The 72,089-nt window shown below is 43.5% G+C and overlaps 1 pseudogene; it reads right to left on the bottom strand.

The window, feature by feature from the left end:
- Window positions 1-26,582: 26,582 nt before the first annotated feature.
- Window positions 26,583-66,180, bottom strand: LOC119921316 (annotated as a pseudogene).
- Between the last annotated feature and the right edge of the window lie 5,909 nt (window positions 66,181-72,089).

The following is a 72,089-nucleotide window of genomic DNA, read 5'->3' as shown; positions in this document are numbered from 1 at the left end:
GAAAGTGCTCTATCCACAGTAAGGCCTCAATAAATACAATTGATGATTGATTGATTCATCCAAAGGTTTGCGCTGGCAAGATTAATCAACAAACACTAAAAACAAAACCAGAATTCCAAGGTGAGCTCGTTATTTCTTCAGCACATTCCAGGCCCGAGTGCAAATGAAAACAAAACAAAACAAAACAAAAAACCCACAGTGTAAATGAGATAAAACTTTCTGAAGGGCAACAATTTTCCTTTAAAGAAATTATTCCGGTAAAAATGTAGTTCACTTAAAGTAAGGCTCTCTTCCAGGGAATCAAAATAATTCAAGGGGACACTGGGAGGGTTTCAAATAGTTTATTTTGAATCAGAGTGTCCATTTTGAGAGCTTCTCCAGCCCGGTAGTCAAGAATTGAGCTGACAATTCTTTTTTCTCAAAAACTGAAACATCAGGACACTATTCTCAACAACAATGTGAGTTTAGGGAGAGAAGGTAAGCAGTCTTGCCTAATTGAAAGGGCATGGACTTAGGAGTCAGAAGGTCATGGGTTCTAATCCCGGCTCCACCACTTGTCTGCTGTGTGATCTTGGGCAAATCACTTAACTTCTCTGAGCCTCAATTACCTCATCACCTTGGGCAAGCCATTTCACTTCTCTGGGACTCAGTTACCTCATCTGTAAAATGTGGATAGAGACTGCGAGCCCCACATGGGACAGGGACTGTGTCAACCTGATTTGCTTGTATCCACCCCAGAGCTTAATACAGTTCCTGGCACACAATAAACGCTTAGTACACGATTATTATTATTATTATTATTATTATTATTATTATTATTATAAAATGGGGGTTAAGATTGTGAGTCTTATGTGGGACACGTACTGTGTTCAACCTGATTATCTTGCATCTACCCTAGTGCTTAGAACAGTGTTTGGCACATAGTGAGTGCTTTACAAATACCATTATTATCATTATTATTATTAAAATGGGCATTAAGACTGTAAGTCCTATATGGGAAAGGAACTGTGTCCATCCTGATTAACTTGTATCTACCCCGGAGTATAGTAAAGTGCCTGGAACATAGTAAGCGCTTAACAAGTACCATAAAAATAACTGGAGATATAATCCCCCATCACTCTAAGTTCCAAAATGCTTTGGGACCTAAGCTTTATTTACACTGAGCAAACTCCAGCCATGTTGTAGATATTGGCACTGTAAATCTAATTACTGGTGATGTCTCTGACAGATTAATATCTGTTCTTTCCTCCACTTGTCCAGATCATTTACCCTAAACAAGTTTACTCAAAAACTCAATTACTCAAGCTTTTTTACATTCCAGTAATCAAGTGTTTAATTGAGAGAAATTGCTGGCTGCTGATTCAAGGCTACTGATTCAAGGCTGGGTAGAGAAATGCACAGTTTCTCCCTTTCCCAGGCTCCTTCAAGGCATGGGGTCCAGACAACAGGTACTCCTTTCTTTGCAGACCAACTAGTCTCTGAATGCTTCCTGGGAAAGGAGTCTGAGGCATCTATCACTTTTCTATTTCTCCATGAGAGAACGGTGAGTGATGATTTCTGGTTCAGAAAATAGAGTTTAAGAGAAAACTTTGAGAAAATTTAGGTACATCACCTTGGAGAAGAGAGAGAGCCATGTCATAGAAGTGATCAGCTCATTCCGGCAGCAGCATGAAGTACAGACTGAAGTGGGGAGAGACAGGAGGATGGGAGATCAGAGAGGAGGCTGATGCAGTAATCCAGTCAGGATAGGATGAGAGACTGAACCAGCAAGGTAGCAGTTTGGATGGAGAGGAAAGGACGGATCTTGGCGAAGTTATGGAGGTGAGAACGGCAGGTTTTGGTGATGGATTGGATGTGAGGGGTGAATGAGAGAGCGGAGAGGAGGATGACACCAAGGTTGTGGGCTTCTGAGATGGGAAGGATGGTAGTGCCGTCTACAGTGATGGGAAAGTCAGGGAGAGGGCAGGGTTTGGGAAGGAAGATAAGGAGCTCAGTCTTGGACATATTTAGTTTTAGGTGGCGGGCAGACATCCAGGTGGAGATATTCTGAAGGCAGGAGGAGACCTGAGCCTGAAGGGAGGGAGAGATAACAGAGGTAGAGATGTAGATTTGGGTGTCATTAGCGTAGAGAGGATAGTTGAAGCCGTGGGAGCGAATGAGTTCACCAAGGGAGTGAGTGTAGATAGAGAAGAGAAGGGGACCAAGAACTGACCCTGGAGGAACCCCTACAGTAAGGGGGTAGGAGGGGTAAGAGGAGACCGCTAAGGAGACTGAAAATGAACGGCTGGAGAGATAAGAGGAGAAACAGGAGAGGATGGAGTGTGTGATGCCAACGTTGGGTAGCATGTTAAGGAGAAGGGGGTGATCCACAGTGTCGAAGGCAGCTGAGAGGTCGAGAAGGGTTAAGATACAGTAGGAGCCGTTGTATTTCGCAAGAAGGAGGTCATGGGTGACCTTTGAGAGGGCAGTTTCGGTGGAGTGTAGGGGATAGAAGCCAGATTACTTCCCTCCTCAAAAATCACCAGTGGCTGCCAACCTACGAATCAAGCAAAAACTCCTCACTCTAGGCTTCAAGGCTCGCTATCACCACGCCCCCTCCTACCTCCCCTGCCTTCTCTCCTTCTACAGCCCAGCCCAAACCCTCCGCTCCTCTGCCGCTAACCTCCTCACCGTACCTCGTTCTCACCTGTCCTGTCGTCGACCCCCGGCCCACGTCCTCCCCGTGGCCTGGAATGCCCTCCCTCTACACATCCCCCAAGCTAGCTCTCTTCCTCCCTTCAAAGCCCTACTGAGAGCTCACCTCCTCCACGGGGCCTTCCCAGACTGAGCCCCCTTCTTCCTCTCCCCCTTCCCATCCCTCCCCGCCCTACCTCCTTCCCCTCCCCAAAGCACTTGTATAAACGTTTGTACAGATTTATTACTCGATTTATTTTACTCGTACGTATTCAATATTCTATTTATCTTGTTAATGATCTGCATCTAGCTATAATTCTATTTGTTCTGTCGACTTGACACGTGTCCACATGTTTTGTTTTGTTGTCTGTCTCCCCCGTCTAGACTGTGAGCCCATTGTTGGGTAGGGACCATCTCTACATGTTGCCAACTTGTACTTCCCATTCATTCATTCATTCAATCGTATTTTTGAGAGCTTCCTGTGTGCAAAGCATTATACTAAGTGCTTGGGAAGTTCAAATCGGCAACATATAGAGACGGTCCCTACCCAACAATGGTCTCACAGTCTAGAAGGGGGAGACAGACAACAAAACAAAACAAGTAGACAGGCTTCAATATCCTTAGAATAAATAGAATTATAGCTGTATACACATCATTAATAAAATAAATACAGTAAGTATGTACAAATAAAAAAGAGTAATAAATATGTAGAAATATATACAAGAGCTGTGGTGAGATGAAGCAGGTAGTAGCGAGGTGGGAGGGGGGTGAAGGGAGAGGAGAAGAAGGAGGGGGGAAAGAGGGGCTCAGTATGTGAGAGGAAGAGAGCTTTGAAGAGAGAAAGAGAGTTCTGGGTGCTCATGGTCTTTCCTGTTTAGGGAGGGTCTGGTCTTCACGATCAGTGGACATTCCAGCTGGCTTCCCTCGTCTGAAAATGGCAGTTCACATCCTCCTCTTTTCCTATGGAGCATGGTTTCTGTTTAGTGTTTACAATGGGCCAAAAACTGTACTCAGCTCTGAGGTAGATACAAACTGATTAAATTGGACACATTTCATGTCTCAATTCCATTTTACAGAAGAGTTGCCAGAACAAAGCAAAGGGGAACGCCTTTACCAAAGTGGACACAAAATGGACTTGTTGATTGGTCAACATGTCAGAAAACCAAAATGGTCACATGTCACAGAATCGACATGTAATGGAGGGGGAATTAGAACCCAAGTCCTCTGATTTCAGGCTCGCGTCCTTTCTGTCTGCATTTTTGATTTGTTGGCCTGGTTGCTTGGAATTCGCAGACCATTCATTTATTCATTCATTCACTCATTCATTCAATCGAGTTTATTCAGTGTTTACTATGTGCAGAGGACTGTACTAAGTTCTTGGGAAGTACAAATCAGCAACATATAGAGACGGTCCCTAGCCAACAACGGGACCACCAACTCCCATTCTCTCCTTGCTATCTCAAGTGTGAAATCCAGATTTCCGAGGACTAGTCCCCGACGTTTAGAGTGAAGTTCCATGGAAAATGATTGTGTTGGTGCTGAGCATGGGATATAGTAGTTAATGGACTGTATTTATGGAGCACTTACTCTGAGATGGGCACTGTTTAAGGCACATTGGAGGGCTGACTAGAGGGGGTCGCTGCGCTGGTGGAGCTTAGAACCAACTATATGTAGGGCAGAGGACAAAGTGCATGGGAGAGGACATCAGGGTGAATAGATAGTAAATGGTGAACATACGACACGAGTGTTATCACGTGGATCTGAGACCCTTAAATTCACACTGTCCCCGAATTTCCAGATATGAGCTCTCCTGATCAGGCACCTTATGGAAGAGTCACCTGAATGCGATTCCTGCCGGTAATGAAATCGATTGGGCCAAGATGTGCACTGCCTTGAGGCCTGGAACAACGTGGAACCAAGCAGTGCATTCTAATGGGTCTTGAAACTGTTGTCGTGTTTGGAGGACATTAGAAGGTTGCTGCAGTAATGAAGGTGAAACCTATGATAAGTGCTTAGATGAGTGGTTTAGCAGTTGGTTTGCTGAGAAACGAGCAGATTTTAGCGATGTCATGGAGATATATCTTCAGGATCTCGTTAGAAACTGAATATGTAGATTGATTGAGGCAGCAGAGCAAAGGCTCTTGCCAACGCTATGGAGTTGTTATACAGAGAGAATGATAGGGTTCTCGACAGTGATAGGCAGGACAGACAGACAGGAAAGTTCTGGTTTTGAGTGGGAAGGGGAGGCGTTCTGTTTTGGGCATCATCAGTGTCAGCAAGGATGGAGAAGTCGCTTTGGAGCAGAGGAGATTAATCAGAGATTGCTTAGACAGAAACAATTTAAAAGACCTGGCCCAGGGTATGAAAACGAACACGTCGTGAAGCCTGAATTCCTACCCAGATCCTCTGCCTCCTGGTCCTGTGTCATTCCTTTCTGTCTTTCACGTTTGTGTGCTTGTTTGCTTGCTGGCTTGCTTGTAAATGTCTGCAACGACAGGAAGTGCTGTTTTCGGTTGGAGGAGAGGGTACAGATAGAGCAGGTGAGGCTGATTTGGAGAGGGCCCTTGTGTCGAGACAGAGGACATGAATTGTGATAAAAGGTGCCATTCATGACTAGTTGGCAGGCACTTGGCTCGGGTTTAATGAGTACCTTTTGGGAAGGAGCCCCAAGACTTTGACCCCACGTAGGTGCTGAGAATCAAGGTAGGCATGGCCAGTATTTACAGGCCTTCGGGCCGAACCGTATTCTGTATAGATCCCCCTCACTCCCATCTCGATTCCCAAGTGCTTAATAAAGTGCTCTGCACACAGTAAGTGCTCATTTAATACGACTGAATGAATGAATACCTCTAAGTGCTTGGAAGAGCTCAGTATGACAGAGTCGATAGAGCACAGGCCTGGTAGTCAAAACGTCAGGGGTTCTAATCCCTGCTCTCCCACTTGTCTTCTGTGTGGCCTTGGGCAAATCACTTAACTCCTGTTTGCCTCAGTTACCTTAACTATAAAATGTGGATTAAGACTGGCATCCCCATGCAGGATAGGGACTGTGTCCAACCCAAGTTGCTTTTTAGCGACCCCAGCTCTTACTATAGTGTCTGGCACATAGTAAGCACTTAACAAATACAAATGCCAAATAACAGAGTTGGTAGATATGTCCCCTGTCCACAAGGAGCTTACTGTTCGAGACAGAACAATGGGAAACAGGCTTACGCTGCAGAAAGGTGGATTTAGATTAGGTTTAAGAAAGAACTGTCTGCCGACAAACATTATTCAACCTTGAAAAAAACCCAAGGAAGGCTTAGGAATTTCATTTCCAGAACACTTTTAGGCAACAGAGCCATTTTCCAGAGTAGTTTAGCTGAAAATGCAAAGAGAGAAAATCAGCTTACTGAGTAAACCACTTTCCCTAGAGTCAGTTTCTCCACACAGGTTCTAAAAGCTGAAGACTCGGGATTGCGGCTCATCCATTTTTTTAATGATATTTGTTAAGTGTTTACTATGTGCCAGGCACTGTACTAATAGCTGGGGTAATAATAATAATAATAATAATAATAATAATAATAATAATAATAATATTTGTTAAGCACTTAGTATGTGCCAAGCACTGTTTATAAGCACTAGGATAGTTTCAAGGTTATCAAATTGCCCCACGGGGGACTCGCAATTTTAATCCCCATTTTGCAGGTGAGGTGCATAGAGAAACCAAGTGATTTGCCCAAAGTCACACAGCAGAAGAGTGGAAGAGCCAAGATTAGAACCCACGACCTGATACTCCCAAGCCCTGTGCTCTCTCCTCTAAGACACGCTGGACACATGGACACATGTCCCACATGAGGCTCATGGTCTTATTCTCCATTTTAAAGATGAGGTAACCGGGGCACAGAGAAGTGATGTGACTGACCCAATGTCACACACTAGGCAAGTGGCAGAGCCAGAATTAGAACTCAGATCCTTCTGACTCCTAGGCAGAAGGATCATGCTTCTATCTAGGCCCATGTTCTATCCACTAAGCCATGTTGCTTCTCAATGGAAAGCTCCATCAGGTGGAGTTCTATCTGTAGGCTGAAGGATGGCCTAAATGACTGCCAGAGGTCACTTTCAAATCTGGAATTCTGTACTTGTTTCTGTTTCAGGATACACTGGCACAACAAAGAAGAGCTGCCATTTTTACTCAGATCTATGCACCATCTGATCTATAGCCTAGTAACTACTGCCTTATTTCTAGCTGGGGAATATCTAGAGGCAAAAGTGAAACAGCACCAAGAATTACAAACAAGAAACATGAAACCATATCACATACAATAGAGATAAAGATATTAAATATGGAAGAATTAAATTAATTAATATGAAGGGAGAGGGCCTCATTCATATTCCATGGGCAGATTCCAGTCATTCCTTCGGGTTATCTTGTGTCAATCTACCCTCTTCCCACAAATTTCTCCTCCAAAGACACTGCTAACCTGCAGAGTAGAGTGACTTGGTCGTCAAGAACAATCTGTTCAGGGTAGCAGGTGTTTTTCTTATCTCTCACTCCCAATTCCCAATCTGGAACTCCTCAAGGGGAACCATCATCGTTGCTTTGCTGGGAACCTCATATCATCGAAGCTCTGTGTGAGGCAAGGAGAACAAATGTGACACCCCCACAGCTGAATTTCGAAGGACAGGTGGCAAGTCTCTAGACAACGGTGGGCATTGATGGTTTAAGCAGCAGCTTCAGTCACTCTGTCCTCCCAAAACAAACAGCACATCCTAGAAACGGGACAAAAAGAACCCCACCCAACTCACTTGTTACTGCGGAAATACCCAAAGGCTATTGCTTATTATGTCATGGACCCTAGTAATGAGATCCCAGGAGTCTTTTCAATTCTCCCCCTTCTAGACCGTGAGCCAATCGTTGGGTAGGGACTGTCTCTATATGTTGCCAACTTGCACCTCCCAAGCGCTTAGTACAGTGCTCTGCACACAGTAAGCGCTCAATAAATATGATTGATTGATTGATTGAATCTCAGTCACTAGAAGCCTTTGCCAAGGAAGTTTTCCACTGAACTGGTCAAGAGCACGAGCTTAATTTGTGGAGTTTATTCTCCTCTGACTTTTTAGTGACCGAATCAAAGAGGTCCTGCTTTCCTGATCCACTTTGTGAGCAAAGACAATATCTGTCATCTGAGCAAATGGATTATCTGACTCTAGAAATGAAGCGTGGCCTACTTCATGCTTTACTGCATACCCTGGGACATTGCATACAATAAGACACTGCTTACAGTGTGTTATGTTCTACAATCCCTTTAACATGGATTTGTTTTGCCGGCTTCAACACACCACTTCACCTCTCTTGGCTCCAGTTTCCTCCTTTAATGAACCCACAAATCTCAGCCTAACCCCGAAGAGGAGTTATTATAATGGAAGACTTAATTTCATCACACTGCCCTCATTTCTATAGCTTTGTAAATAATTGCCACTAATTTGAGATTTGACCACTATTGAACTCGTTCCCTTAGAAATAGGTCTTAAAGGAACAGTAACCCAGAGCGTTTCAGTTGCTTCAGGAGAAGTCTTATGATAGATAGTCATCCACCCTTCTTGATCAAAAATAACCCTCCTGACAGTGAGATCCTCTCCATTCTTGTGGAAAAGCTTTAAAGAGCTGTCTGTGCAACTGATACTCTATTTTTATGATATTTGTTAAGTGATCACTATATGCCAACACTGCTATAAGAGCTGGGGTAGAGTCATGCTAATCAGTTCAGACACTGTCCCTGTCCTACATGAAGCCCACATTCTAAGGAGGGGAGGGCAGGTATCGAATCTCCATTTTGTAGTTGAGGAAATGAGGCACAAAGAAGTTACCCAAGGTCATCCAGCAGAGTTTTGAATAGGCAGAGAAGTAGATTTGGAGACAAAGGGGAAAGAAGTTTCAGGCCAGAGGGAGGATGTGCACAAGAGACCAGCGGCAAGAGGGGTGAGATCGAGGTACAGTGGGCAGCTCGGTGATCAAGGAGTGAAGAGTGTGGGATGGGTTATAGTAAGAGATCAGTGAGGTAAAGTAGGAGAAGGTAGTTTCTGTTTGATGTGGAGATGGACGGACGACCTCTGGATGTTTTTGAAGAATGGGGAGATGTACATGTAGGCTTGTGTATAACTGGATTTTCCTTACCTTCTGTGCCAAGCCGCCTTCAGCCAAATTTTACAAGAGGGGCTGGCAGGTTGAATGGGGGGCTCTGGATCAGGGACCCTCCGTCGGAGGGGGCTAGGCTGCCCCTCACAGGCCTAGGGACTCTTATAGTTGTTCATACATGAGAGCAGATGTGGCCCCGACTCAGTGCAGCCCCACCCAAGGTAGCAGTCCAGTTCTGCCCCCCCCCTTACCCCTCTCTGGACTGTAAGCCTGCTGTGGGCCGGGATTGTCTCTATTGCTGCATTGTCCTTTCCAAGCGCTTTGTACAGTGCTCTGCATACAGTAAGAGCTTAATTAATACGACTGAATGAATGAGTGAATCAACATGCCAAGCACTAGTCAGCCACCAGTAGCACCAGCTGGTCGTACAGTAGGCTGGCATGGTTCCGTGCAGGGCTTCAGACACAGAGCCTCCTCTGGGTGGGCATAGGGAGAAAGTCATTTCGACCTCCACTGCTACAGCTCCATTAATGGGTCGGACACTGTCTCCAGACTCAGGATGAGGCACAGGCTCCTCCTGCCCACACTGAAATGCCCACTCATCAGTCAGTCAGTCAATCATATTTACTGAGCGCTTATTGTATGCAGAGTAGCCCATCAATCGAATTTATTGAGCACTTACTGTCTACAAAGCACTTTTAGTGCTTGGGAGAGTACAATATAACAATAAATAGATACAGTCCTTGCCCACAACAAGCTTACAGTATAGAGGATCCATCCATTCACCTCTGCTGCCTCAGGTTTTTAAATTCCTTGTCTCAGCCCTCATCTTGCCCTCCCTCTCTATCCAGCCTCAGCCTGCTTCCTATTTAGTCCCTGCTTTATCCCCATTTTGTGGATGAGCTGTCTGAGGCAGAGAGACGTGATTTAGCTCTAATAGGACAGTTTTATCACTTTACTCCTGCGTATATCCTACACATGTTCCCAGACTTCAGGAGACGCTCCAGATATCTTCACAGTAGAAATCTTTCACCCACACTCACCTGGCCCATTCCTAGCTGGGCCCACTTCCTTAGATGAGGAGCCAGAGAGGAATCATCATCAAGAGATTTTCCACATGGTCCACCAGGAAGGTGCTTGAAGAGAACTGGGTGACTGAGGGGAAACTGTGAGAGTGTTAAAGTACTTAGGTCAATCTATCAATCTATAGTATTTATTAAGCCCTTTCTGTGTCCAGAGCATTGTAGTAAGCGCTTGGGAAAGTACAGTGCAATAGAGTTGGTAGACATGATGTCTGCCCATTGCCCTCTCCAGTTGTTTCAGGTGTTTAACTCCCTACTCAAATCCTCTGTCTACCTGCCTCTCCCCTCTCTTTTCCCTAAAGACTTGGCCACAAACTTGGAGAAATTTATGACCATCAGGCGAGATCTCATTAACTCCCCCTTTGCCCTCTCCAGGCGTTTCTTCCTCATACCCCTTCTTCAACTCTCTCTCTTTCCCAGAAGAGATCACGTGCCTTTTCTCAAAATCCACCTCTTACATCTGCACCTCTGACCTCATCCCTTCAAACCTTATCGAAGCACTTGTTCCCTCCATTCTTAGCTCCCTGATGGTCATCTTTAATTGTTCATTCTACAGTGGCTTTTTCCTACTGCTTTCAAACATGCTCATGTCTCCCCTATCCTAAAAAAACCCTCCCTTGACCCAACGGTTCCCTCCAGTTATCTCCCCAACTCCCTCCTATCATTCCTCTCCAAACTCCTTGAGCAAGTTATCTACACCCAGTTTCTCAGGTTCCTCTCCTCCAATTCTCTCCTTCTTGCCTTCTAATGTGGTTTCCACGCCTTTCACTCCGCAGAAACTGCTCTCTCAAAGGTCGCCAATTATCTTCTTGCCAAACCCAATGGTCTTTACTCCATCCTAATCCTCCTCGACCTCCCAGTTGCCTTCGATACGGTCTACCATTCCTTACTCTTGGAAACATTATCCAACCTCGACTTCGCTGACACTGTCCTCTCCCGGCTCTCCTCCTATATCTCTGACCACTCATTCTCCATCTCTTTCTCAGGATCCTCTCTGTCTCCTGCCCCCTAACTGTGGGAGTCCCTTAAGGTTCAGTCCAGTTCTTGGTCCGATCTTTCAACTTTCTGAAGTTTGGGTTGGTCATGCTCGAGGATGGAGGGGAGCAGAGGTGGGGGCTGGGGAGGGGAGGGGTGGAGGATGGGGACTGCTCTGACCAGCAAACTGCCCCACCCCCACCCCAAGAAGTTCCATTGGAACTCTGCTCATCCTCTGCTCCAAACTGCGGGACAAGGGTGATCAATTAATCAATCAATCAATCAGTGGTATTTACTGAACACTTACAGGATACAGGGCACTGTATTAGGAGCTAGGGAGAATACATTACAACATGCCCATAGGGAGCTTACAGTCTAGAGAAGGAGATAGACATTAAAGTAATTTTTGGATATACCTAAGTGCTGAGGGTGTCAGAGCCAAGTGAATATCAAGTGCTTCCAGCGCTTAGAACAGTGCTTGGCACATAGTAAGTGCTTAACAAATACCGTCGTTATTATCATTATTACAGATCCAAGTGCATAGGTGACATAGAAGAGAGAAGGAGAAGGGGGGAATGAGGGTTTTGTTGGGAAGCCCTCTAGACTGTAAGCTCGTTGTGGGTAGGTAACATGTCTACCAACTCTGTTGTACTGTACTTTCCAAAGCATTTAGTATATTGCTCTGCACACAGTAAGCACACGATAAATATGATTCATTGATTGAAGCAGATTCTGGAACTCTGGTGGAAAGAGCTGAAAATTCTATTTTCGCAGAGATGAAGAGGACATGTACGTGTCTCTGTGTGTGTGTGTGTGTGTGTGTGTGTGTGTGTGTGTGTGTGTGTAACTGTTATATTTTACTCTCCCCAGTGCTTGGTATAGTGATCTGCCACAGAAAGTGCTAAGTAAATACCACTGATTGATTGTACGTGTGCTTGTGAATATACACACACCTGTGTGCAGGGATGTATGCATATGTGCAGTGGAGATGGCAGAGCAGGGAATAACCAGGTGGCAAACACACTTGTATTATGGGAGGTGGGTACTGCTCATTTTACCAAAGAAGCCTCCAGATGCCCCTTTCAATAAGCCCTAGTATAAGTGCTGCTATGTAAAAATCAACCCTATTTATTGGGTGCTTACAATTTATAGAGCACTGTACTAAGTGCTGGGGAAAGTACAATACACATGCCCATATCAAGTTTACAGCCTAGAGGGGGAAAAATATTTATATACAAAATTAATTTATAATATTTAATTTAGAGGTATTTTTAAAAGTGCTGTGGGGTTGGGGCAAATATCAAATGCCCAAAGGAGGGCTTAACTGGGGAAGGCCTCCCAAAGGAGATGTGAACCTAAGAATGCTCATACTCATAAAATCAGGAAAAAATGCTCTAGTTTGTTTTCCTTGTTGCCCATCCTGTAATCAATTAATCAGCAAGAAATCAGAGTACGCTCAAAGAGTGTAGAAACACTGCAACTTTTGACAAGTCTAATTATCCCCTCAGGAATATAGTCTAAGTGTTGGCTAAAGTTTACAGATCCCCAGTGCACTGGAACTGTTGAAGAAGAAACAAAGAAGCAAATTAATGGCACCTCTTGGGATTCCTTCCCAGGACGCCATGAAAATTTTTGCCAGCACAGAAATTCCCAGTGACTCATAAAGGCTCAGCAGTTGGTTTTAAGGATAAGAAAATATTTCCCACCTGAAGAACCAAATTAATAATTATAGTATTTGTTAAGCGCTTACTATGTGCCAGGCACTGTGGTGGGGGGTGGGCAGGGGGATAAAAACAATCAGGTTGGACACAGTCCCTTCCCCAGTGTGGGACTCACAGTCTAAATCCCAATTTTACAGTTCCCTTGTGTGTAAAATTGGGATTAAGACTGAGGGCCCCACGTGGGCAAATCTGATATCCTTGTTTCTAAACTAGCGCTTAGAACAGTGCTCGGCACATAGTAAGCACTTAACAAAAATCATCATTATTATTTTAAAGATGAGGTAATTGAGGCCAAGAGAAATGAAGTAACTTGCCCAAGGTCACACAGCAGACAAATGGAGGAGCCGGGATTATATCCCATGACCTTCTGACTCCAGACCTGAGCTCTCTCCACTACAACATGCAGCTTCCCATTACCACACATTTGCTTAAGGCTCAATTCATGGGGTCAAAAAGGGCTCTAAATCAAGCTTGCTGGGTCCTTGCTCTCAATCCAGATCCTGGCTCTCAGTCTCAGTCTTTCTGTTTTGGATGTTTTCCCCAAATATCCCAGACAAGTAATTAACTTCAGATCCTATATCAGAATCCACTAGTCCCAGGCAGTGTCAGAGAGTTCTGCTGGACTCCCAGTTCCCCCATCCTTAACTCCAACAAAAGCCTTGGATTCAGTTTGGAGAGTTACAGAGCTCAGGAATATAGATTTACATTAACAACTATTCTCACCTCCACCTCAACCTCCTTCTCCATGCTACCTTGAGAATCTGTACCTCCTCCTTGAGCCCTGAATAGGCTAGAAACGTTCAGCCCAAGCGACCCCCTCTCCATCGAGTCCAAGCCACCCCCAAAATCTGGTCAACAATGCCTGGTCCAGACTCCATGGGTTCAAGCAGAGGTGAGTCCATGACATTTCTAGAAGGTTTTGTTGCACTGTCATGGATGCAGTGTGGACTGCTTAGAGGCATAGTTCCAGTCTAGGTACAAACCATGTCCCAGTGTGTCTAATTTGTCACCTGGGCCTCCTCTGTGATATTAAATAATACTAATGTTGATGATGATTATAGTATTTATTATGCGATTACTATATGTCAAGCACTTACTGAAACCACATGGCCTATTGGAAAGAGCACAGGTCTGAGAGTCAAAAGACATGGGTTCTAATCCCAGCTCTGCCACATAACTGCTGTGTGACCTTCTTACTTCTCTATGCCTCTCCATCCCCTCATCTGAAAATGTGGATTCAATCAGTACCTGTTCTCCTTCCTTCTTAGACTCTGAGCCCCATGTGACATCTGATTATCTTGTATCTACCCCAACACTTAGTAAGCACTTAACAAGCATAATTATTACCATTATCATTATTAGTATTAGTAAGCACTGTGCTACACATCGGGGAAGATGAAAGAGTCAGTTTGCAAACAATCCCTGCTCTATGAGAGAGATTTTATAGATGAGGAAACTGAGGCACAGAGAAGTTTAACAGCTTGTCCACAGCAGGCAATGGCACAGCCATGACTAGAACCGCGGATCCTCTGACCTCAATCCTCTGAACATTCCACTAGGCCACCCTGCTTCTCAGCAACCAAATCCCCATGCAATTTGTGTAGGTGGGTGCAGTGCAAAAGGGAGTCAACCTGCCAAAAGATAGAGGGAAGGGGAGAGGAGGAGGAAGAGTGAAACGGGGCCATTTGAAACTAATTAACTTCATCTTTCACCCAGCTCAGTTCAACTCGGAATCCATTTTCTGTCTGCAGCTAAATTATAATAATAATTATTATTATGACATTTGTGAAGTGCTTACTATGTGCCAGGCACTGTACTAAGCACTGGGGTGGATACAAGCAAATCGTGTTGGACACAGTCCCTGTCCCACATGAGGCTCAGAGTCTCAATCCTCTTTTTACAGATGAGGTAACTGAGGCACAGAGAAGTGAAGTGACTCACCCAGGGTCACACAGCAGACAAATGGCAGAGCCAGGATTAGAGCCCATGACCTTCTGACTCCCAGGCCTATGCTCTATCCACTACTCCATGCTGCCTCACGGGATGACTTTACAGAAAGGGTGCTACCTCCTCTTCTCCAGCTCACCTCAATCTCCCCCTGTGGTCCTCATATCCCTTCCATTCTTACCAGGCCTCATTTCTGAACAGGCATCAGGGAACAGGGAACATGTCTTCAAACCTTGTTGTACTGTACACTTCCAAGTGGTTAATACTGTCTTCGCTCTTAGTAATATACACAATATATACCATGGATGGATGGATTTCTAAATGTGACAATTAGTCTGCAGAATTTGGAGGAAAACAGTCCTGGAATGGATAAGAAGAGAGGAAAGCAAGTCCAGAGGAAAAGCAAGGGAGCCTGACTCCCCCTCACTCGCCCCTGCTCACACCACCTCTAAAGCCACGTTCCCTATAGCATCCCCTTGATTTCTGCCCACCTTCCTGGCCCTACCTTCTTCACTTTGTCCCCAGCCCAGCACAAGTACTTCAGCCAGCTAATCATCCACAAAGGATACTAACTCATGCCTCGTCCCTTTCTCAACAGGATTACTTATCCTAACCTGCCTTGATTACTGGATCAGCCTCCTTTCTGTTCGCCCTGCTTCCTGTCTCTCCCCACTCCAGTTCACACTTCACTCTGCTGCCCGGATCATTTTTCTACAAAATCATTCAGTCCATGATTCCCCAATGCTCAAAAACCTCCAGTGGTTGGCCATCCGTATCAGACAAAAACTCCTTACCATTGGCTATGAAGCACTCAATCACCTTGCCCCCTCCTACCTAACCTCACTGTTTTCCTACTACCACCTAGCCCAAACACTACACTCCTCTAATGTCAATTTACTCGCTGTACCTCAATCTCGTCTATCTAGCCACCTACCTCTCTTTCTCGTCTTGCCTCTGACCTGGAACATCCTTCCTCTTCTTTTATTTGTTGCTGACTTTTGCTTCCCAAGCTTTTAGTACAATGCTGTGTACACAATAAGCACTCAATAAATGATTGAATGAATGAATCCCCAACAGATGATTACTCTCTCCCTCCTCAAAACCTTGTTAAAAGCACATCTCCTAAATGAGGCCTTCCATTCATTCATTCATGCATTCATTTATTCAATCATATTTATTGAGTGCTTACTGTGTGCAGAGCACTGTACCTGGCTCTTAACTAACCACTTTCCTGACTAAGCCCTCATTTCCTCTTCTCCTATTCCCCTCTGAGTAACTTTTGCACTTGGATTTGCACCTTTTATTCATAATGGTGTGGTGGATAAAGCCCGGGCCTGGGAATCAGAAGGTCATGGGTTATAATCCCAGCTCTGCTACTTTTCTAGTAATAATAATAATGGCATTTATGAAGCGCTTACTATGTGCAAAGCACTGTTCTAAGCACTGAGCACTGTTCTATGTTGAGCATGTCACTTCATTTCTCTGCATCTCAGTTACCTCATCCGTAAAATAGGGATTGAGATTGTGAGCTCCATGTGGGTCAGGGACTGTGTCCAATCCGATTTGCTTGTATCCACTCCAGTGCTCAGTACAGTGCCTGGGCACATAATCAGCGTTTAACAAATACCACTTGTGTTATTTTTCACCCTTCCCTCAGATGATTCATTCATTCATTCAATCGTATTTGAATGAATACCTGAGATCCACAGCTCATAGCTCAATACATAGTCATAATTTATATTATGGTCTGTTTCTCCCTATAGACTGTAAGCTTGCTGTGGGCAGGGAATATTTCTACAAACTCTGTTCTATTGTATTCTCCCAAGCACTTAATACAGTGCCCTGCACACGGTAAGTGATCAATGATTGCCTGGATTCATTAATCATCATCTTAAAAATTCTGCTCCCTATCCCCAAACAAAACATTTCCAGACACCAAATCAATCAATCGGTGACATTTGAGTACTTACTATCTGTACAGCACTGTTCTAAGTGCTTGGGTGAGTACAAAATAATAGGTATATATGATCCCTGTCCACAGAAAGTTTACGATCTAGTGCATGTCAGAGCAACTTCAGAGGGAGTGTTAGAAAATGGGCACACCAAAGATTAAGGATATGCCATGGAGGTTTAGAAGCATGTGGGATCAACTATTCTCGAATCGACCACTTTTCCAGGATTAATCCTTTTACACCCACCTCCACCCCCAACTGGAGGTTGGCTAGAAAGAAACTTTCCCCCTCTTTCTCAAGCTCTGTTTACCCAAACTACCAAAAGCGAGCAGAATCGAGGCTTTCTGATAAAGACAAGGTGGCTGTCACTGTTGCGAAGCTGCTGTCACACCAATTCTAAATCCAGAATCCCCGACCTCCTCTGTGGGAAGGGCACAAGGCCACAGCACTGCCTGCTTCCACAGTAGTCCCGGTAAAAGGCTTAACAACCAAGCTGTGCTTGTGCTGCTCAAAGGGAGTTCATTCATTCATTCATTCATTCAATCATATTTATTGAGCGCTTACTGTGTGCAGAGCACTGTACTAAGCGCTTGGGAAGTCCAAGTCGGCAACATATAGAGACGGTACCTACCTAACAACGGGCTAGAAGGGGGAGAGAAACAACAAACCAAAACATGTAGACAGGTGTCAAAATCGTCAGAACAAATAGAATTAAAGCTATATACACACCATTAACAAAATAATTGGAAATATGTACAAGTAAAATAGAGTAATAAATCTGTATATATATATATATATATATATATATATATATATATATATATGTGCTGAGGGGAGGGGAAGGAGGTAGGGCGGAGGGGATGGGGAGGAGGAGAGGAAAAAGGAGGTGCAGTTTGGGAAGGCCTCCTGGAGGAGGTGAGCTCTCAGTAGGGCTTTGAAGGGAAGAAGAGAGCTAGCTTGGCTCATGTGAGGAGAGAGGGCATTCCTGGCCAGGAGAAGGACGTGGGCCAGGGGTAAACGATGGGAGAGGCGAAAACGAGGTCCAGTGAGGTGGTTTGTGGCAGAGGAGTGTATGGTGTGGGCTGGTCTGTAGATGGAGAGAAGGGAGGTGAGGTAGGAGGAGGCGAGGTGATGGAGAGCCTTGAAGCTGAGAGTGCAGAGTTTTTGCTTGATTCGTAGGTTGACAGGCAGCCACTGGAGATTTTTGAGGAGGGGAGTAACATGTCCAGAGCGTTTCTGCACAAAGATAATCCGGGAAGCAGAGTGAAGTATAGACTGAAGTGGGAAGAGACAGGAGGATGGGAGATCAGAGAGGAGGCTGATACAGTAATCTAGTCAGGATAGGATGAGAGATTGAACCAGCAAGGGGAGTTGTCGTGGTGCCTCTGGGAAAATCCCCAGAAGGCACTAGGGCACCTTTTGACGATAATTTAGAACAAGAGCATGACAATGTACCTGGGAAGAGCCAGAATGCCATAGTGTCATCCTCTGCTCCTTTTCCAAGTAGCCCGACAAGGATCCAAAATCAGTAGTGAGGAAGAGAAGACCCTGCAACTCTCTTTTCCTTCCTTTCCTCTTCCCCCTTCCCTCTTTTCTCCCCTACCAGGCCTCACCCCTAATGCCCCAGCCCCTCAATGCTCTGCCCTCCCACCCTACAAGAACATACTTCTTTTCTTCTCCTTCCTCCCAACCTGCACCTCCTTATTAGTGGCATTTGTTTAGTGTTTACTGTGTGCCAAGGACCATACTAAGTGCTGGGGTAGTGTGGCTTAGTGGAAAGAGCTTGGGCTTGGGGGTCAGAGGTCGTAGGTTCTAATCCCAGCTGTGTGCCACTTACCAGCTGTATGACTTTGGGCAAGTCACTTAACTTCTCTGTGCCACATTTACCTCACCTGTAAAATGGGGATTAAGACTGTGAACCCCAAGTGGGACAACCTGATTACCAGCGTGGCTCAGCGGAAAGAGCCCGGGCTTTGGAGTCAGAGGTCATGGGTTCAAATCCCGGCTCTGCCAATTGTCAGCTGTGTGACTTTGGGCAAGTCACTTCACCTCTCCGGGCCTCAGTTAGCTCATCTGTAAAATGGGGATGAAGCCTGTGAGCCCTCCGTGGGACAACCTGATCACCTTGTAACCTCCCCAGAGCTTAGAACAGTGATTAGCACATAGTAAGTGCTTAATAAATGCCATTATTATTATTATTATTATTATTATTATTATTATTATTGTATCTACCCCAGGACTTAGAACAGTACTCGACACATAGTACTTAACAAATACCATCATTATTATTATATAAGATAATCAGGTTTGACACAGTCCCTGTGCCACATGAGGTTCTCAGTTTAAATTGGAGGAATACGCTTTAGTCCTCATTTTACAATGAGAAACTGAGGTAAAGAGACGCTAAGAGATTTGCCCAAGGTTGCACAGCAGAAAATTTCAATCATTCATTCAATGGTATGAGGGCCTGGATTCTAATCCAGTTCTTTCAGCTAGATCACGTTGCTTCCCTTTGCCCCTTTCTTCCATTTACCCCTCCTCTTCTTCCTTCTCCCCTCATCTTCACTCCTCAATCCCCATCCTCAGACCCCTTTTCCTTGCCACATTTGGAGGGAAGGGCTGTAAAGAAACCCAAGATACCTCCTCTGCCCTGTTCTTATCCAATGAAAACCAGTGAAGGGACCCAGCAAATTCCCCATATTAATGCAGGATGGAAGTGGGTAGCAGAGATCCCACATGTTTCAAAGCTCCAGTTCCTTATCAGTGAGGCATATAATCATTTCATTGAGACAGGTGGAAATCAGATATACGGATCTCTAGATTGTAAATTTTTTATGGGCAGGGAATGTGTCTGCTAATTCTGTTGTATTGCGCTCCCCCAAGCGCTTAGTACATGCTCTGCTCATGAGAACATGGCTTCCTATATCCTTGTAGCAAAGGGTTAAATATCTACATGATACACCTTTATTTCTGTGCCGACAGCAGGTTTGTAGACAGTTTCAAGTGCAAAAGCCCATAATTTACTAAACAATTACGGTCTAGAGGAATTTCTTCCAAAATGACTAGAAGAAACCTAATACCTATCAGTGAAAAAATGCAAATTTTAAGAATCAAGTAACTGATAATCAGTCAGTCTAATTTTTCGAGCATAAATATGCTTCACCACCTACTTGAATTATCCTTCAACTCAAGTCTTTTCCCATCACCAGGTAGTGGATTGGCTCATCCACATTCAGGATTCATTTTTGTTCCCAATTCTCAATGTGTTCATTTGAAAGGCATTTCACACTCAGATGGTCAGGCGGCATTTATGGTTTATTTCCATATGGTTTATTTATTTCCATATCCAGGAACAGCAGAGACCATGTACCAACATCATTGTGTGGTACTCTCCCAAGTGCTTAATACAGGACTCTGCACAAAGTAAATGCTCAACAAATACCATTGATTGATTCATAGTCACAACTCTCCTTTGGGCCTAGGAAGACCAATGTGCTGCCATTTGTCCCCTTCACACCACTCACGGACGAAGACTGTCCTTTGCTTTGAGCTGCTGTTGCTATTTTTGTGTCTGATATTCATTCAATCTTATTTACTGAGTGCTTACTGTGTGCAGAGCACTTTACTAAGCGCTTGGGAAGTACAAGTCGGGAACATACAGAGATAGTCCCTATCCAACAACGAGCGCACAGTCTAGAAGGGGGAGTATGTGTTGAATGTATCCATTTTACTTAGATAACCTCAATCAACTGCCCTCAATAAAATAAACTATAATTTATGTCTTGTGGGATAGGATTTTAGTAGATTAGAAATATGCTGTTAACACAAGCATTATACTTGCCATAAACAATAGGACATTGGGTAATTCACAGCCTACTAAATTTCCACCGGTTGTATTTTTAATAAATTCTTCAAATTCTTATATAATCCCTAACCTGCTAAACAGAAAATTATCCCAAGTTAACATAAACATTTATTTGAACTGAAAAAAAAATCTTATTTTATAGATTAATTTACATTTCCAAAATGTGACTGGAATTTTAATAAATTAAATAGATTAAACCATCTGGCCTAGACAATACTTCAGCATAATGCGTTTCCAGGGCCACACTCAAATTTTTACCCATGGGCGTAGATAGATTTCCAAAAAGAAAGATTTCCAATGTAAGTTTATGAGTGTAACAGATGCTCATTCTGGCTGTTAGGTAATGATATCTGAAAATCTTTCATTTTGCCTCTGAGAGGAAAATCCAAAGATACAAGTCCTCTTCAGCTAGAAAAAGTAGCAAGTGATCTTAATATTGCATGATGCAATAAAATCTAATGGAAACAAAGACAATTTCTAATCAATTCATCAGGGAATTCTCAACAGGCCTCAAAGTTCATAATTAACATTAAATGTCATGATTAAAGGTCAGGAAAATATGGACAGTTCAACTCAGGAGATGTAATTCCACATGACCCTTTTTCAGGCCCTTCCACTGGCCTCAGTGGTCCTGCTGGAATTTTCACCTTCAGGGTACTTCTAGTAGATGAAGTCCATTGGGCCTGCTGCACTGATATAAAGTAAAACTCATATAGGAAATTTAAATTTAATAGGTTTTATTCATTAACAGCCTAATAGATTCTAAACACAATGTTAAACTTTTCTGCATTTATCTTTCCCATTAATACCATTATCTTATCTTATTAATACCCTTGTTCTTTGATTTTACCTAATGAATATCTAGAGTCAGATAAAAGGAATTTATACATTTTATTTGAAAAAGACATTGTTGAAGTTATTTTGCTGCACCACCTCTTCTGCTACTACTGATTCCCTTGAAGAACCAATAGCTTTCTATATTCTTCAAGGAAAATGAAATAACATAAACTTTTCTCTCCCTATGCCCCTCTGCATCACAATCTGCCCCCAAATTTCCAAAACACTCCCCTATTTACCCATTGCTGGTTCAAGTTTAAAATTAAAAAAAACTTTCAAAAGACTGTAGGGAGACCCTTACTTGCACTGGACTTGGAATAATCAATTACAGGTTTTCACAAAATGGTGTTGTTGTGCTTTACAAGGACTCCCAATCCCAATATTCCCATTTACCACAAAAATGGGAGTTGTCCATCTACTTCAATCCGACATGGGTCAGAGGAGAGTGAATCCCAAATCTGTATTTTGCATCTGGGTTAAGAGAAGTTTGTGTTTGGGCACAGGGAGCCTAGGTGACCCTCTGGAACATCTAAAACAGCGGGCCAAATTGCAAAAGGATGGACATGGGAGTCAGGGGACCAAGGTCCCAGATATGCCAAATGTCTGCCATGGGGCAGGGATTCAATACCTGTTCTCTCTTTTCCCTCGGACTGTGAGATTTAAGTCAGACAAGGACTGCATCCGACCCGATTATATGGAAGCTACCCCAGCGCTTGATACATTGTTTGGCACATAGCAAGCACTTACCAAATAGCACAATTATTATTATTATCTCAATACTGGTCATCTTGAGAGTTTGAGAAGCCAAGCCCATTGTGGGCAGGAATTGTCTCTCTTGGTTGCTCAATTGTACTTTCTATTCACTTAGTACAGTACTCTGCACACATTAAGCACTCAATCAATACGATTGAATGAATGAAATAATTACTTGAATTTCACAAATAGTGCTCATGGACAGTAGGTTTAAGAGAAGGAGATGCGTGCCCTGGTGGAGAGAGCACAGCGCTGGGAGTCAGGAGGACCTGACTTTTAATCCCAATTTCACCACTATTTGGCTGTGTGACCTTGAGCAAGTCATTTCACTTCTCTGAGCCTCAGTGTTCTCATCTGTAATATGGGGATTAAGACTGTAAACCCCACAGGGGACAGGGACCATGTCCAACCTGATTAGCTTGTATCTACCCCAGTGCTTAGTACAGTGCCTGGCACATAGTATGCACTTAACAAATTCCATAAAAAAGAAAAGGATTGATCCTTTTTCCATAATAATAATAATAATAATAATAATAATGACATTTGTTAAGCACTTACTATGTGCAAAGCACTGTTCTAAGCGCTGGGGCGATACAAGGTGATCAGGTTGTCCCACGTGGGGCTCACAGTCTTCATCCCCATTTTATTCATTCATTCATTCAATCGCATTTATTGAGTGCATAATGTGTGCAGAGCACTGTACTAAGCGCTTACAGATGAGGGAACTGAGGCTCAGAGAAGTTAAGTGACTTGACTAAGGTCACACAGCTGACAAGTGGCAGAGCTGAGATTAGAACCCATGACCTCTGAATTCCAAGCCCATGCTCTTTCCACTGAGCCACACTGCTTCCTAGAGACAATTGTGGTTGAAAAAAATGTACAGTTAGCTCTTTGGAATCTCTTTCTCACTCAGACTTTAATCTCTAAAATGTAACTGATGGCATAAGGGAGATCCTGAGTTTCCAAATATCCTCTCTGCTGAGGCCCTCTCTGCAGTGGGCCAAGAACTTTTAGGCCTGTTTTTTGGTATTATGGAGCCAGGCTTTTACCCAAGGTTGGGGGCAAAGAGTGGGAAAACATGGAATGGAGATGGAACGAAAGTGAGGGTAAAGGATGAAGGAAAAGGAAAAACCCAAGACATCATTCAAATTTGACACTTTTTTATACTTGGTTTTAGTAAATCTTTAAAAACAATGAATCAGGACACTTTTTTTTAAAAGACCAACTACAATGCTCTGTACAGTGGTAACAATCATAAAAAAATGTGCATCTCAAAATAGTTACAAGTAATTACAGTCTTTTGAGTACATATTAATTCCTCAGCTTCTGGTGGGTCCCCAGTAAAAAAAAAAGTCCAGAGTATGTTAAATACACAAGTGCTACACAGTAGTTTGGACAACTCAGAACTTGGATCTTTGAGGCAATCAACATCAGTAACCAAGACTGTCAGAATGAACAGACTAAGGCACAGCAAAGTATTTTAAAATGAAAGTATTTTTCTTTTCTTTTGTCCTATGTTGAAACACACCTCACCAGCTGCACACAAGACAAACTGAAGCCTCTGACCGAGCCTCAGTACAGGCTCTAAGCCTGGCGGCTGGTGTCAGAATCTCACCGACGCTCTGGAGATAGAGCACACCAAACTATCAGCACAGAGCTGGGAGGACGGAAACCTTATTTCGTGCCAGTGCCAATTCACGCCCAGTTCCTTAGGGACAAATGTCTGTCTGTCTCCCATACCCGTTTGCCTCAGCCAAGCGGATTCAAGTTTGAGGCTACCATTTTGCTCTCTAAATTCAGGCATGAGTGACCTAAAATAATAAAACGGCTTTGCTGATTGCATTGCTCAAATCCTTTCAAGGACAACGATTTCCCTGACAGCAGATTTTGTAAACTCACATGAATCGTTAGTAAAGAGAAGTCCAGGCTCCTTGCCCATGAAACCCTGTATCGTTTTTATTAATAATTTTAATTCTCATCCCTCTTCTACAGTAGAGTTAAAATCCACTCCTATAGGACATGAGGCCTTGGGGGATATAGATAAAAATCTCTGTTACTCTTCGACAGCCCTCTAGAGTAATTATAGGATTAGCCACCTGACGGCGTTCCAATGGGTCAGAAATGACGTCAGGAACTGAGTCTGCGCTGCCAGCCACTGTTTCCCAAGCCTGTACTAGGAGGAAGGGAGGAGTTCTGAGAACAATGTGTTTAAATTTTTCTGAAAGACTTGAAGGGGAATGGCTTTTCCTCTCATTTCCCTGCAGAGATGCCACCGTGGTTTTAGAGATGGAGTCTGCATTTCCAACAGAAGAAGAGATTTGTTGGAAGTGTAAACTGAGGTTGGATAAAGGACCAGGATGGACTAGATAAGTGCCGGGGACCGGAAGCCAGGTCCTTTACCACGAGACTAGACGGTGTTCACCTGAAATGGTGAACTCCATCCCCTCGACTAGATGAAACCAATGGGAATCTCTTTGACTTATCAAGGATTTATGACAGCCTGAGAACAAATGGGCTTTACCCACACATCCCTTCCTAAATTTGCTTAGGCCCCAGTCACGTTTGGGGTTATGGGGACAGAAAGTTCCTCTGACTTCCACGTGGAAAAGCTCCTGACAGGCTACAACGGGGTTAATCTCCCATCAGACACCGGCAGAAGGGGCGGGGGCGATGAGCAGGGCTCACATGTTAGCCAGTTTATTAGGCATCCAGGTCCACGACCTTGACTTAGATATGGCAGGAAACAGGCCTGCCTTAGGAGAGAGTGGAAAATTCAACAAAGTGCAATTTCCATTTGGGTGTGGGGAACAAGTATTCCCCCAGCACCAACACATAACCTCTACCTCTGCGTTTTAACCCTTTCTGTACCTTAAAGGAAAAAAAAAAACCAGACCACCTGTGAGCCTTATTCAGTGCTGCCACCCACCATGATTCCTCCTCTGTTCCAGGACTACTAGTTTCATTCTCCAGTTTTGGATCCAAGAATCCCTGTTTTGTTTTTGGGTGGAAGTACCAGGAGGCAAGCTCCCTGAACTCAGTGGTCATGGGAGGACTTTGGGACTGTACCCCACTTTCAATGGGACACATCTGTCTGAAGTTTATAGCAGATCGGGTTAGGCGTATTAAGGAGAACAACTACAGAACTGAAGAGGCTTTCACCTTGCCTTCACAAGCCCTTAAATACTTCATGTCTATTCACGAGTATAAACTCAAAACATCTTCACAAAACAACTCGGACCTTAACCAGAAAAGTTTACAAGTACTCCTTCCATTCTAATGTCTTAAGACGTTTCCAGTTTTGTGTCCCAATAAAATAGAACCCACACTAGTTGTTGAATCCTTGGAAAATATACACCGAAAACAAAACAAACAAAAACTGTTGACTTAAAAACAGGTCAAAGTAAATACAGCAGCAGTACACGGATTAAGACTTTCAAAAAATAATTACATCGATACAAATTACAACATTTTCTATACCTTCAGTCGGATACACAAGTATGAAAGATTAAGGGGTTTGGTATATACAGTAGATATCTGTATGCGTCAAGATCGGTAAGAGACTAAAAAGCCAGTTGACCCCCATGGGGCCAGTTGGACACAGATGCTTAAACTGAAGTTTTCACAGACCCACCTGTCCATTTGAAAATAAATAAATAAATAAAAGAGTCACAAACACATTCACATATACCCACACATATATGGGGACAACAGACACACAAACATACAACATGTCTACCTGAGTACAAACTCTACTAAAAAACATAGAGGATTCATTAATCACTAAATCACAGATTACAACTTTAAATAATCCTTCTTACAATACACAGAAATAACAGAAAGGGTAGGGAGCGTGGAAGGAAGATCATGTCACTATGGGGTAGCTCTTCCCCTTCTTCTCACCAAAGCTCAAAGTGATATCTGCAGTCCACTCCATCCTTACTTGCAAGCTGGAAGAGATGAAGGCTTGCCAGAAATCAGGTGAGCAGAAAGGGGTGTAACACAACAAATGGGAAGGAGGGAGAGGTTAGCCTCCTCAACAAAGGGAACCAGAATGTTATTAAGAAGGCTAAGTCTTTATGCTAAGCTAAGTCTTTAAATATACTGTATATCCCAATTAGAAGATTCCATACAAAAATATGCATTTATATCTCTACCGATTTTTGCCTATGGAAGCATGATTAGGAAAGACACGTGTCCAGATGTAAAATCCCCTCGAAGGAGGTACCATGTACCCACGCCCAGTGCTATTAACAACCACAATTATGCATATGTTCCATCAGCTACATTTTAAGATACAGTAGGTAAAAATGGACCACATTATACTTTAAATATATTCATCCTAACATGACCCTGGTTTCAGTATGTAGACTTAGTGAACAGCCAGATTTGTAGCTTTGCGTTTTAATGCCAATCTTCCACTTTTCAACTTTTGCTTGATAAATGCTGCTTTTAATATTTAATAGTTTCAGTGCACGGAATTCATTTTAATAAACCTATTAAATTGTCTCCGGTAAAGGGTGAAAGTTCAGTCATCAGAAACAAAAGGAGGAATTGCTTATTCATTCAGATTTGACATTTTGTTTAAAGCCACCATTGTCAAAACAAATCACCAATTATTCATAAAGGCACTAGAAGAGAAAGAGAAAATGTATTGTGAATTACTCACATTTTCACTGTGAAATCCCTTATTGTCCACTCCAGAAGAACAATTTCAGATGTCATTGCCACAGTTATTTCTCTGTAGTTCTGGGCCTGTTTGGAAGGCCAGTACTTACATTTTGTCTAAAACAAAATTAAAAATAAAACAGAGGTGATGTGTTGGAGAAATGCAAATGCATCCCATGCAACTTTTCACAACACTGAAAACTGATTTACCACTTCATTTACCAGAGCACATTAGTACAATGTTTTGCACACAGTAAGTGTTCAGTAAATACCACCGAGGTATGTACATATCTGTAATTTATTTATTTTTATTAATGCCTCTCTCTCCTTCTAGAATGTAACTCATTGGTAAGGAATGTGTCTTTATTGTTATTTTGTACTCTCCCTAGCACTTAGTACTGTGCTTTACATACAATAAGCTCTCAGTAAACATGATTGAATGAATTAATGAATGAATATGTACAGGATAAAGCATGGTAAAGGCTGTTCTACTGTACAATTCTAGATTGCCTTACTACACAAAGACAAAATGCAAAGGATAAAACAGAAAGAAACACTACACTCTTTAATTTGTGTGACATTAGTCAAGTCACTTGACTTCTCTTTACCTCAGTTAACTCATTTGTAAAATGAGGATTAAGCCTGTGAGCCCCATGTGGGACAAGGACTGTACCCAAACTGATTAGCTTGTATCTACCCCAGCACTTAGTACAGTGCCTGGCACATAGTGAGCACTTAACAAATACCAATAAATTTATATATGGCACTCTGAGAAGGAAATGTAGGGCTAAAATGGAATCTTACACCCTATTTTCACTTTTCTGAGTAAATATATTAGTTCATTGCAACCTATGAATCCAACAGTTCCAATCCATCAGCACAACAGTGGAGTTTGCAAAAGCAAGAAAGGGATGCATCCAAACTGCTGCCCCACTTATCATATCCCACCTTGACTACTGCAGCAACCTCTTCACTGTCCTCCCCACCTCCTGTCTCTCCCCTCTCAAGTCCAAGTGCATTAAAAAACTCCCCAAAAGCCCCACAGTCCACACTCCCCACTCTTCAAAACTCTCAAATACTTGCCCATCCACTTCCAAGTCAAACGCAAATTCCTTACTGTAGGCTTTCAGGCAGTCAATCAGCTCTCCTCCTCCTTCCAACCCACATCCTACCTCTGGCCTGGAACTCCCTCACCCTTCAGATCTGACAGTCCACCCCTCTCCCCACCCTCAAAACCCCCGACCTAAAATCCCATCTCCGCCACTAAGCCAGCCCTTACTAAGCCATACTTTCCCCTTTCTGTCCTCCCCTCTGTCTTAACTACACACTTGGCTGTGTACTGTTTAAGCACATTCACACTCACAACCCAGTCTTACAGTATTTAGGTAAACATCCTCATACTATTTCCCCTGTCCATAATTTATTTTCACCTCTGTCTCCCCCATGGACTGAAAACTCTCTTATGGGCAAGATTCACATCTATCAACTCTGTATTTAGCACAGTGCTCTGCACACAGTAAGCACTCATAAATACCATTGCTTGAGTCATTCATTGGATGGTTAATTGCTTTCTTCATTTGGGGTCTGGGTTGTCACATTAGTTCATTCATTCATTCAATCATATTAATGGAGTGCTTAATGTGTGCAGGGCACTGTACTAAGAGCTTGGGAAGTACAAGTTAGCAACATATAGAGACAGTCCCTACCCAACAACGGGCTCACAGTCTAGAAGGGGGAGACAGACAACAGAACAAAACATGTGGACAGGTGTCAAGTCATCAGAATAAATAGAAATAAAGCTAGATGTACATCTTTAACAAAATAAATTGAATAGTAAATATGTACAAGTAAAATACATAGAGTAATAAATCTGTACAAACATATACAGGTGCTGTGGGGAGTGGAAGGAGGTAGGGCGGGTGGGATGGGGAGGAGGAGAGGAAAAATGAGGCTCAGTCCGGGAAGGCCTCCTAGAGGAGGTGAGCTCTCAGAAGAGCTTTGAAGGGAGGAAGAGAGCTAGTTTGGTGGATGTGTGGAGGGAGGGCATTCCAGGCCCAGGGGCCGGAGGTGGACGGTGGGACAGATGAGAATGAGGCACAGTGAGGAGGTTAGCAGCAGAGGAGTGGAGGGTGTAGGCTGGGCTGTAGAAGGAGAGAAAGGAGGTGAGGTAGGAGGGGGCGAGGTGACGGAGAGCTCTGAAGCTGAGAATGAGGAGTTTTTGCTTGATGTGTAGGTTGACTGGAAGCCATTGGAGATTTTTGAGGAGGGGAGTAACATGCCCAGAGTGTTTCTGCACAAAGATGATCTGGGCAGCAGTGAGAAATATAGACTGAAGTGAGGAGAGATAGGAGGATGAGAGATCAGAGAGGAGGTTGATGCAGTAATCCAGTCGGGATAGGATGAGAGATTGAACCAGCAAGATAGCGGTTTGGATGAAGAGGAAAGGGCAGATCTTGGTGATGTTGCGGAGGTCAGACCATGGAAACGGTTGGGCTATGGTAAAAAGTTAGGCTAGGGGAAAAGATTAGGCTAGGGGAAAATGTTAGGCTAGGGGAAAGGTTAGGCTAGGGGAAAACGTTTGGCTAAGGGAAAAGGTTGGACTAGGAGAAAAGGTTAGGCTAGGGAAACAATTTAGGCTGGGGTAAAAAGTTCCACTGAGCCACGCTGCTTCTCTAGCATTGAATACAGTGTCTGGTACATAGTAAGCACTTAATAAATGTCACAACTGTTATTACTATTATTACCTGTTTTTCCACCTACTTGGATGATGAACCTCATGCAGGACAGGGACTGTGTCATACCTAATTAGCCTGTACCCAACACAGCCCTTAGTACAGTGTTTGGCACATAGTAAGCACTTAACAAATGCCATAAAAAGACAGTGATCATTTAGCAAATACCACAATTATTATTATACATGCATTAGAAAAATAATATAAATTTAGTGTACACCCATTAGAAAAATGATTAAAACACTATGATCTAAAGTTTAGCCTGAAGATAGGCAACATGACAACTGTACATGGCAAACCCAGGATAACTAAAGTATAATTCTGTTACTGACATGCTACAAAATCAATCAATCCTATTTATTAAGCTCTTGCTGTGTGCAGAGCACTGTGCTAAGTGCATGGGGGAATACGATATAATGATATAACAGACTCATTCCCTGCCCATATCGACATATTCTTCAACAAAGCAAACGGAGGTGAAGAAGTACAAACCCAAATCAAGAAAGCCAGCATAACCTTTGTGGGAGTGAGTTGCCTCTTTGGTATTAATAATAATTGTGGTATTTCTTTCATGCTTAGTGTTTTCCAGGCATCATATTAAGCCATGGGGTGGATACACAGAAATTACATTGGACACATGTGGGCATTTGTCCCATGTGGGGCTCGCAGTCTCAATCCCCATTTTACAGATGAGATAAATGAGGCCCAGAGAAGTGAAGCGACTTGCCCAAGGTCACACAGTAGAAAAGTGGCAGAGCCGGGGTCAGAACCCAGGTCCTTCTGACTCCCAGGTCAGAGCTCTATCCACTAGGCCACACTGCTTCTCATTAAGCTTCAAACTAAAATGAATGTCTAGAGGAAAGTGGCAGGACCTAGTGGATAGGGCAGGGTTCTTGGAGTTGGGAGATTTGGGTTCTAATCCCTGATCTTCCACTTCTTTGCTGTGTGACCTTGGACAAGTCACTTAATAATTCTGTGTCTTAGCTTCCTCATCAGAAAAAAGAGGATGAAATACCTGTTCTTCCTCCTTCTTAGACTGAGAGTCCTATGTGGGACAGGGGCTGTGTCCGATCTGATTATCTTGTATCGAACTGAACACTCAGCACGGTGCTTGGGACATAGCGTCAAACAATCGGTGATATTTATTGAACACTTACTGTGGGCACAGCGCTGTGCTAAACACACGGGCGAGTACAAGACAACAGGGAAGCACCCTTGTATAGTGGAAAGAGCACTCTCCTGGGAGTCAGAAGCACCTGAGTTTTAATAGAGGCTCTACCACTTGTCTGCTGTGTGACTTTGGGCAAGTCACTTAAGTTCTCTGTGCCTCAGTTCCCCCATCTGTAAAATGGGGCTGAAGACTGTGATCCCCATGTGGGACGGGGATTTTGCCTGACCTGATTAGCTTGCATCTACCCCAGCGCTTAGACCATTGCTTGACCCATAATAAGCACTTAACAAATACCTCCATAAACATCATCATCATCAAGTGCTTAACAAGTACATCAAAACAACCCCCAAAACACAGAGTTATCAGACACATTCCCTACTCACAGTAAGGAACATGGCCTAGTGGACAGAGAACAGGCTTGGGAGTAAGGAGGACCTGGGTTCTAATCACCACTCTACCACTGGTCTGCTTTATGACCCAGGGTAAGTCACCTCACTTTTCTATTCCTCAGTTCTCTCATCTATAAAATGGAGATTAAGACTCTGAGTCCCAGGTGGGACAGGACCTGTGTTTAACGAAATTACCTTGTATCTACCCAATACCCAGTATAGTGCCTGGCACATAGTAAGCACTTAAATACCACAATCTTTATTATTATTACTTAGTAAACATCATCTTTATTAATCACCAACAATAAGATTGTGGAAAGACCTCAGTCGGCCAGCTTTCAAGCACTGCTTGACATGCCATACCCTCACTGGCCCCCAGATGGCAGGAGAACGTTTCATTCTCAAATAATTGCTAATAGTCAACTGGAGTAAGAGGGCAAAATAAAAGTTTCAAAGATGAAAGAGAGCACAGCTGGCAACAAAGGAACAAAATGGAGTAGTTGGTGGGCAGCTAGGAAACAGCAATACACAGCAAACATTCCTGAAATGCAGAATTCAACCATGGCTGGCTCTGTTCAGACATGGGCTTCATTCAAGAAAGGAATCAGCCTAGAAACTAAATAGAAATAATAAAATACGTTAAGGCCAAGTGCTGCCTCAAAGCAGTGATGTCCTTCACCCTGGGTACTGTAGGGGAAAAGTGTTAGTGAATCAATTACCATTTAACATGGCCCTTAGAACATAAATTTATTAAGCACTTTTCTGAGTGCAGAGAACTGTACTAAGTTGTTTGCTCACAATGTCCTGACTTTCTCACTTACGTATAAAAAACCTAAGGCACAGAGGCAATTTCCCCAAATTAATATGGTGAATTAATTGCAGAATCACATATTGAACAATCAACCACTGAGTTTACCTTCTGGCTCTGCCTATTAAGCCATACTGTGTCCACTGGCAGTGAACAAAATAAAATATAGTTGTTAGATGACTAATGCTCCTTAGTATTTACTTGTCTCAGTAAGCAGGAGCTTTATTTAATCCTTTTCTCATTACTTAAAATGCAAGAAAAAAGACATCATGTTACTATCCCAGAGGAGACATCTATTCTGATTTAAGGCAATCATGCAAATATTCAAAAAAAATCCAGATTTCCCCCTGCCCATCTATCACACTTAGAGAAAAGGCCAAGAAATCAGCAGTTTTTTCCTGCACATGTGGCACCAAATGCATCTCACTTAATAAGTGAATAGATCTGACATTAATTACGTAGAGGAAATAAGAAATGACTATGTGGAATAATGCCAATAAAGGCATTAGTCACAGTGTCTATAATAATTTTTCTTCTTAAACTGTGTAAACCAATGTGCTGAAAAGATCATGTCACGAATAGTGGAAATGGTGAGTGAAGGAGAGAATGCATGAAAATCAGGTTTCAGGAACACTAGGTCCCCTCATCCAGCATTCCAATTATGGATCCCTGGCTAGCAAGAACTAATGGAAAGAGTGCAGGCCTGGTAGTCAAAGGACTTGGGTTCTAATCCTAGCTCCTCCATAAACTTGCTATATGAATTTGGGCAAGTCACTTCACTTCTGTATTCCCTCAGTTTCTTCACTTGCAAACAGCTGTTTCAATACCTTTTCTCCCTTCTACTGAGACTGTAATCCCTTAGAGGAGCCTGATTACCTTTATCTATCTCCATGCTTACTACAGTGGTTGGCACATAGAAAGCCCTTAATAAATGCTGTGGTGTATGAAGGCACGGACTCCGGCTAGGGTTAGCACAAAATCGTTTATTGGGTTAAGCAGCAAGGCTTTTATATCTTTCAGTCACATTCTGCATTTTTCCATGTTCCTGTGTTTAACACAGCAATTCTGTAACCTTCAAAGCCAGTAACAAGTAACACCCGTCTATGCAAGGCTGTAGGGCTGATAACAAGTAACTCTTGCCTGTACAAGGCTGTGATAACAGAGACCAGCCTTTTGGCCACAGCTCTCCTCTCGGTTCCTTGTTTACTTGGCCCTGCTGTTCCCCACCTCTCCCCCTCCTTTGTTTATGACTATACCATTAATGAGCAACGCAAGGGAAATATAAAGGTAAGATTGTTATGTAGTGCATCTAAAGAAGAGAAACAATTCCCATACCAAACATTGGTCAGGTTAATACAGTAATTGTGGTTGCAGCGGCTTATGGTAGTCGCTTGTGCCATCGCAAAGACGTAGGGATGGGAGGTGCAAATCATAACTGTGTAGCGTTAGCAGTATGATTAGACAAGGTAAGATTCCATAAGGTACGATTAATAAACACGAAGCCTAAACACCAAATTCCCGTATGCAATGAGGAGGTGGTCTTGTTGGTGGAAATATAAAACTGTAAAAGAGGCCCAGCCAACCCACCGCCTTGCCAGAATACAATGTGATTATGGATGCCGAACCCAACCGAGTGGTTGCTCGCCGGGTCCCACAAAACCCCATGAGGGCCCCAGTCCAAAATAGTTCCCGTAGTTCCATTGACGCTAACAGGATCAGTACTGAGCCCACGACATGGCTGCCAGTTTATCCGTGCATTGTTTGCGAGTGGGTCCTCCGTACAACGGGGCAAGTCGGGGGTATATAGCCCCACTTCCGTCAGGTTCTGGAGAGATGATGTTCCAGACACATCTGGGATGCTTATTAATGTGTAATTCTCTGTTCCACGTTTGTCCCTCACTATCAGCTATTTCTGAGGCGACACCAGAATACAGCCGATGTCGCTGTCATTATTAGTTGTCAGACAAAGGGGTGGAAGGTCAGTTACAAACTCAGTATTGTTGAGAGCTAAAAAACTGGTATTATTAGGCCCTCCGTCTATCGCCGGGGGCATCCATACCCCACCTATCCATTCAGTGTCATTATTCCCGATAGGTGGTGTAGGATCCCACCAGGTTATAGGTTTGAAGATGGGTGGATCAAGAATACGTGCCCAGTAAAGACCATTCCCCGTGACAGGCAAGCAAAGACTTCCCATCAGGCTCCAGATTATAAACATTCTCAATGTGTTGAGCCCCGTATCAGGGGGCGCCACCCGAATCTTTGCCATCCTGGTGGCCCTCCACAGATTGTGGTATCCTCGTCTTGAAGGGCTTGACACAACGCGCCAGGAGCCAGTAGGGGCCGGAAGGCAGAGAAACACAGACGTACCCACGGCCCCAGGTGATCAGAGGTACAGGTCCTTGCCACTGTTCCGACCCAAGAGGTCTATAGTACACACGGGGCCATTCGGGCCACGTAGTGTCTCGTCCAAAGTGGCGCTGTGCTGGCGTAAGGACAAGTCAGACAAGGTTAAAAAATTTAAAACGTATGTAGCCTTGTATAACCGTTGCTGGGGAGTCATTCCCGTGGGATTCCCCCTCTTTTGCTTAAACAACAAAGCTTTAAGCGTGTGGTGCATCCGTTCCACAATGGCTTGCCCAGTAGGGGAGTAAGGGATACCAGTAACATGGCTCACCCCCCAATCCTGGAGAAAGACTTGTACCGTACGAGAGACACAGGCGGGACCATTATCAGTTTTAACAGTAACCGGGACCCCCATGATGGCAAAAGAGTGCAACCAATGTCGAACCACATCACGAGCCTTTTCACCTGCATGGGCGGTGGCCACAACAATATATGAGAAGGAATCAACAGTAACATGAACATAACGCATTCTGCCAAATTCGGCCACATGAGTGACATCGGATTGCCAAATGTCATTGGATCGAAGGCCGCGGGGATTTACCCCTACAGGAATAGGTACTGAGGACAGTTGCTGACAATCAGGACAAGCGCGAACAATATCCCGCGCTTGTTGAATAGTCAGCGAAAATTGTTTGCGCAGAGACTGCACATTCTGGTGGAAGAACTAGTGTGAAAGCTGCACCTGAGTCAACAGATTTGGCTGTACTACATGCATTGTTAAAGCACCCGCTACAGCATTGCCCTCGGCCAGCAGGCCAGGCAGTGCCGTATGTGATCTGATATGGAAGACAAAATATGGGTGAGACCTTTGTGTTAACAGGCACTATAATCGCAGAAGCAAATGGAATTAGAGGCAATTCTCCACTTCCTTAATAAAGGCCCCTTCCAGGCGTTGGACTATACCCGAGATGTACGCAGAGTCTATTATCAGATTCAGAGCTTCTGATGCAAATAGTTCAAAGGCGCGCACAGCAGCGGCCAATTCCACAATATGAGTTGATCCCTGTACTTGGAAGATGTCTGATTCCCAAGCATCCGAGGCACCTTTCCAGAAGACTACCGCCTTTCCTGTCTTTCCGGACCCATCTACAAAGACTGTAGGTGCCTTAGGCAGCGGAACATGTGAAAGCAGAGTCCGAGGTTGTACAGGTATTTGAGGTAGCGATTGGAACAGTCTATGCCTCGGCAGGGTATAGACAATTGTTCCCAAAGAATCTACAAGGGCAACCTGCAGAACAAGGCTTTGGGAGAGTCTTTGCCTTGTGCAGTAGGGGGTCCAGGGCCTTTCTGCAATCAACATTGGCATTTTCAATTGCCAATTGACACAATAACAACTGCTGAACCTCCTCCGAATCAATCTGACGCTGTATGGCAGTTTGGAGCCTATCCAGAAATGTACCGTAAGGCTCCTGAGCACCCTGACGGACGGCAGCAAAAGAGGTCTCCCGCCGACCTGCATCAGGGACTTGTCTCAGCGCCTTCAAGGTTAAAGAGGCGGCCTGGGTAAGGGCCACCCTGTTCAGATGGACCTGTGCCTGGGGCATGGCATATTGCCCCTGTCCTACCAACTCGTCCACCCCAAGAGGGACCCCATTACCGACATTCTCCATAACCTGCAGGGCCACAGCTTCCCGATACTCAGAGTACCACACAGAATACTGTGCCGGGCTGAGCAATAAATGCAACAAAGTGCGCCAGTCATGGGGTGTCATCACTTATGATTCAGAGACAGCCACTATTAGATTCATTGTGTAGGCCGACTGTAACCCATAATCGTGAATACTTTTCCACAACTACTTAAGTCATAAGGGAGAGAGTCATACTGAGCCGGCCGCCCGGGAAGATACAGCACCGGCATCGCTTGCAGTAGCTGTCCATCCCCTCAGCGCAATGCCTCCTGCCGGCAGCCCGAATGGGCTCTGGTATAGGCAGGCTGCGCCGTAGCAGGCACAGCATATACATACGGCAGCGCAGCAGACAAAGGGGGAGCAAGGGGGGGGGGGGAGGGGGAACGATCGACGAACGGGATACTGCCTGCAGGCACTGGGTCTGCAAAATGTCCTTTGCTGTGGGTGCGGCAGCAGCCGTCGTTGTAAGAGGGGCCAAAGGCGGGTATAAATCAGATCCCTCCTTCTGGTCTGCAGTCCCAGAGTCAGAAGGATCTCCAGAGTCATTATGATCCTGGTCCCGATACAAGTCTTCGGGATCCGGAACAGCAGCGTACATCGGCTCCAATTCTTCTGTTGGAGGCAAAACTTCAACGGACAGGGGGTCCTCCTGATCATTCCCTGCCCACAAGTTGCGCGCCGCCGGCGCCTCTTGCAACATCCGTTCAGTGGTATGCAGCGCCCGCAGCGCCGTAAAAACAGTTTTCCATGTAGTCAGTACCCCTTTGGGGAGGGGCTGGGACAAGCTTTCACGAGTCTGTAGCTCCTGGCCCACCTTTTGCCATAAGGTAAGATCATAAGAACCACCTTCAGGGAACCATGTACAATGATCCCGAATGCATACTAATAACTGAACCAGTGGTATGGGTTGCACCTTAAACCCTTGCTCGTTTAAAATACGTTGCAAAATCTCATGCTGCAACTTCTGCTCTCTTGTGGCTGATTGCCCCATGCTGTCAATTCTTCCGTGACTGCTCACCTGTCTGTCCTGCGGATGGTGATGTCCTGGTAATTGCCCGAATCTTTTATGAATTCATATCCTCTGTCCAGCCGCGGGTACACCACCGGATCATAAGTTCAGATCTGTATTCCCGATTCGGGAGCTATTTGTGGTGTATAAAGGCACGGACTCTGGCTAGGGTAAACACAAAATCGTTTATTGGGTTAAGCAGCAAGACTTTTATATCTTTCGGTCACATTCTGTATTTTTCCATGTTCTCGTGTTTATAACTAACACAGCAATTCTGTAACCTTCAAAGCCAGTAACAAGTAACACCCGTCTATGCAAGGCCGTAGGGCCGATAACAAGTAACTCTTGTCTGTACAAGGCTGTGATAACAGAGACCAGCCTTTTGGCCACAGCTCTCCTCTCGGTTCCTTGTTTACTTGGTCTTGCTGTTCCCCACAAAATGCCACAATTATTAGGTAAGGGTAATTCTCAATACCGCGCTTACTTTGTTTCCATTAATTTAATATCAGTTTCCAGTGCCAACCTTACAGTAATCTCTCCATGAATAAAACAATGTTATTTCATTATGAGATGAATACACAAGAGATTTGTTGTTCTCGTGGCACAAAGGCCATCTCCAAACATTAGCTTTACTGGAAACTCAGTATAGATGAACGCTTCTTACAAGAACGCTTCTTACAACTCTTCTTGAAGAGTTAACTTCCAGAGTGCATATGCAGTCATTAGAGTTCAAAATAAAAGAGTACCATGACCCCGCCATCTTTAAACCCCAGGATACTGCATTTACCTCCAGTAAGAAACAATGAGAATGATAAACTTTTTAAATGTGAATTTTTCCAATTTTTACTTGGAAGTTTAAAAATAAAAATGACCTAATTGCAGAAAATGCATTTTCTTTTTTAAGCTACTGTACCTTTCACAGACCAGGGAAAATGGCCCATAACCCACAGAATAGTGCTGTAGACTGTGGAAACCAATGGGCCAATGTTAGGTTTCCTGGGGGGGGGGGGGTTAATGGTATTTGCTAAGCCCTGACTATGTACCAAGCACTGTTCTAAGCGCTGGGGTAGATAGAAGATAAACAAGTTGTCCTATGTGGGGCTCACAGTCTTAATCCCCATTTTACAGATGAGGCAACTGAGGCACAGAGAAGTTAAGTGACTTGACCAAGGTCACACAGCAGGCAATAATAATAATAATGATGACATTTATTAAGCGCTTACTATGTGCAAAGCACTGTTCTAAGCTCTGGGGAGCTTACAAGGTGATCAGGTTGTCCCATGGGGGGCTCATAGTCTTAACCCCCATTTTCCAGATGAGGGAACTGGGGCCCTGAGAAGTGAAGTGACTTGCCCAAAGTCACACAGCTGACAGTTGGTGGAGCTGGGATTTGAACCCATGACCTCTGACTCCAAAGCCTGGGCTCTTTCCACTGATCCACGCTGCTTCTCTTGATGGAGCTGTGATTAGAACCCACATTCTCTGACTCCCAAGCTCCTGCTCTTTCCACTAAGCCATGCTGTTTAACAGTCAGTCAATAGCATTTATTGAGTGATTTCTGAGTGCAGAGCACTATACAAAACGCTAAGGCGAGTGCATTCTAATACTAAATGTTGTCATGGGAACTCAGAGACCCACATCACTGACCCAATCACCTCTGACCACTCTGGCTCCGTGGGTTTTGGGGAGATGGGGATGACCTTCTGGCCAACTTATACATAGGTCTTCAGGGCTCTGTAGCAGGCGGGGGCAAAGCCACACCCATGACACACTGGGAATAGCGGTACCACAGGCCTCGAACCATGTCCCCAAATATCAACTTCAACATCAATGGTATTTATTGAGCACTTACTATGTGCAGAGCACTCTACTAAGCAGTTGGGAGAGTACAACAGAGTTGGCAGACATTTTCCCTCCCCACAATGAGCTTACAGTTTAGAGGGGGAGATAAACACTAATGTAAATAATTTACCATACAGAATTTAAAGATATATATATATATATATATATATAAGGACTGTGGGGTTGAGAGTGGGGCAAACATCTAATGCCGAAAAGTCACAGATCTAAGTACACAGATTCATTCATTCATTAATTCATTCATTCATTCAATCACATTTATTGAGCACTTACTGCGTGAAGAGCACTGCACTAAGTGCTTGGAAAGTACAATTCAGCAGATTCATTCATTCATTTCATTCAATCGTATTTATTGAGCGGTTACTGTGTGCAGAGCACTGTACTAAGAGCTTGGGAAGTATAAGTTGGTAACATATACAGACGATCCCTACCCAACAGCGGGCTCGCAGTCTAGAAGGGGGAGACAGACAACAAAACAAAATATATTAACAAAATAAAATAAATAGAAGGGAGAGGGAGAGAAATATATGGCCTAATTGGGGATGGCCTTTTCGAGGAGATGAGACTTTCTCTGATTCCATACAAGTAGAGCAAGGCAGCAGGGAAGTATCATGAATTTACAGCACTGTAGTTTGAACTCCTGGGTGGCAAAGGTTACTCAAGTTAAAAAAGGAAATTAATTTTTTTTTAAAAGACACTCACCCTGCCCTGTTCAACACATTTGGTTAACATAACGATGGAATATAAATTTTTCTCCCAGACCACAGGCCAGAAATCATCTAATGTGTTAGTTAAGGGTCCTTGGGTGGCAATAAAATCCTTCTTCGAGTGGTATCCCTTAAAAGAAAAATTAATTCAGTTTTAGACTATGATAGGCATATTTTTTAAATATTATGCAACAAACAGTTATATCAATTACACAAAGTGTCCTACGGGCATGTAGTTTTCATTAATATAGTCATCTGGCATATGGTTTTGAATCAAAAGCTTCACCTGAGAAATGTCATCTGCAATATAAAAAGAAAATGCTTACAGAATGGAATTACTACAAAAAGTGAAGTAGAAGTAATGAAACTGTAGCACTGTGAATCAGAGATTTTGCCCACTTTCTTTAAGAATTTATGGGCTATTATTCAGAGTATATAATGTGACTTTTCTTGTTAACAAAAGGATTTTGATTTTTTCATGTACAGGAAACCCGCAAAATACCAACAGGTACCTTCTAAACACATACATACTGAGTCAAAGTAATAACCAAAAATGTATCACATAGACCTAAAAGTTAGAAACCTAATCCTAGCTGGAAATCTTATACTGATAGTTGATCATATCAAACATACAGTAGGACGTCAATCATCAGAACTGAATCCAAAGCCGGTTCAAGGAAGAGTTAGGCTGGATCTGTGATGACCTGATGTGTGGGATTGGCTCCCGGGGCTTCAGTGCCTCCGGGCAGTGCTTTTGGATAAAAGCTTTAGGTTTGCAATGATCAGGAATTGTACGTTTCTCTCTATACTTTTGGGCAGGGGACATTCCAATCAACTCCGGCATAGTGTACTCTCCCAAGCCTTTAGAACAGTGGCCTTGTGGAAAAACCATGTTCCAGGGATTATGAGGACCTCGATTCTCATTCCAGCTCTGCCACGTGCCTGCTGGGTGACTTTGGGCAAGTCACTTAAATTTTCTGTGCCTCAGTTTCCTGAACTGTAAAATGGGGATTCAATATGTGTTCTCCCTCCTATTGTGAGTCCCATGTGGGACAGAAACTTTGTGACATGATTATCTTGTATCTACCCCAGGGCTTAGAACGGCACCTGACACATAATAAGCACTTTGGACATACCATTATTATCAGTACAGTGCTCCACACACAGCAAACACTCAAAAAATATGTTTTATTGATTCATTGATTGAAAGGGAGGGCATGCAAGCTAGTGAGTTGAGGGCAGAGAACGGGGAAGTCCGGGGAGGTGGGGGGGTTACACTGCTACATTACCCTCACAGCATCATCATCATCATCATCATCATCATCATCATCATCATCAATAGTATGCGTTGAGTTCGTTGAGTGCTTTAACGATTTTAACCCCTTCCTCACCTTCCTTCTCTCCTTTTCCATGCCCACTCTGATCCTCGGAGACTTCAATATCCACATGGATATACCTGGTGACTCCTCTGCCGCCCGCTTTCTATCTCTCCTTGACACTGTCAACCTCTTGCTCCACCCCACCTCACCCATTCACCAACTTGGTCACACCCTCGACCTCATCATCTCCTACCACTGTACTGTCTCCACCCTCACCAACTCTGAAATCCCTCTCTCTGATCATAACCTTCTCACCTGCTTCGTCACTCACACTCCTTTCCCCTGTAAATATATATTACTTCCTCAAAGAGACCTCCACTCTCTTGACCCCGTCCATCTTTCTGAGCGCCTCACACCCCACCTCGCCTCGCCTCACCTCCCTAGCCTCTCTTTCCTGTCTATCCAATCTTGATGATCAGATTACTGCTTTCAACTCTACCCTCTCTACTCAGCTTGACTCGCTTGCTCCCCTTTTCCTTCGAACTCTCGTACCAGTAACCCACAGCCCTGGATCACTGCCACTGTCTGCCTCCTTCGCTCTTATGTTCGATCTGTTGAACACTGCTGGCAAAAGCCTAAACACCATGCCAACCTCGTTCACTTCAAGTGTATCCTTTCCTGCCTTAACTCTGCCCTCTCCTCTGCCAGACAAATCTATTTCTCCTCCCTTATTGACACCCATGCCCATCATCCCCGTCAGCTCATCCATACATTTAAATCCCTTCTCAGGCCCCCTGTTCCTCCCCATCCTCCTTCCCTCACCCATAAGGATCTGGCCTCCTACTTCACTAACAAAAAATCCATCAGGTCTGAGCTCCCCAAAGTCACTCCCCCCCCTTCTCCAAACCCCCGGCTCTCAACCCTCTCCGCTACTCTCCCAACCTTCCCAGCAGTATCCTCAGATGAGATCTCCTCCGTCCTCTCGAGTGCTACTCTGGCCATCTGTGCTTCTGACTCCATTCCCTCTCATCTTATGAAATCTCTCGCTCTGTCCCTTCTCCCCTCCTTAACTTCCATCTTAACCGCTCAGTCTCCACTGGTTCTTTTCCCTCTGCCTTCAAACATTCCCACGTCTCTCCCATCCTAAAAAAAAACCCTCTCTTGACCCCACCTCACCTTCTAGTTATAGCACTATCTCCTTCTTACCATTCCTTTCCAAACTCTTTGAACGAATTGTCTACATGCGGTGCCTCGAATTCCTCAATGACAACTCTCTCCTCGACTCCCTCCAGTCTGGCTTCTGTCCCCTACATTCCACGGAAACTGCCCTTTCAAAGGTCACCATTAACCTACTGCTTGCGAACTCCAACGGCTCCTACTGTATCTTAATCCTCCTCGACCTCTCAGCTGCTTTCGACACTGTGGACCAAGCCCTTCTTCTCAACACGTAATCCAACCTTGGCTTCACAGTCTCTGTCCTCTCCTAGTTCTCCTCATCTCTCCAGCCGTTCATTCTCAGTCTCTTTTGCTGGCTCAACTCCTCCCCCTCCCATCACCTTACTATAGGGGTTCCTCAAATGTCAGTTCTTGGTCCCCTTCTGTTCTCCATCTATACTCACTCGCTTGGTGACCTCATTCGCTCCCACGGCTTCAGCTATCATCTCTACGCTGATGACACCCAAACCTACATCTCTGCCCCTGCTCTCTGTCCCTCCCTCCAGGCTCGCATCTCTTCCTGCCTTCAGGACATCTCCATTAGGATGTCTGCCTGCCATCTAAAACTCAACATGTCTAAGACTGAACTCCTTATATTCCCTACCAAACCGTGCCCTCTCCCTGACTCCCAACAGAGGGAACATCACTGTTGACGGCACTACCATCCTTCGCGTCTCACAAGCCTGCAACCTTGGTGTCATCCTCGACTCTGCTCTCTCGTTCACCCCTCACATCCAATCCGTCACCAAAACCTGCCAGTCTCACCTCCTTAACATCGCCAAGATCTGCCCTTTCCTCTCCATCCAAACCTCTACCCTGCTCGTTTAATCTCCCATCTTATCCCGACTGGATTACTGCATCAGCCTCCTCTCCGATCTCCAATCCTCCTGTCTCTTCCCACTTCAATCCATACTTCACGCCACTGCCCGGATGGCCTTTGTGCAGAAACGCTCTGGGCATGTTACACCCCTCCTCAAAAATCTCCAGTGGCTACCAATCAATCTGTGCATGAGGCAGAAACTCCTCACCCTCGGCTTCAAGGCTCTCCATCACCTTGCCCCCTCCTACCTCACCTCCCTTCTCTCCTTCTACAGTCCATCCCACACCCTCCACTCCTCTGCCCCTAATCTCCTCACTGTGCTTCGTTCTCGCCTGTCCCACCATCGACCCCCGGCCCGCGTCATCCCCCTGGCCTGGAATGCTCTCCCTCCGCACATCCACCAAGCAAGCTCTCTTCCTCCCTTCAAAGCCCTACTGAGAGCTCAGCTCCTCCAGGAGGCCTTCCCAGACTGAGCCCCCTCCTTCCTCTCCCCCTCCCCATCTCCCCGCCTTACCTCCTTCTCCTCCCCACAGCAACCGTATGTATGTATATATGTTTGTACATATTTATTACTCTATTTATTTTACTTGTACATATTTATTCTATTTATTTCATTTTGTTTATATGTTTTGTTTTGTTGTCTGTCTGCCCCTTCTAGATTGTGAGCCCACTGTTGGGTAGGGACCGTCTCTATATGTTGCCAACTTGTACTTCCAAAGCGCTTAGTACAGTGCTCTGCACACAGTAAGAGCTCAATAAATACCATTGAGTGAATGAATGAATGCTTACCATTGATTAATTGACTGATTAATATACTGCACTAAGCATTGGGAAAATATACATGGATGAAAAGTATACATATCCCCTGATCCCACAACTTAACCTCTGAGAAAATTTTTATAAACTTCTGGTGTGTTCAGATAATTATTCCACATATCAATAATTATAATACGTTTAGAAGATGCTACGGTTGCTTATTAGTCTATGCATTTACCAGTTAAAAAACCCCACCAAGATAATTTTGACCAAGCAAAGGAAATAACGTATATGTCAGAACATTATTATATTTGTTTTTCCCCTAGTCTCAGTCAAATCCCGCTGCATATTTGGGTTGATCAACTCCAACGAGCTTTAGATCCTAAATGTTCATTTAAACGATGCTCATAATACTGCTTTCCAAACTGGGCTTACACACCATATCTGTGGCTAACGCTTGAACACAGTCATCCTCAACAAGTCACTCACACAAACCCCAAAACACCTCTTAAATGACTTCCCCAGCTAAACAGGTTTTTTTAATAATAACAATAATTGCTGTTCGTCTTAACTGATCGATGCCTTTGGTGGGGGAGGATATACTCCTCTCCCAACTGCTGCTGCCTTCAAGATATTTTTCTATTCTGAGAGAGAGTGAAGGAGAGGACAACAGGAGTGGACAAAAGAAGGAAAGAATGCAAGTTTCCTTTGAGCTGCTGACAGGGAATATATCTACTAACTCTGCCACATTGTATTATACCGAGAACTTACTACAGTGCTCTGCACACAATGAGTGCTCAATAAATATGAATGATTGATTCACAATGATAGTACCAATGGTAACAGTATCAGTTTGTGTAAGCACAGCTGGTAAGACGAACATATAACTAAATAATTGACAATGCCTTCAGCATTGTGGACATACAGTGGTTATACTTTGTCAGATTGTTCTAATAGCTACCCACAGAGCCTACTGCTGTTTTCATTTATTTATTCAATGCTACAGTCTTGCCAATCCTTTACTTTAAGACAGTTACCCCATTTACAACTACACAATGTTAATCAGTAAGATTTCTTTAAGGTATAGATGATCTTAATGTTTACAATTAGAGTGAGATTGGTATTTATTTTCTTTCTACATATTAGTTTGCTACACCTGTCTAATCCCAACCCTCAATTCCCAAACAAGAATTCATTATCTATCGAGGCATTTCTAACACCCCCCAACAAAAAAGTCCCTAAAGTTTAAGTTCCTTAAGGAACACATACTTCATACTCTTCTGCAAATCCACAGTTGGAGTACACCTGCTGTTTCTAGGAGTAGGATTCAAAATTTTCCACTTTAACGTTGATCCATAAAGATCAAGCTACTTTTTAGCATTTCATTTAACATACCAAAATTCAGCATGGGAATAAAACAAGACACAATATTTTGAAAATATGAATAAGTTCACTTACTTTTTTGGTCTGACATAAAAAAGGAGAGAAAAACAAAAAGTCAATCATTGTAGTTTGGTATTTTGGTTTAAATCCAGTCATAAGCCAAGTTGTAGAAGTATATTTTTCTCATAAAAAAGTGGCTCATAAAATACTTGAAAAACAATACATTCTAGAGAATAAAAAACAAATTCATTATGCATTGACTACATAATCCATTGATGCATTTATCAAATTTATGACTGGCCATGCCATAGCACACCTGGGTGGGGCAATTCTCAATGGCAGGCATCCTTGGAACTATTTGAATTTAATAATAATAATGATATTTTGAAGCACTTACTATCTGCCAAGCACTGTATTAAGCGCTGGGGTGAATACAAAAAGATTGAGTTGGAAACAGTCCCTGTTCTATGTGGGGCTCATAGCCTCAATCCCTATCCTTAACCTATCCCTCAATCCATGCCAAAGGAATGTCATTTATTCAATCGTACTTACTGAGTGCTGCATGCAAAGCACTGTACTATGCACTTGGCCCAGTTCAATATCACAATGAATAGACTCATTCCCTGACCATGAATCCCACTGTAGTACTTTCCCATATCTGACACTACATTCAAAAACACGTGTCCATGTGTACAACCATTCATTCCGACATTTCACTCCCTATCCAAAACCGTTCCCATTGTTAGAAAACATTGCTTAATAGTGCTCTCGCCAAAACATGTGAAATCAAGTCCAATTGCAAAACTTAATTTTCATCCCCCCACCATCAGACACACACGCACACACACACACACACACACACACACACACACCACTACAAAGCCCTACTAAAAATCACACCCTCTCAAGAGGCCTTCCCTACCTAAACCCTCATTTTTCCTACTAATCCTTCCTTCAATCAACCAGTGGTATTTATTGAGTGTTTACTGTGTGCTGAGCACTTTAGTAAACTGAAGCATAGGGATTCAAAACTCTTAAGCGCTTAATAATGATAATAATAATAATAATAATAACGAGTTGTCTACAAGCACTGCCTCGAGTTCCTCAACACCAACTCTCTCCTCGACCCTCTCCAGTCTGGCTTCCATCCCCTACATTCCATGGAAACTGCCCTCTCAAAGGTCATCAGCATCAGCCTTCTCTCTGATCTCCCATCCTCGTGTCTCTCTCCACTTCAATCCACACTTCATGCTGCTGCCCGGATTATCTTTGTCCAGAAACGCTCTGGGCATATTACTCCCCTCCTCAAAAATCTCCAGTGGCTACCAATCAATCTGCGCATCAGGCAGAAACTCCTCATCCTGGGCTTCAAGGCTCTCCATCACCTCGCCCCTTCCTACCTCACCTCCTTCTCTCCTTCTACAGCCCAGCCCACACCCTCCGCTCCTCCACCACTAATCTCCTCACCGTACCTCGTTCTCGCCTGTCTCGCCATCGACCCCCGGCCCACGTCATCCCCCGGGCCTGGAATGCCCTCCCTCTGCCCATCCGCCAAGCTAGCTCTCTTCCTCCCTTCAAGGCCTGCTGAGAGCTCACCTCCTCCAGGAGGCCTACCCAGACTGAGCCCCTTCCTTCCTCTCCCCCTCGTCCCCCTCTCCATCCCCCCATTTTACCTCCTTCCCTTCCCCACAGCACCTGCATATATGTATATATGTTTATACATAGTTATTACTCTATTTATTCATTTATTTTCCTTGTACATATCTATTCTATTTATTTTATTTTGTTAGTATGTTTGGTTTTGTTCTCTGTCTCCCCCTTTTAGACTGTGAGCCCACTGTTGGGTAGGGACTGTCTCTATATGTTGCCAATTTGTACTTCCCAAGCGCATAGTACAGTGCTCTGCACGTAGTAAGTGCTCAATAAATACGATTGATGATTGATGAAAGGTCACCAATGACCTCCTGCTTGCCAAATCCAACGGCTTATACTCTATCCTACTCCTCCTCGACCTCTCAGGTGCCCTCGACACCGTGGACCACTCCCTTCTCCTCAACACACTATCCGACCTTGGCTTCACAGACTCCGTCCTCTCCTGGTTCTCCTCTTATCTCTCTGGTCATTCATTCTCAATCTCTTTAGCAGGCTCCTCCTCCCCCTCCCATCCCCTTACTGTGGGGGTTCCCCAAGGTCCAGTGCTTGGTCTGCTTCTGTTCTCGATCTACACTCACTCCCTTGGTGACCTCATTCGCTCCCACGGCTTCAACTATCATCTCTATGCTGATAACACCCAGATCTACATCTCTGCCCCTGCTCTCTCCCCCTCTCTCCAGGCTCGCATCTCCTTCTGCCTTCGGGACATCTCCATCTGGATGTCTGCCCGCCACCTAAAACTCAACATGTCGAAGACTGAACTCCTTGTCTTCCTTCCCAAATCCTGCCTCTCCCTGACTTTCCCATCTCTGTTGACGGCATTACCATCCTTCCCATCTCACAAGCCCACATCCTTGGTGTCATCCTCGACTCCGCTCTTTCATTCACCCCTCACATCCAAGCCGTCACCAAAACCTGCCGGTCTCAGCTCCGCAACATTGCCAAGATCTGCCCTTTCCTCTCCATCCAAACCGCTACCCTGCTAGTTCAAGCTCTCATCCTATCCCAACTGGACTACTGCATCAGCCGTCTCTCTGATCTCCCATCCTCGTGTCTCTCCCCACTTCAATCCATACTTCATGCTGCTCCCCGGATTGTCTTTGTCCAGAAATGCTCTGGGCATGTTACTCCCCTCCTCAAAAATCTCCAGTGGCTACCAATCAATCTGCACATCGGGCAGAAATTCCTCACCCTCGGCCTCAAGACTCTCCATCACCTTGCCCCCTCCTACCTCACCTCCCTTCTCTCCTTCTACAGCCCAGCCCGCACCCTCCGCTCCTCTGCTGCTAATCTCCTCACCATGCCTCGTTCTCGCCTGTCCCACCATCGACCCCCGGCCCCCGGCCCCCATCATCTGCCGGGCCTGGAATGCCCTCCCTCTGCCCATCTGCCAAGCTAGCTCTCTTCCTCCCTTCAAGGCCCTACTATGAGCTCACCTCCTCCAGGAGGTCTTCCCAGACTGAGCCCCTTCCTTCCTCTCCCCCTCGTCCCCCTCTCCATCCCCCTATCTTACCTCCTTCCCTTCCCCACAGCACCTGTATATATGTATATATGTTTGTACATATTTATTACTCTATTTATTTATTTTACTTGTACATATCTATTCTGTTTATTTTATTTTGTTAGCATGTTTGGTTTTGTTTTCTGTCTCCCCCTTTTAGACTGTGAGCCCACTGTTGGGTAGGGACTGTCTCTATGTTTTGCCAACTTGTACTTCCCAAGAGCTTAGTACAATGCTCTGCACACAGTAAGCACCCAATAAATATGATTGATTGATTGATTAATTAATGGTATTTAAGTGCTTACTAAGTGCCAAACATCGTTCTAAGTGATGGGGTAGATACAAGGTAGTCAGGTTGTCCCACATGGGATTCACAGTCTTAATCCCCATTTTCCAGATGAGGTAACTGAGGCCCAGAGAAGTGAAGTGACTTGCCCAAGGTCACACATAGACAAGTGGCAGAGCCTGAATTAGAACGCATACCTTCCAACTCTCAAGCCTATGCCCTTTTCACTAGGCCACTGCTTCTGTTGATATTCATCCCATCCCCAACCCCACAGCACTTAGGTACATATCCTTGTGCTCTCCCATTCCTCCACCAGTAACCCCCCTCCAGACACGCAGGCAGGTAACATTGTCTATCAAGTCTACTGCATTGTTCTTTCCCAAGCTCCTTGTTCAGAGCTCAAGACACAGTAAGCACTCAATAAATATCACTGATTGGTGACTGAGTGGTTGATTGCTTAGATATGCCTATATGTGCCAGTAGAAATCAAAGAAATCAACTCAAAGTCCCCACTTTGTAACTTTAAAATCATGACTTGCAGATTAAATATTAACTCACTCTATTTGAGAAAAGGACACTTCATTGTTTTTTGCATATTTCCTGTACGAAAAAAATAATCAGACCAAAAATACAGGTAAAGCATTCCACAGCTTTTCAGGAACCCTCTGTTAGTAAATACATTTCCATGAATGCCCTTTATGAATCTTTAGATAAGGCTAAAGTCTACCAGATTTTCAACAAAATTGAACAAAACATTGATCTAAAGAGCTAGGTTTGCTTATTCCTTCCCTTTCCCACACCATGGATCAATACCATTAAGATTGAAATTGTCCCAATCACCTTCCTGCCCTGCAAGTTTTTGATAAGACTTTTCCTGTGACTATGTTATCCTAATGTGAAAGAGATGAAGAAGACTCAATTCATGTTTCAGAGAGAAAAAAAATGTTCAGCACACTTCAGTTAATCAAATATTCCGGGAACCGAGCTAGGAAGTATATGATTCAAATATTAAATGATGGCCTTAAGGAAAAGTACAGCTTCCACACGCTTTCACCATCAAATGCAAAAGCAATACTAATCTGTAACAGGTCTAACTGGCCTTGCACTAAATTCTAGAAAGTGGGCTTTCTGACTTGATAAGCCAAACGTATTCTGAACTTACCCAGAGGCAATATACCTCCTATAGATTCAACTGATGACTGCTTCCTTGAAATACATCAAAAGAATAAGAACATAGACCAGGTATCTAAAACTTTAATTCCTGGTAGTGGTAACAAAATTTCCTTAACCCAAAATCTTGCCCCACTTCCAGTCTCCCCCATCCTACCATAATCCCTACCTTGCTCTTAGTAACAGGTTATCCATAACTTTTGCTCACATGACTAGGAACCTAAGGTCTAACTTAATGGATAGGCCTGGAGCATGAATCCAGGCAAGGGCATTCACTCCAGTGCCTTTACGAAGAAAGGTGGGAAACTCTATTTACGAGAGGTGAGGTGGTCACAGGAAATTTCCAAACCAAGTGCAATCAATCGACGGTATTTACTGAGCCCTTACTGAATACAGAGCCCTGTACTAAGCACTTGGGAGAGTAAAATGCAATGTAAGTGGTAGGCACTTTCCCTGCCCACAAGAAAGTCTAGATGAGGAGCTTACAGCCTTAAGGAGAAACTTAGGACAGTGACATGTTGGTGCGTTTAAGCCATAAATACAACCGTGAACCATAGGAGGCCAGAGGAGCCATCATCTCCATGGTTGGCCCTGTGGGTATGATGTCAGCCTCTCCCAGACAGTTTTTCAGGCATGAAGTGTAGCAAGGTAGCCTGCCCTACCTTTGTATTTGGAAAAGAACTGGAGGGAGAGCCACAGTGGTGGCTCCACCTCTTGTCAACTGCTAGCTGGTGCTGCAGTCTGTGGGTCCACAGAAACTGAGAAGTGCAGACTGGGTCCTGGCTTCAAGAGCAGGGCCTGGGATCTAACACAGTGCAAATGGAGCCTGTTTCCAGCCTGGAGTCGGGTCCAGGCTTAAGTCCTTGCATCATGAGAAGCAGCATGGCTTAGTGGAAAGAGCACGGGCTTGGGAGTCAGAGGTCGTGGGTTCAATACTGGCTCCACCACTTAGCTGTGTGACTGTGGGCAAGTCACTTCACTTCTCTGTGTCTGTTACCTCACCTGTAAAATGGGGACTCAGACCGTGAGCCCCATTTGGGACAACCTGATTACTTTGTATCTACCCCAGTGCTTAGAACAGTGCTTGGGACATGGTAAGTGCTTAACAAATACCATCATTATTATTATTTTTATGAGTGATAGCTGGGTGTGAACAGAGCTAAGAACTCTATAGTCGCAACCAAAACCAGCTGCTATAGTGATGGGATTCCACGGGGTGATGCAAGCAGGCACCCCACTCTGAGGCTGGGGAACAGGGGAGCAGTTTAGATGCCTCCAACAGTCTCCTACCCAGAGAGGGATAGAGTTGAGGTGGTGACGAAGTAGGTGCTGCTTTACATGACACCCCTCTTCTCTGCCTCTATATTGTAAGCTGGTTGTGGGCAGGGATCATTTCTAACGATTCTGTTGTACTGTACTCTCCCGGTTGTTTAGTACAGTGCTCTGCACAAAGGAAGTGCTCAATAAATACCATCTCTTTCCTTCCCTTCTCTTCCTCTCCCCCTTCTCCTCCCTTTCATTCTGCTTCTCCGTTCTCCCCTAAACCCCACCCCTTCAAAGCTCCACCCCCAAGCTTGCTCTAAATGAAAGGTTCAAGTTCAAACAATGAAGATAGTAAACATAAATCACCTTTTCCTTCTCCAGAAGATAAACCTTCCCAAAGCCACTACAACAAGGGCACCACATATGTACCCAAATACAGCTCCACAGATGACACCAAGTGGAAAAAACACAGGAGAACAATCATATCACTCACCAAAAACAACTGACAGATCAACAGTCTGGATGAGGCAAGCCTGCTCTTCAGATGTCAGAAATGTTTGAAAGGCAAAAGGACAAAGTAATTTAAGGAAACTTGCATTTTCTCCTATGAGAAGCCACATTCTTCTGCTCCTACCTAGTTATTAGCACAATCATCCTTAAGGGATTTTTAAAAATCAATTTAGGACACAGAAAATTCGCCATTCCAAGGTTGGATATGGAAACATATTGGTATGGCAAGCAAGGATGGGACACTAGGACTACTTGAATGAAGGAAAGGAGAAAAGGCCTATTTCTGGAAGTGAAAAGGAAATGGATAATGAGCCATTGCCATTACTACTTGTATTTTTAACTCTAAGAGCAGTAATATTTATTTTATTTTGTTAGTATGTTTGGTTTTGTTCTCTGTCTCCCCCTTTTAGACTGTGAGCCCACTGTTGGGTAGGGACTGTCTCTATATGTTGCCAACTTGTACTTCCCAAGCGCTTAGTACAGTGCTCTGCACACAGCAAGTAATCAATAAATATGATTGATTGATTGATTGAGGATCATAAACTGAAGACACCCAAGAAGGAGACACAATGAACCTCTTATGAGAGGGTCCCCACTTCCTTTCTTCACTCAGCTAAGAAATGATGAACAAGACAAGCAAAAACTGTCAGCTACTTATTGACCTCACCAAAAAAATCTTACAGCATTAACTATCATTATTATTATTACCACAACACTGATTGAAGTATATACTTTGTTGCTTCCTGGTTTTCTTCTAGGGATTATTGAAAGCACGATATCAAACATAAAAAGTTATTCCCTTTTGCCAATGTTTTTTCTCTCTAGCTGGATCTTGTGCAGCAAAACTGCATTTGAAAATGGCATGAAGGACACATAGCTTTCCTCTTCCTCAATGTGTCCTTGTTTGCTAAAGTTAAATTTGGTGGAACCTGTGATACTAGTTCTGTTGAAAACAAGAAGGAAAGGGTATTGGCTCATGTACACATTCAAATTTCTCTAAAAAAACTGTGTAGGGGGGAATACAAGATTTAGCTTGAAATTTCAAGTGATGCAGCTGTGCTGTAACATGCTAATAGCAGTTAGTATTAAGAGTATTTGATGTCCTTCCCCACTCCCACACCCTTAGACTGTAAATTCCCTGTGGGCATGGAATTTGTCTATCTACTCTCTCATATTGTAGTCTTCTAAGTGCATAGTACAGTGCTCTGCACACAGTAAGCACTCAATAAATAGAATTGATTGATTGATTTCAAGTTTTTGGTGTCTTATTATATCATTATGTTGAAAAGAAATAATGGAGTCTATGGTTTTGAGTTAAAGGGGGTGCCAAATTTTTCTGGGAGGAAAGGATTAGCCAAAGTGTCCCAGATGGCCATCAAAGGAACTCAAATATCCCACTCACAATCCTATAAAAAAGAACCAAGGCCTTAAGTAAAACCAAGTGAAATTTAGGTTTACCTCTCAAAAGCAATGAACCCAAAAGGCAACGAAAACCTCCTTAGTGGAAAATTTTAATATCTAATAAAACCTCATCTTTGAAAATCCAGTCCCCCAATTGTGATATGCACATACGATAACTTGATCACTTTCTTCCTAAAACCTGAACTGCTGTGACATTACACCACCTGAAAAAGAACCTGCTCTCTGTAGAAATCATGATGGGAACATAAACACTTGGCAAAATCACCCTATCACAGTGTTTGAGTTACAAATCGTAAAAGCTAGAGTGCAAAACAAATATCTGAATGAGCACATTTACTTTTATATTGTCATATTGTATTCTCCTAAGTGCTACAGTGGATATTCTCCTACAGTGCTCTGCATACAGTAAGAACTCAAAAAATACGACTTAATGACTGACTTTATCATCTCTTGTCTTATGCCATCGAGTCATCTCAGACCTATAGAAATGCTATGGAAACATCTCTTCCAAAACAATCTTAGGGGACTGCAAAATTATGCTACTATCACAAGGTCAGCATGAAGGAACTTAACCAAAGAGGAGCTCTTTACCTTCACCTGATGTGAGGATTACTGCGTATGCTTTAATTGGTCCATTCATGGCCTTAAACCCACTGAACTTAACTTTCAGTGAATTGTGACTGACGGAAATAACATTTGGCTGTCCAACTAGTTCAGGAGGATCCATGCCAAAATTAGAGTCATTTCTATATTAATAATAGAAAATAATGAAGTTTCACATGAGAATACTTGCCTCCCGATGAAGCCATTCTAATGTAATCAAAGGGTAAGTATAGAAATATTCCCAGTGTTGTGGATTACACACTTTTCACCTGTATGTCTGCTGTCCTTTTGGGGTACAATCTTCCTGATTAGGTCTAATGGCTAGTTCTGTACAATGTTAAGGTGATGATGACGGTGGTGGTACTTGCTGAGTGCTAATCTGTGTCAAACAATGGGATAGATACAAGTTAATCAGATCGGACACAGTCCCTGTGCCTCATGGGGCCCACAGTCTAAATGGAAGACAGGATAGGTATTGAATCCCAATTATACAGCTGAAGTAACAGAGGCACAGAGAAGTGAAATTAGTTATGCAAAATGACACAGCAGGCAGGTGGTAGAACTGGTTCTAGAACCCAGGTCCTCTTATTCCCAGGTTTTGTGCTTTCCACTAGACCAGTAAGAAAGCAAATGTAGATTAAGTTCCTCAGGGTAAGACACCATTTAGTATTTTCAGAGGAGCAAGGACATAAACTTGCTCCTCAGAGATTCCAGGAAGGCATAGCAATTTTTCCAGTCTCTCTCTGCTTCAGGACAGCCTCCCCACCCAGAGCATACAGAATCACTTTGATAAAGTCCCGATTTCTGGGTGCATTAATGCTGGATATTTGCTAATTGTCAAATAGTATTTTTGATTACAATGTAGGACTCAGTAGAGAGCTTCACACACAGTACGTGTTCAATAAATACTACTGATAGACCCATCATCCCATATGCATCAACTGCAAGCTCGTTATGGCAGGGAATGTGCTTACCAACTCTGTTGTATTGAACTTTCTTAAATACTGAGTACACTGCTCTGCCCACGGTAAGTGCTCAATAAATACCACTGATTGATCTCTGAATGATGTAGCTCGGGTTTGGTGTCTGTTTATAAGGCAGTAATATCAGGGATAAGTGGATTTTGCCTGTCACAAGAGATTCCTAAATCACAGTGAAATAATTTTTGTTAGTCTCACTATCGAGAAAACTCATCCCTTCTCTTTCAGGTTATATTCGGTGATCTATAAAGTACAAGATGTTGAATTAGACTTTTCTCCGCAAACTAATCTACCACAAGCTCTTGCCTCACTAAAATATTACTATAATGCCAAATTTTCCGACAGATTGCAAGCTATGAAATGAATGACAATCAGGAAATCTTCATTTGAAGATGGGTACATTGTGATACCACTACCTTCAATCACAATCACTGTATAAAACTGAAAGTGCCAGCTACAAATTTTTATAACCCACCAGTGATATCCGTAAGACAGCTTTCTTCTCTAGGAATACTCTTGTTTTCACAGGACTGGGTTGTCACACTGATATTGTAAGAAGTGGCATAACTTAAAAGAGTCACATTTGTCACACTTGTGGAGTGACAGGATGGAAGATGGGTCTCATTCCTCCATTACCCGTGGATCACTTCCATTTTGAAACTGGTATTTGTACAAGGAGGGCAATTCCACTTCAGAATTAGGGCAGGCTGCTTGGGCACAGGTTCACACCAAAATGAAGTCAAGGGTGCAGCGTCTGGAAGAGAAGAAAGCAAGTTGCAGTGCTTAAACAAGGTGGATTCATTTTATATTGTACTCTCCCAAACACTTAGTAGATTGTTCTGTACAGAACAAGTGCTCAATAAATATGATTAATTGACCGAAATAAGATGAATTCATGTCTTTCCTTTTGAAGACACTCCAGGGGTTTCCCATCCACCTCCACATTAAAGAGAAACTCCTTATCATCCATCTTAGAGTATTCAATCAGCTCACCCCCTCCTACTTCACCTCAGTGATTTGCTACTACAGCCCAGCCCTGCTGCTTTGCTTATCCAATTCCAAAACTACTTGCTGTACCTCAGTTTCATGTATCCTACCACCGACTTCTTGCCCGTGTCCTCCGACTGGTGTGGCACCCTCTCCACCTTTGTATTTGACAGAGCACAATCTTCCCCACTTTCAAAGCCTTATTAAAATCACATCTCCTCCCAGAGGCCTTCCCCAACTAAAGTCCTCATTTTCCCTACTTCTCTCCCTCTGTGTCACCTACCAATCAATCAATCATATGTATTGAACACTTATTCTGTGTGTCAAGAGCACCGTAATAAGTGATTTAGAGAGTATAACGGAGGAGGCAGACACATTCCCTGCCCACAATAAGCTGGATCCATACCCTTTGAGCACTTGATATTCACCGACCCTCAGCCCCACAGCATGTTAAATCCATAATTTATTTTATTGTCTGTTGTAGTGATCCAACTGCTCTAAGGTGTCAAACTCTACTGGTAATCCATCTACAACATATTCCCAACACTTCTGTTCGGTAGCACCTTTTACCAAAATGAGCCCAGAACTCACTCCTCCCTTCCTTCATTTTCTGATTTGTATTGTGACGTTTGTGAAAAAGGAAAGGCAAAGAACTACATGTCAATTACAGAGGGAAACAAACAGAACGGGTAAAGAAAACACACTGTTGTACCCTAGAAAACATTTATTTTCAGGTCCCTGACATTTACCTGAACATTTTGATGTGCTGGTGACTGGCTCTCCCTCAGTAAAGTGATCACATGCTTCTGGAACTAATTTGAAAGTATAAGAAGTACCAAGGTTTGATCCTGTGATCCTAACACTTGGCACATTAGATGTTTGCTTTCTGGCAGTTTCACTATTTACAAAAAATATGAGACAGGTATATGCAGCAGAAGCGTTGTCTTGGTTTTGCCATCTTAAGGTCATCTCTGTTGTGGCAACATTCAAAACTTCAATAGAAGTCAATAAAAGAAACGGTCAATCAGTCAATCATATTTGTTGAAGGACTACTGTATGCAGAGCACTGTACTAAGCACTTGGGAGGGTACAATATAACTGACATTCCCTGCCCACAACAAGCTTATCATCTGGGGTCGGGAGGGGCAGACATGAATATAAATACATTATAGGTATGCACATAAATGATGTGGAGCTGGGAGGGAGGATGAATAAAGGGAGCAAGGCAGGGTGATGGGGAAGGGAGTGGGAGAAGAGGACAGGAGGACTTAGTGAGGTATAAGTGAATACAGGAGCCTTTACTAAAACCACCCCGCCAAACCAAATTATTCCAGACAAAGAAATTAATGATCAACAACTGTGGAATGGGGCAAAAAAATTTTAGACAATAGTTATAGAGATTAGTCTTCTTAAGAAAAGCTGCTTTTGAATTTTCTACAAAGCCTTTTTCTTTTAAATGTAGTTCATTTATTTTAGATTTACTTTCACAATCTTGGGAAAATATATTTAGTTCCTCTAAAGAATGGTGAACACATTAAGTCATTGTGGTATTTTAGCCACCAATTCTAAAGTAAATGCTAGTTCTGTCTGCCTATGCCACCATACAATATGACTTGACCAGAAGTTACGGCAATACAAATGTCTAACATTAAATATGATTAATGCAATTTATCAATTTCATTAATTCAAATACCATTTTCCACGAGAGAGACAGAACCTTTTCTAATCGACATAATCTTTCCCCCCTTGACAATGACGGAAACAAGAATACATTTTTTGGTCTCCCTTCTGTCTGATTTTTCACTTCTGGAAAGATTGTGATGTTATAGGGTGTACCAGGGCTTAGCCTGGTGATGCTAGCATTTTTGAAGAGGGATGTCTGGTTCCAAAGTCCATCTCCATTCACAGATAAGGGCTAAAGGTAGGTGTCTGAAGCATTTTCATTGTTTTTCTATGCTAATTATATTCTAGTTGCATTCACTCCTACAACTCGGATATCAAACACTGAATTGGGTTCTGTTTAAAAGAAAGGGGAAGCATGCACATCAATAAAGGGAAAAAAATGTGATGATAAAAAAATTATATGTCCAATACTATTCTAATGTCTATTCAGGAAAAGTTGGAAGCAATACACAGCATCCACATGGTGATATTGTAAATAAAATGGTGTTCCTTAAAAAAAGAAAAACAGACAAATCAAAAGTAAGAGTGAATAATAAAGTTAGTAGACATGAACCCAGTCCTCAAGGTACTTTGAGGTCTCACAATCTTATGGGGGACTAGATACTAAAATAAATTATCAGGTAGTAACTTCATATGCATATAAAGTTACATACACGTGCCATGAGGGGTTTAGCAGACCCTAATCCCATGGGGAGGCTTAGAAAACTACTGAATCCACTTCACTTTCAATGTTAGAGAATAAAGTATGATATTTTGCCCCCAAGACGATGAGAGTGTATCATTATGTATATCTCTAGCTATTTTACTCCTGTAAATTAAACATTTTCAGATCTACTATCTCGCTTTGGTCCTAATCAATGGAAAGTTGAAAAGGCCAGCCATTAATAAATGATGAAAATTCAAGTCAAAATGTTTACAATTTTGCCCAGCTAATTAGTGACAGAATAGAAAGCAGAATCTGGTACTCCTGACATGGAGTCAAATCCTCTTTTCACTAGCCCATCAATCAATCAGTCATATTTACTGAGAATTTACTGTGTGCAGAGCACTTTGCTAAGTATTTGACCATCCTGCTGGTGTCCAAGTAAGCCTTCTTAGCAGCAGTTAATTTTTCATCTAAGGTAACTGGATTACTGCATCAGCCTCCTTTCTGATCTCCCATCCTCTTGTCTCTACCGCTTCAGTCTATACTTCACTCCGCTGCCCGGATTGTCTTTCTACAGAAAGGTTCTGGGCATGTCACTCCCTTCCTCAAAAATCTCCATTGGTTGCCTATCAACCTTTGAATCAAACAGAAACTTCTCACTCTTGGCTTCAGAGTTCTCCATCACCTCGCCCCCTCCTACCTCACCTCCCTTCTCTCCTTCTACAGCCCATCCCACATACTCTGCTCCTCTGCCACTAACCTCCTTACTGTGCCTTCTTCTCATCTGTCCCCCCGTCGACCCTTGGCCCACATCTTACCTCCAGCCTGGAATGCCCTCCTTCCACACATCCTCCAAACTAGCTAACTCTCTTCCTCCCTTCAAAGCCCAAGAGCTCACCTCCTCCATGAGGCCTTCCCAGACTGAGCCCTCCTTTTCCTCTCCTCCTCCTACCCTCCTCATCCCCCATCCTCCCTCCCTTTGCCCTACCCCCTTCCCCTGCCCACAGCACTTGTGTATATTTGTACATATTTATTACTCTATTCATTTTATTAATGCTGTATATGTAACTCTAATTCTATTTACTCTGATGGTCTATTTGTTTTGTTTTGTTGTCTATCTCCCCCTTCTAGACTGTGAGCCCATTGATGGTTAGGGCCCCCTATCTTTATGTTGCTAATTTGTACTTCCCAAGCGCTTAGTACAGTGCTCTGCACACAGTAAGCACTCAATAAATATGATTGAATGAATGAATGAATGAATTAGATTTGCAGAGAAGCGGCCTAGCCTAGTGGAAAGAGCAGTACTGGAAATCAGAGGAACTGGGTTCTAATCCCAGCTCTGTTATTTACCTATGTGATCTTGGGCAAGCCATTCTCTGTGCCTCACTTTCCTCATATGTAAAATGTGGTTTCAATATTTGCTCTCCCTCCTACTTAGACTGTGAGCCCCATGTAAGACTGGGACCAAGTCCAACCTGGTTATTTTTATTTACCCTAGCCCTTAATATAGTGCATGGTATGTAGGAAGGTACTTAACAAATATCATAATTATTAATGTTATTATTATTATTATTATTAGTTTTCTTGTCAGAAGCTTCTAAAATTCTTCATTTAAACACTATTTTATAAACTTTTCTCATAAGGTTTGCAGTTGGGTCGACTTCATGGTAGAGTTAAAGTTAAAAGTAGAAGTTAGAGAAGCAGCATGGCTTCGTGGACAAAGCCCGGGCTTGAGAGTCAGAGGGCGTGGATTCTAATCCCAGATCAGCCACTCGTCTCCTGAGTGACCTTGGGCAAGCCACTTAACTTCTCTATGCCTCAGTTACCTCATCTTTAAAATGGGCATTGAGACTGTGACCGCCACGTGGGACAACTTGATTACCTTGTATCTACCCCAGTGCTTAGAACAGTGACTGACACATAGTAAGCACTTAACAAATAATAATAATAATGGTAAATTCTTCCTTTTCTTTCTCCTCAGGTTAACTCCCACAGTCCCTCTCCTCTTCTCTGTTACATTTACAGGCACATTTTATATGTATTATAACCAAACCATAAAATTCATTCTTGAATGGCTCCTAACTTTAGCATTTTTCATTCTCACGAATAATCCACTTTGGGAAAACTCAATTTGAGATAAAGATTTCAGATTATGCTCTATTTCCAGTCTATTGCAGAATACATGCATTTTTTTGGCACAACCTCAGGGATCAATAACATTACTTCAAGTGACAAAGGATCATCCACAGTGATCTCTCTCCTGTCTCATTAAAGGTTCCCAAGCATTTGAATTTCTCTACTTTCAAAAGATGTTCCTAGGAATCACAAAATTTTTAGTGCATTTCATCACCTCTTTCCAAGTATTAACCCATCCTAATTACCTACAGATGATAATAGATGACTCACTGACAAGTATCGTTCATGAAATGAATGTACTGGACCTTACAGTCATTTTTGTTATAACATATGTTTTCTTTTTTGTGACTGGGAAAGAACAGAGTTTCCAAAATACAGCTGTGAATTATAATACACTGAGCATCTCCCTATTCACTATGTCTGATCAGACTATTTGTGATTATTTGCTTACTACAGTGCTTGGGACATAATAAGTGCTTACTAAGTAACATGAATATTATTATCTGCCAGGAGTAATGCTGCAAGCAAATGATAGTATCACTGGGAAAGCCTCAGTGCCCTGCTAGACTGTGAACTCCTTTTGGGCAGGTTCTGTGTCTATCAGTTTTATTTTGTACTTGCCCAAGAACTTCATACTGTGCTCTGCAAATGGTAAGCGCTCAATAAATACCATTGATTGATTCAATCATTCATTAGCAACTAACATGGTATTGATGAACCCACGTTAAAGAAAACTTGTGTTATCATGCATGTACCTTGACCCATGTAATCGACACCATATATACATGTTGAGTAATCAGTTCTTCTGATGTCGCTTCACATTCTATCCAGATAGACCAGTGCTGCAGGAGTAATTTTCTCTGCTTAAAAGTGTTCTACATCATGGTGAGAACATGCATGATTTAAAATTCACTCTACACTAGAAAGTGATTTTTAAGCAGTACAAATTCCCACAAGATGCTAATGACCACTCTTAAATTTCAGGAAGAGATAGCAGAGAAACAAGAAGCACAAGAGCCACTTTGTTGTCATCTTTCAAAGCTTGTAATGGACTTTTTAAGACTTCCCTTTCATAACTTTCTTGAATTTCACCCAAAGTGGTGATAATAATAATAATAATAAAAATAATAATAATGGCATTTATTAAGTGATTACTATGTGTGAGGCACTACACTAAGAAGCAGTGTGGCCTTTTGGAAGGAACACAGGCCTAGGTGTCAGAGGACCTGGGTTCTAATTGTAACTCTGTCAACTGTTTGCTGTGTGACCTTGGACAAGTTACTTAACCTCTCTGTCCCTCAGTTGTCTCATCTGTGAAATGTGGATTACATCTTCCTCCCTCCAACTTAGACTGTGAGCCCCAAGTGGGTAGGGCTGTGTCCAACATGATAAACCTGCATCTACCCCAATACTTAAAACAGTGCTTGACACATGGTAGATGCTCAAAAAATACCATTAAAATTAGAAAAAGGTATTTGCAATTTCAATTATTTTCCAACCAGTTTTCACACCACACAGGAATTTACAGATCTGCAACTACATTGTTGGAGCAGGGGTACCTGTACCCAATCTGGGGCCTATATTTGTCAAAAGATCAGATTTTAATATAAAATTTCCATGTGACTGACATGTGTTCTAACAAATGCTCAGTAAATGTCTATTCCCTTTAAAAGCTGATGCTTTTCTCTACCCAACAGGTGGCAGGTATATCAGCAGGTGGAGCAGCAGGAAAACAAAAGATTCAAAATAGAAAAAAAAATGGCTGGCATCTATATGGATTATTATGATTTTTAAAAAGGACCAGTAGATTGAAATGTTAGCGAAGTTAGGAGGCTTCAGAAGAGTTTTAATAGAGATGTGTGCCATAAGCCCAGGCTGGGTTTTTCAGCTGGGAAAAAAACAGAGTACTAGACTAAATGTAACAGAGTTAGTATACACGTTCCCTGCCCACAGTAAGCTTTCAGTCTAGTGGGGGAAATATATCCTTTACAAAGAGGGTGGATGTCAAGTAAAGAGCCATGTCTTTATGACACTGACAGACACAGAATATTGAACTGAATTCACCACGGGCTTCTGTCACAAGAAAACATTCCTTACATTCAGCAACTTACTGGTAGTGGTGCTTATTCTTTCAGAGGCTCCTTTGGTTGTACCTGCTATTTGTGGAAAGAGTTCAAAGGTATAAATGGTACTGGGTTCTAATTCTCTCATCACAGCACTTTCTTGTTGTAAATGTTTCATTCCTAGGAGGTGTAGGTTCTGTAGTAAGTATTCTAAAAGATGTAAAATCACTGCTGGTCCAAGCTAATCCAATTTCTGTTGTGCTGATGTTTGTCCCTTGAACGTCAGAAACTGGCTGGGGAGCTGTTAGGAAAAAAGAAAGGCATTTATTCAGAACCCTACAATGCTTCCCATATTGAAAACAGACTGGTCCTCCGAATATTTTCAGTTCAATAAACTATGTTCAGAGTTCAGAAGTTAAATTTGTACAGACAGTGCCACTCTGGACATCAGATTGTCCCAGATTTTCTAGGGGAGGAGTTTTGATCATTTGATCCTAACACTTAATCCTAACACTTCCAACCTGAAGAAAGCTGAACCCACCTAAACCAGAACCTTTGGGAAAATTTCAATGCTCCTCTCACATTCCTCTTCCAGGGACTTCTTTCCCAGCTCTTAGTACAACAGTACAGCGCTCTGCATATAGTAGACACTTCAAACATAATAGTACTACTACCACTATTATTAGCACTGTCGTTCCTGCCCAACTGCCAGAGAAAACACAGTTTCTCTTGATACAAAGCTATTTAATCACTATCATTTCTAAACTTAATTCATTGAAAACGACTCCCCCGCTCCACACCCAAATAATGAAAGGATGGGGGAACAGATTCCATTTCTTCAGAAGAGAAGCTATCATTTAGGGGAACTACTTTTCTTTGGAATGCAAATCGTTCTGTGATGAAATACCACCTCATGTCCCTCCACGTCCCCTCCATCCCAGAAACACCATGCATATACTCTCACACACACACACACACACACACACACACACACACACACACACAGCAAGAAACACAAAGGCCACAAATTGCAAGCTAGAAGATGTCCCAAAAATTCTGTTGCTAGCAGCTATGCTCCACTAAACACTCCCCTCACCATCTGTTCACCAGGCCAGAAGCTCTCTATTCTGCTTCTAATACAGAGCTGGAACTCAATAATTAGCACCAACAGATGATATTCAGTATGATTATGTCTCGACGAAGTCACCTGTATAAGCTTCTGTAAAGTTTGGTAGGACTTCAGGAAAACCCTATCTTTGTGGGTACACAGTGAACTTTTACAAGATGCCAGAATTCAGTCCAGTGATGACAGCTCTTCTCAAGTTGTATGATGCATGAAATGAAGTATCATTACTGTACTCAACAAGGATTCTGTAGGTGTAGGCAGATGAAGAGTTATCTTTGCTTTCCCAGGTTAGGCTCACTTCTGACACAGTGACATTCACAGCCTGGACATTGATAATTTGACTCATGTCTGTTAAAAACAATAAAACAAAGTATGACTGGCAGAAAGAAGGGAATTTCCAAAAAAGCATTATCATTTCCATCAGTGCATGTAATTATTTTAAGAATACAGCTGGGCTCTCTATGTCAACATTCATTTTTGTATTTATTGTTATAAGAGGCCACCTTCAGTCTTCTCTGCCCCAGGACAACATTCCCTCTGGAGGAAAGGACTGGCTTCCCTCTTGCAAGTTTCAGGACCCCTACAGAAGCAGCATGATATAGTGGATAGAGCAGGGGTCTGGGACTCAGACGGTGACAGGTTCTAATCCCAGCTCCACCACTTGTCTGCTGTGTGGCCTTAGGCAGGTTACTTCATTTCTCCGTGCCTCAGTTACCTCATCTGCAAAATGGGGATTAAGACTGTGAGCCCCATGTGGGACAGGGACTAAGTCCAACCCGATTTGCTTGTTATCCACCCCGGCGCTTAGTACAGTGCCTGGCACATAGTAAGCACTTAACAAATACCACTATTACTATTATTATTATTACTGCCCATCTGTTTGGGTTATCATTTTACTTTTCCCATTTTTTTTTCTTTTATTCAGATTTGCAACCCCTTGGTTCTCTTCCCTATCTGCCTATGTTTCCATTAAAAAAACAAACTCCAAATAAGTTAAAAACTCTTTAGGAGGTAGTCCTTTCAAACTAAACGGTGGAGAGAGTGGAACAAAATGCCATCCCAACAGAAGAACTTTAATTTCATTTTGAATCCCATAAACTGTAGCAGAAAATTGCTTCTTCAGCCTCAATGCAGGCCCTTCTATGAACTCAGAAAAGCCCCTGGTGTCACAGGAGTCTCCAGAGCCATGCCAGGCCAGACTGAGCCAACCAAACCAGAATGGCGATTGACAGCTCCCAATCTCCCATTAGGGCACCAGCCAAGTGGGGTCAGAAGTTCATGAAGGCCGGCTCTTCCACTCTGGCACCACTAACACTGTGCCCAGCTAACAATTATAATAATAATAATTATTATGGTACTTGTTAAGCACTTATTATATGACTGTTCAAGCATTTGTATCTGTAGATACAAGTTAATCAGGTTGGACACAGTCCCTGTTTTATATGGAGCACACCCTCTTAATTCTCATTTTCCAGATGAGGTAACTGAGGCCCAAAGAAATGAAGTGATTTACCCAAGGTCCCACAACAGAAATATGGTGAGTGGCGAGCTGGGATTAGAAACCAGGTCCTTTTGCCTCCCAGGCCCCTGCTGTATCCACTAAACCATGCTGCTTCTCTGCTTCAGGCTGGGCCAGCATTATTGGGGGTCAGGCAGGGCATTGATTGGACACTGTTATCTTCAGCCAAAGCTGGGATCTGGAGCCACCAAAAGCATTAAAGTGCTCCTTGTTCTTTCAGTTTCTCTAAACCACAACCCCTTGCCAGATTTGGCAGGGAATGTGTTTGTTATATTGTTACATTGGAGAAGCATCGTGGCTCAGTGAAAGAGTACGGCCTTTGGAGTCAGAGGTCATGGGTTCAAATTCTGGCTCCACCACCGGTGAGCTGTGTGACTTTGGACATGTCACGTAACTTCTCTGGGCCTCAGTTACCTCATCTGTAAAATGGGGATTAAAACTGTGAGCCCCCCGTGGGACAACCTGATCACCTTGTAACCTCCCCAGCACTTAGAACAGTGCTTTGCACATAGTAAGTGCTTAACAAATACCATTATTATTATTATCATTATTGTACTCTCCCAAGCACTTAGTACAGTCCTCTGTATGACTGACTGACTCAATAAATACTATTGACAACTGAATCAAAGTGAGAAGCAGCAGCATCTAGTGGAAAGAGCACGGGCCTGAGAGTCAGAAAGGCCTGGGTTCCAATCCTGGCCCCACTACCTGTCTGCTGTTTGACCTGGGGCAAATCACTTCACTTATCTGTGCCTCAGTTACCTCATCTGTAAAATGGGGATTAAGACTGTGAGGCCCATGTGGAACAGAGACTCTGTCCAACTCCTACCTCAGCACTTAGAACAGTGCTTGGCACATTTTTATGGCATTTATTAAGTGCTTGCTATGTGCAAAGCACTGTTCTAAACGCTGGGGATATTACAAGGTGATCAGGTTGCCCCATGTGGGGCTCACAGTCTTCATCCCCACTTTACAGATGAGGTAACTGAGGCACAGAGAAGTTAAGTGACTTGCTCAAAGTCACACAGCTGTCAATTCGTGAAGTCGGCACATAGTAAGCACTTAAATTTTTTTATTATTGTTACCAAGTACGGTCGAGCCATTTCTGATTCATAGCAACTCTATGGATATATTTTCTCCAGAACGTCATGTCTTCTGCCACAATTCATAACCAAGTTAACGTTTCTCCCATAGTCGTTATTATGGTTTCTAGCTGCGGGTCTGCCTCTTTCACTTTTTCCCTGAAGTTTTCCTAGCATTAATGTCTTCTCCAGAGAAATAATCCTCCTGATTATGTATCCAAAATACGCTAATCTAAGTTATTACAATTACCATTATTATTATAAATATGATTGACTGACTCAATAAGTATGACTGACTCTGAATAAATACCACTGACTGACTGACTCCAGTCTCTCACCAGAGCTTCCTTCATACATATTTATCATAGCTGTTGCCCCTACACAGACAGCACTGCCCCCCAAACCTCTTTAAGACAACTCCCACTAGTGCAGCAAATACAGTAGAGTGCAGAAGGGAGCACGTGGGAACTGAAGACATGTGACGAAAGCCCAGTGGCTTCAGCTGCACCCTCTCCGAATGGGGATCTGACTTACTTGTCTAGATTTCTGTAGTTATGCAGTCTTCTTTGGTCCCATCAGCTCCTTGGGAAAAATTATGGCTGTGTACTGGGTAATGAGTTTCAATCCCATAAAGTTAACTCGGGTTAGTTGGGGTGCCTGGTAACCTTCAGGGCTCGCACTTGTGGACACATCCTTTTGGCAGGTTACCTTGACATCTTTTGAATAGGTCACTGTAACAGGCATATCAAATGCAGGTTTCATTTCTGGGTTCAAACAACACATGAAAGACATCTGTGTGGGAAGACCAGGATCTCGCCTTCTGCAAACCAGTTTGACATAGCCTGAAAAGGCAATTTACTGTAATTTTATAGTGGCACTTTTTCCTTAAAAATACCCGACTCATAATGGCCAAGGGTTCTTTCCCTCTGGCCACACCCACATTTCCCGCAATCTCGTACTATGGAAAATGCTCAAGGCATGGGACCTGAGACAATTTGGATGTCGGCCTGCCTAAAACTCAACATGTCCAAGACTGAACTACTTATCTTCCCTCCCAAACCCTGTCCTATCGCTGACAACCTTGGTGTCATCCTCTACTCCACTCAATCATTCACCACACACATCCAATTCATCACCAAAACCTGACGGTCTCACCTCCACAACATCGCCAAGATATACCCTTTGCTCTCCATCGGAACTGCTACCTTACTGGTTCAATCTCTCATCCTATCCCGACTGGATTACTGCATCAACCTCCGTTCTGATCTCTGATCTGATCTCCCATCCTCCTGTCTCTCCGCGCTTCAGTCTATACTTCACTCTGCTGTTTGGATTATCTTTCTACGGAAATGCTCTGTGCATGTCACTCCCCTCCTCAAAAATTTCCAGGGGTCGCCTGTCAACCTTCGTATCAAGCAAAAACTCCTCACTCTTGGCTTCAAAGCTCTCCATCACCTCATCCCTTCTTACCTCACCTCCCTTCTCTCATTCTACAGCCCAGCCTGCACACTCCACTCCTCTTCTGCTAACCTTCTCACTATTCCTCATTCTTCCCTGACCCGCCGTCGACCCCTAGACCACGTCCTTCCACTGGCCTGGAATGTCCTCCCTCCACACATCCACCAAAATAGCTCTCTTGCTCCCTTCAAAGCCCTATTGAGAGCTCACCTCCTCCAGAAGGCCTTCCCAGACTGAGCCCACCCTTTTTCCTCCCTTCCTCCTTCTCCCCCTCCATCGCTCCCCCTCCCTCTGCCCTACCCCCTTCGCCTCTCCACAACACGTGTGTATATTTCTACATATTTATTGCTCTATTTATTTTATTTGTACATATTTATTTCTCTGTTAATTCAACTAACGATGTGTATATAGCTATAATTCTATTTCTTCTAATGGTATTGGTACCTGTCTATTTGTTTCATTTTGGTGTCTGTCTTATACTTCTAGACTGTGAGCCCATTGTTGGGTTGGGACCGTCTTTATATGTTGCCAATTTGTACTCCCCAAGCACTTAGTACAGTGCTCTGCACGCGGTGAGTGCTCAATAGAGAACTTAGAGAAGCAGCATGGCTCAGTGGAAAAAGCACGGGCTTTGGAGTCAGAGGTCATGGGTTCGAATCCCGACTCCACCACATGTCTGCTGTGTGACCTTGGGCAAGTCACTTAACTTCTCTGAGCCTAAGTTACCTCATTTGTAAAATGGGGATTAAGACTGTGAGCCTCACGTGGGACAACCTGATCAGCTTGTAACCTCCCCAGCATTTAGAACAGTGATTTGCACACAGTAAGCGCTTAATGAATGCCATTATTATTATTATTATTATTATAAATACGATTGACTAATAATAATAATGGCATTTGTTAAGCACTTACTACGTGCAAAGCACTGATCTAAGCGCTGGGGAAGATACACCACAGAAGACCAGGACACATTCTTGAGTCATCCAGACATTATAGAGTTACCTACATCTAGGCATATAAATTGTAAATAGATACAGACTTGCTAGGGGTGGCTGAAAGGTTGTTAAGGATAGGGGTATTGTAAATTAGTTGGGGAAGGCTTGTTGGAGGAAGTGGGATTTTAGAAACTTGTCCCCTCCCTCGCCCACCCCTTGGGTTGAGTGTCCAGGGTTGTAGCCTAACCCAGCACTCCACACTCTCTCAGATGAGAATGTCAGGGCCTTTAATGGCAGCCTTTTGGCGGGGGTTATCCTTGTTCACCCGGCTGACATGGTGGGAACCAAGTCCTACCACCACAGAAGCGGAGGGCATGTTGATGGCCATGCAGAACAAAGTTTGTGTGCACACTGGATGTGAGGAAATAGAAGGAAAAGTATAAGAACATATCATTTTTTATTGTTGCAGACTTGGGTGGGCATGGTAAATTTCAAAGTAGGGCTCCTCTTGTGGATAGACTGTATAAGCTGAATAGGCTAAGATGCTCACCTTCCTTCTCACAACAAAACATTTACTCGAGACTGTAAGCTCGCTGTGGGTAGCGAATGTGTCTAGCAACTCTGTTAAATCATACTCTCCCGAGCACTTAGTACAGTACAGTATGTGCTCCATAAATACGATTCGTACTATTCAGCAGAAATTCTGTACATTTGTTGCTATTGTTTCCCATTCTTGTTCTGAAGAACACTTTCCAGTGACTGACAGTCTTCATTCCACTGTTACTTCAGATGAAAATCCAATTCCCCATTTGCAAATCAGATAAATATTGACATAATATCGTGAACTAGGCAGATGCCCTAGTGCTTGATGAGAGCTGCGTAGGTGGATATACTGACTCAACAATTCTTCTTGACCTTGTTGATGGGAGAATCTAACCTGCCAACGTTTTTGCGCATTGCAAAGTCAGTTAAATCTAATCACGATTAGCTCAAGGATACTGGTTCAGCATGTCTTGTGTAATCCAATGGATACTACTCTATCCTAATCCTCCTTGACCTCTCAGATGCCTTCGACACTGTGGATTACCAACTTCTCCTCAAAACGGTATCCAACCTTGGCTTCACAGACACTGTTCCCGCCTAGTTTTCCTCATCTCTCCAGTCATTCATTCTCAGTCTCCATTGCAGACTCCTCCTCCACCTCGCATTCCCTCACTGTAGGGGTTCCTCAAGGGTCAGTTCTTGGTCCCCTTCTGTTCTTCATCTTCACTCACCCCCTTGGTAAACTCATTCACTCTCACTGCTTCAACTATCATCTCTACGCTGATGACACCCAAATCTACATCTCTGTCCCTGCTCTCTCTCCCCCCACTCCAGGATTGTATCTCCTCCTGCCTTCAGGACATCTCCATCTGGATGTCTGCCCGCCATCTAAAACTCAGTATGTTCGAGACTGGATTCCTTATCTTCCCTTCCAAACCTTGTCCTCTCCCTGACTTTCCCGTCACTGTAGATGGCACTACCATCCTTCCTATCTCACAAGCCCACAACCTTGGTGTCATCCTCGACTCTGCTCTCTCATTCACACCACACACCCGGTCCATCACCAAAAACTGCCGGTCTCACCTTCAGAACATTGAAAATTTCTGCCCTTTCCCCTCCATCCAAACCACTACCTTGCTGGTTCAATCTCTCATCCTATCCCGACTGGATTACTGTATCAGTCTCCTCTCTGATCTCCCTTCCTCTTGTCTCTCCCCACTTCAGGCTATACATCACTCTGCTCCCGGATTATCTTTGCAAAAAAACGCTCTGGGCATGCCACTCCCCATCTCAAAAATCTCCAGTGGTTACCTGTCATCCTACAAATCAAGCAAAAACTTCTCACTCTTGGCTTCAAGGCTCTCCATCACCTCACCCCTCCTACCTCACTTCCCTTCTCTCCTTCTACAGCCCAGCCCACATCCTCCACTCCTCTGCTACTAACCGGCCCATGTCATTCCCCTGGCCTGGAATGCCCTCCCTTCACACATACACCAAACTAGCTCTCTTCCTCCCTTCAAAGACCTACTGAGAGCTCACCTCCACAAGGAGGCCTTCCCAGACTGAATCCCCTTTTTCCTCTCCCCAAATCCCCCCTCTGCCCTACCTCCTTCCCCTCCCCACAACACTTGTATATATTTTTACAGATTTATTACTCTATTTCACTTGTACATATTTACTATTATATTTATTTTGTTAATGATGTGCATATAGCTCTAATTCTATTTATTCTGAAGATTTTGACACCTGTCTACATGTTTTGTTTTGTTGTCTGTCTCCCCGTTTTAGACTGTGAGCCCATTGCTGGGTAGGGACCATCTCTGTATGTTGCCAACTTGCATTTCCCAAGCACTTAATACAGTGCTCCGCACACAGTAAGCGTTCAATAAATAAAATTGAATAAATGAATGAATGAATAGTTTATATGCAGCCTTGAACAGTACATAGCTAATAATAGTCAAGACTATACAATGTGCCAGGCACTGTACTAAGAGCTGTTTTATACAAGCAAATCCGGTTGCACACTGTCCCCTTCCTGCTTGGGACTCACAGTCTTAATCCCCATTTTACATGTGAGGGAACTGAGGAACAGAGAAATCAAGTGACTTGCCCAGGGTCACACAGCAGACAACTGATGGAGCCAAGATTAAAACCCTGTTCCTTCTGATTCCCAGGCCTGTGCTCTCAGTATTAGGCCATGCTGACCTGAAGAAATAATAATTCATCTTTGTCTTTTTGGTTGCCTTTCCTTTAGTGTCTGTTGCCCATGCCTATCCTGCCCGAATCTTAGATGGTGAATCCTTTGAGGCCCAGGGACCATGTCTATACCATATACGTGTATTTCTCTTTCAGTACTTAGCACAGTGCTAAGCACCCAGTAAATGCCTAATAAACACTTTTACTATTAGTACTACTAGAAATTTAAACACTGACTGTACATGGCCATGTTCCATACCATGGACTGCTGCTACATTTGGTTGATAGCAATATTTTGAGATGTGGGGTGTGGGATGTATATTGTTGTCACCAAAACCCGCCGGTCTCAACTCCACAACATTGCCAAGATCCGCCCTTTCCTCTCCATCCAGACCGCTACCCTACTCGTTCAAGTTCTCATCCTATTCCGTCTGGACTACTGTATCAGCCTCCTCTCCGATCTCCCATCCTCCTGTCTCTCCCCACTTCAATCTATACTTCACACCGCTGCCCGGATTGTCTTTTTCCAGAAACGCTCTGGGCATGTTACTCCCCTCCTCAAAAATCTCCAGTGGCTACCAATCAACCTACACATCAGGCAGAAACTCCTCACCCTCGGCTTCAAGGCTGTCCATCACCTCGCTCCCTCCTAACTCACCTCCCTTCTCTCCTTCTACAGCCCAGCCCGCACCCTCCGCTCCTCTGCCACTAATCTCCTCACCGTGCCTCGTTCTCGCCTGTCCCCTGTCCTGCCGTCGACCCCCGACCCACATCATCCCCCTGGCCTGGAATGCCCTCCCTCTGCACATCTGCCAAGCTAGCTCTCTTCCTCCCTTCAAGGCCCTACTGAGAGCTCACCTCCTCCAGGAGGCCTTCGCAGACTGAGCCCCCTCCTTTATCTCCCCCTCCTCCCCCTCTCCATTCCCCCGCCTTACCTCCTTCCCCTCCCCACAGCACCTGTATATATGTACATATGTTTGTATGTATTTTTTACTCTATTTTATAATTTTATTTGTACATATTTATTCTATTTATTTTATTTTGTTAATATGTTTTGTTTTGTTCTCTGTCTCCTCCTTCTAGACTGTGAGCCCACTGTTGGGTAGGGACCGTCTCCTATGTTGCCAACTTGTACTTCCCCAGCGGTTAGTACAGTGCTCTTCACACAGTAAGCGCTCAATAAATATGCTTGATTGATTGATTGTTAAGTGGATAGTCCGGGTGTTGATTGCAGTCATTTTGCAAGTGGTTTGCATCGATGATTAATGGATATTCCATCCATTAGCCTTCTGTCCTCCATTCTCTCCCTTCTCCAATCAATGATTCTCTACTGTCTGGATCATTTTCTAAAATATCATTCTGTGTACTTCTCTCCAATCCACAAAAACCTCCAGTGGTTGTCAATCCCTCGCTAAAGTAAGGAAAATCTCCTTTCCATTGACTTTAAGACACTCCACCAGCTGCCCCACTATTTATTTATTCTCTTCTCTCATTACACTCCAGTTTCCATTCTTTGTTTCTCACGAGCCAACTTACTTA

The sequence above is a fragment of the Tachyglossus aculeatus genome (assembly GCF_015852505.1).
Source record: "Tachyglossus aculeatus isolate mTacAcu1 chromosome 12 unlocalized genomic scaffold, mTacAcu1.pri SUPER_6_unloc_2, whole genome shotgun sequence".
Taxonomy (NCBI): domain Eukaryota; kingdom Metazoa; phylum Chordata; class Mammalia; order Monotremata; family Tachyglossidae; genus Tachyglossus; species Tachyglossus aculeatus.
The sequence above is the reverse complement of the archived record's forward strand: the minus strand, read 5'-3'. Positions and strand labels throughout refer to the sequence as shown.